The sequence below is a fragment of the Oryza glaberrima genome, chromosome 2 (assembly GCF_000147395.1).
Source record: "Oryza glaberrima chromosome 2, OglaRS2, whole genome shotgun sequence".
NCBI classification, from domain to species: domain Eukaryota; kingdom Viridiplantae; phylum Streptophyta; class Magnoliopsida; order Poales; family Poaceae; genus Oryza; species Oryza glaberrima.
Genome location: NC_068327.1, coordinates 17930818 through 17993643, shown reverse-complemented (window position 1 = coordinate 17993643; position 62826 = coordinate 17930818). Strand labels below are relative to the sequence as shown.

Here is a 62826-nt window from a genome sequence, read left to right as displayed (position 1 = left end):
AAGTCAAACAATTTGAAGCAAATCGACTCAGATCCTGTTTCATTCATGGGTAATTTGGAACCATGCCATTATAATTTTGCAAAATTTGAGATATGTCATTGGTATCTCAATGACATGTAGGACCTACATGAGTCAATGACATGTGTGTCAGCATGGCATATCTTAAATTTTACAAAATTATAATAGCATGGTTCCAATTTTCCCTTGATGGGGTGGGACTAATCCATTAGTCACTCTATTTTAATCCCTAAGAATTCAAATATGGGTAACTAAAAGAGACTAAAAGTGCATATTAGGACTAAAATCCATTAGTCTCTCTTAGAGCTACTTTTAGGGACTAAAGTGGCAATCTCTCTCTTCTCGCTCCCTCGGTCCACATGCCTTTAGTCCCTTTTAGTCCATTGATCCAAACAATATGTGACAAACGTTTTTAGTTCAGAAACTAATTTTAGTCTAGAGACTAAATGATCCCAACAGGGCCTCAGTCATAGGTGGTTCCTCGTTGGAAAAAGAAAAAAGTTAACGGCCCCATTGGTTCGCTTATTCGTGGAATAAGCCAAACAACATATTTGCAAGAGAAGAGTAATTTATGAATAAAACTTTTATATATGTGTTCTTAGCGATGTAAAAGGAAAGGTTGAAAATTAAACTTTGATGAATAACCCCAAAATCACTTCCAATTTTAAGGTTGAAAATTCAAATTTTGGCTAATAAGCATAAGCATAAGTGAAAAGATGAGGCCGTAACATATTATCACAGCTCAGCAACACACTTCATATGACTCATATTAATCATATAAGAAAAAATAACTAATGTACTTCCACTGGTGGAGAAAGCGTTTGTAGTCCCGGTTCGTAACCCCCCTTTAGTCCCGGTTTCCAAACCGAGACTACCAATCCAGGATTAAAGATCACTATCTTTAGTCCCGGGTGAAATAACCAGGACTAAAGATCGATCTTTAGTCCCGGTTGGTAACACCAACCGGGACTAAAGATCGAGTTGATCTTTTTTTTTTTGCATGGCCCTGTTGCTGCATGGTTTATATATATATATATATATATATATATATATATATATATATATATATATATATATATGTTATATTTATATATGTTTCAATACATATATACATGCATGATATATATGTATTTATACATATATATGTTATGCAAATGCATATATATGTGTGTGTGTATATATATATATATTTACATTAAAGAAAATGTGTACACATGCATATAGAAAAATAGACATGTATTAATTACAATCCATTATGATGTCCTAGCTAGCTACGATTTCGACGTAGTAGTAGTCGTTATCTCAGAAGCTAAGGACCTATGAATTGTATTTCCGTCGTAGGAGAATTCACCCTTGGGATCAAGGATTTGTTCGGATGAATCCCATGAGTTGTTCTTGAACCACCGTGATAAATTCCTTGTGTGTGATCAGGTTATCCCTCATGCGAATAAACTATATGAATGTATGAAATTAATTAGTAATTAAACAACAAATCGATACGAATGAAATTTTGAATTTATTTGTACGTACATCGAGCTCTCTTGTGGTGATGATTTGGTCTGCAAGGCAGTGGCAATATTCGCACACGTAGTAGCCGCACAAGTTAGTTCCCTGCTTTTGCTTTGCGCACTATAAATAAATGACAAATTGCGAGAGATCTAATTAATATACACTTGTATGTATTTGAATTGGAGATTCAATATAAATGTAGAGCATGTGTACTCACAGGAAAATTGAACTTCCGCCTAAGTCTTTCTCTCCATTTGCCGCGGACCAAATGACGGAACCGATACCAAGCCCTACATGGAGTTTAAAGCTATGATTCGTAGTAGCAATTAACTATACCAAGATTCTTAATTAACATAGGAACTTATGACAGTACCTGTCTATAAGTTCGAAAACCTTGTCAAACGTAGACTCTTTTTATCCATTGAGTCATATACGTTGACGGTGCAGGCCTCCAGGTCGAAGAGTAAAAGCACCCAGTGGAATCTGCAATGTGCGTGGGATGCATTACGTATGAAACACTTAGCATGTTCTTACGGGAATGAAATTTGGTATAGGAAGACAGTAAAATTAAACTAACTCTGTGTTGTACGGCAACAGTATGAACGTCTTGTAATGCTGCGCCATCAGGAGATGGACGAGATTGTCCTCTGTGGCTTGCGGATACTGGTCAAGCATTGCGACGTTTACTTTCCGAGGGTCGATGAATCCAGTATCGAAAACCCTCCGCCGTCGGGCCCTTTGAATCTCCATTCTACAACGATAAAAGGAAGTATATATTATATATAGTCTACTTATACACAAGGACCTAATTAATTAAAGGAAACGTAATAAGAAATCTAACTGAATGATACTTACAAAATCCAGCAACTCATAATAGAGACGTCGAGGGCGTCCAGCTGGTATAGTTCGTAGATACCCTTGAAATTGATCTAGAGAATGTCATCTCCTTGCAAGAAGTCCGTGTCCCTGATCCTCGCTCTGATCATCTCTCTACCGGTGGTGCTCATCTCCATGTACAGTTGATGGAACTTGTATATTTGTGTGGGTAGGGACTGCAACTGCTCAGGCTTGACCAGCGGTTTACCGAGTTCGTACATGTATTTCACTTCCGCCTTTTCGATTGGTGCGCCTCGTAGCAATTGATCCGCAGTTAGCCCGGTGTCATTAATAAATTCTTGTATTCCAAAATCTTCACCGGTCACCAACGGCTCGATCTCCTGGTTTGGTTGCTCTCCAAGCTGAGGGACTGGTTTGGACTTTCCAGAAGATGCTTTCTTGAGTGTTCGCTCATAGTCTGATAGCTTTATGGCCTCCTTGGCAGGTGCAGACATACCCCTAAAGAAGTTCTTGACAATCGGGTCTATAGGAATCTTCTTTTCTGGACTTCGAGGCTTCAATTGTCTCCTGACTTCTGATGACACATAAGCATCAAGCTCCTCTTGCGTGCAATCGTACCCTGGGTCCTTGTTCTTGGCGGCATCAACTTTCGCCTTCTTCGTTGCCCTTGTGGGGGCAGGCGGTGGAGCTTGGGGGGCCCTTGACTTGGAAGGAGCTGGACGAGGAGCTTGAGGAGGAGTCGGTGCAGGAGCCTGAGGAGAAGTCGGTGCAGGAGCCTGAGGTGGAGACGGTACTGGAGCATGAGGAGGAGACGGTGCTGGAGCCTGAGGAGGAGATGGCGGAGCCGGAGGAGATGGTGCACGAGACGCCGCTTGTCGCCCAGGGATGATGATGTATCGCTTGCGCCATAGTATAATGGCGTGGCTTGTGTCTCGTAGATGCGTCTCACCGTCTCCTCCAGGGTAATCCAACTCGAGGTCCTCGTACGCGCCTTCGATCAACTCAACTTCGACCTTGGAGTATCCTGCTAGAATCGGCCTGCAGTGGTAAGTACCTGAAGGGTCCGTTGGGATGGCCATGCCCGACGCCACCTTCACGTGGTGAGAGGTTATTTATTAGTAATCAACATATATAAGCAGCAACTTGCGGAATGGACAAATCTAAAATCTATAAACTACGAGCTTACCTTTATTGATAAGTTCTTGAAGGGAATATGCAGCTCACATGGTGTCCGCTGAGTGATGTCATCAACGGGGCAGGTGGTTTCATCCTGGGTTTGCATGGCGTCCATGCTCTGTGATCCTACCTGCCCCGTTAAGGCGCAGCTGCTACGATTTCCAGAAGGGCTCACAATTGCAGGAGGAATGGTCGGCTGGGGATCATGGGACTGATGTGCGGCCATGCGTTCATCAACCTTCCTTGCCACCTCCTCTTGCATGCTAAGCTCGTAGCTCGATACCCTGTACTCAAGATCTGCAATCTTCGCCTCGGTATCTCTCTTGCTCCTCATCCGACTCCTGTATGTGTGGATGTCCTCCTTGAACCCAATCTTCCAAGGAATCACCCCTTTCCCTCGTGTTCGTCCTGGATGCTCTGGAGTCTGCAGGGCGAGTGACAGCTCGTCCTTCTCTCTGTCGGGTCGGAACTTGCCCTAAGAAGAGGCTTCCACTACGTCCGTTAGTCAATGCGCAGCCTCGCGTATCTGATCGCTGAAGACCAGGGAGCCATCAGCTGGGTTGAGCGTTCCACCGTGAGCATAGTACCAGAACTTTGATTGATCCAGCCAATTAGCGGTGGCCGGTTCGATACCCCTCTCAAGCAAGCTTGCCTCCATCTCCTCCCACTTCGGCATCGCGACGCTATAGCCGCCTGACCCCAACTAGTGATGGTACTTCTTCTTGGCGGCATTTTCTTTGTTTCTTTCCATCATCGACTGCCCTTGTTGACCTGTCTTATATGCAACAAACTCGTCCCAGTGATCCCTTAGCTTTGGGAATGTGTCGAAGTTCAGTGTCTGCCCCTTCAGGATATATTTCTGGTACAGATCTCCCTTGAAGCTCTGAAATTGTTCTGCCATTTTCTTTAGAGTCCACCTTTTCACTTTGTCCTCTGTACCCGCGGGAAGGGTGAATGTCTCGAGCATTGTGGTCCATAGCATCTCTTTCTCCGAATCTGGGACAAAGCTCTCATGATCTCCGCATGCCCTTGTTCTGCACCAGTACCCCATACTGACAGGCATGTTATCCCGCACAACCCAACCGCTGTGATGTATGTAGTTCTTGGCTGCTTCCGCCGGGGCACTAGGTCGGCCGTCTTCGTCCACTTCTGTTATGATGTGCCGACCCTCAAGCTTCTTCGCGGCACCTCGTTGCCCGCGTGCCCTCTTCTGTCCAGCGGAGGGTTGACTTCCACTAGCCTCCTCCTCCTGGTTCCCCTCCACATCCCTCTCCACGTGCCCCTCCTGGTTCCCCTCCGCATCCCTCTCCACGTTCCCTTCCTCGTTCAAGTACTGGTTTGGATCCTCGTTCCCCTCTTCTTCGTTCCAGTACTGGCTGCTTCCCTCTGCGATTGTATCGTATAATATCTGTCCCTCATCGCGATTAGCCATCTGTTCATACAAGAAATAGTTGCTAAGTCATGAGACATTTTTGCTTTAACAATCTTATATGCTAACAATCATATATGCTAAGTCTAACTGTCATATATGCTAAGTCTAATTACAAATCTAATAATCTTATATTAAAACTATAATAATCTTATATTAAAACTCAAATAGTCATATATGCTAAGTCTAACTGTCGTATATTAGAACCCTACACAATCTTACATGCTAAGTCTAATTACAAATCTAATAATCTTATATTAAAACTATAATAATCTTATATTAAAACTCAAATAGTCATATATGCTAAGTCTAACTGTCGTATATTAGAACCCTACACAATCTTATATATTGTATTTCACGTTCGCGTTCTCGTTAAGTTCACGTTTCGTTCACGATCGTTCACGTTCGCGTTCTCGTTAAGTTCACGTTTCATTCACCTACGTTCGTTCGTTCACGTGCGTCCACGTTAACGTACGTTAAGTAATGTTCGCGTCCTTGTTAAGTTCACTTTTCGTTAACGTTCACGTTCGTTAACGTTCGTTCACGTTCGTTAACATTCGTTCATTCACGTTCGTTCGTTTGTTCGTTCACGTTCTCGTTCACGTACGTTTCGTTCGTTCACGTTCACGTTCGTTCGTTCACGTTCACGTTTACGTTCACGTTCGTTCGTTCATGTTCACGTTCTCGTTCACGTTCATTCATTCACGTGGCGGCAGCGGAGCGGCGGCGGGGCTGCGCGGCTGCAGCTTGGCGCAGCGGCGGCGTGGCGGCGCGGCATCGGCGTGGTGCGGCGGCGGCGTCACACGGCTATGGTGTGGCGGCGCGGCGGTGCCGTGCCGCGGCGACGTCGTGGTGTCTCGGCGTGTCGTGCCGCCGCGGCGTCGTGGCGCGGCTTCGTCGGCTTTGCAGCTTCGTCGTGACGTTGTCGTCGGTGCCGGCCGCATCGAGGTCGGGGTAGGCATCGTCGGCGCGGCGGAGTCGTGTTCGGCCGCGACGACGTCGGCGGCGGCGTCGGCAACGAGGTAGCCGGCGGCGGTTTGGGGGAAGAGAGAGAGAGAGAGGGAGGCGGCGGCGGCTCTCACCCTAGAGATGCGGCGGCGGTGGAGGCGGCGACGACGGCGCGCGCGAGACGACGGCGAGATACGACGGCGGCGTCGGCGCGGGGATGCCCTAGGCAGTGGCGGTGAAGGAGAATCCGAGACAGATCGATCGGGGAAAAAACTTCTAAGTGTTGGTGGAGAAGACGAGGGCGCGCATCGGGAATATATATACCCCTAGATCTTTAGTCCCGGTTGATGAGAACAACCGGGAGTAAAGAATTTACTCCCGGTTGTTCTCGTCAACCGGGACTAAAGATATTTTCCCACTATTTCTAAATTCTTTTTAAACCCGGTTAGGGTTAAGAACCGGGACTACTGATAAGCGCACTGAATATTAATTTCCATTACATATGTGTTTCTAAAATAGAAAATAATGCATTAAAATTATTTAAAGTCGAAAAATTAATGACAATTACTTCGAAAAATTATTGTTGTCTGTAGTAAATTAAGTGGATAAAACGTAATAAGCAAATATATGATTTAAAATTAATAAAAATTCTAATAATCATATATACTTAGCATATGAATGATATTAAATTGTTAAAAATTGTAATTAACATATGTATATACATACAACATGCATGTTTTAAAATTAGTAAAAATTCTAATAATCTTATATAATTAGCATATGAATGATATTAAATTAATTGTTAAAAACTCTAATTAACATATGTAAATACATACGACATGCATGATTTAAAATTAATAAAAATTCGAATAATCATATATAAGTAGCATATGAATGATATTAAATTAATTGTTAAAAACTCTAATTAACATATGTAAATGCCACAAGCCTGATTTAAAACTTTTAAAAATCCTAATTATCGCATATAACTAGCATATGCATGATTTAAAATTGTTAAAAACTCTAAGTAACATATGTAAATGCCACATGCATGACTTAAAACTTTTAAAAATTCTAATTATCGCACATAACTAGCATATACATGATTTAAAATTGTTAAAAACTCTAAGTAACATATGTAAATGCACATGTATGACTTAAAACTTTTAAAAATTCTAATTATCGCATGTAACTAGCAATTACATGATTTAAAATTGTTAAAACCTCTAATAATCGTACGTAATTAACATATGCCATACAAAAATTGATTTATATGGATAATTATTACATCCAAAATAGTTTACATCGTGTACACAATAATTACGGCAATACATCGGCGGTGACGGTTGACCGGACGTACTTTCTCCTCACTATTGTTCCCTCCTTGTGATCGCTACGTGAGTAAGGGGTGTCTTCATTTGATAGGAGGATGCTAGGGTCAATCGTCACCGTGAAAGGGGGTTGCCCATCAAACTGATCGTAATCCTCGTCAGTCTTGTCCTCAACTTCGACAATTTTTCTTTTGCCTGGGAGAACCACGTGACGCTTCGGCTCGTCAGGCCCTCTGCCCTTCTTTCCTTTGCTAGATATGTCCTTCACGTAAAAGACTTGCGTTACATCATTGGTAAGGACAAAAGGTTCGTCCGAGTATCCAACCTTGTTAAGGTCAACCGTTGTCATCTCACTGTCATCAATCATTACGCCTCCACCAGTCAACCTAACCCATTGGCACTGGAACAGAGGGACCTTGAGAGGACCATAGTCAAGTTCCCATATGTCCTCGATGGCACCATAATACGTGCCAGTTGTTCCATCGTGTCCCATGGCATCGATACGAACAACGCTGTTTTGGTTCGTGCTCTTCATGTCTTGGGCTCTCGTGTAGAATGTGTACCCATTGATCTCATATCCCTTGAATGTCGCGATCAACCCAGATGGTCCCCTCGCCAGGAAGGCCAGTTGTTGGTTGATCGTCTCGTTACCCATGAGATGTTGTCGTAGCCACGCGGGGAAAGTATCAATGTGATGTCGTGTAATCCATGCATCGGACTTACCGATGTTTCTGGCGCGAACTAGAGCCAAGTGCTCCTCGATGTAAGGAGCTACCAATGAAGATTGTTGCAGCAACCGTGAAATGGGCTTTACGGAATAAATTGTTGTCTACCGTCATTATTGCTTTCCTTCCAAGAGTTCCCTTTTCCCGTAGTCTCCCTTCATGGCGTGATTCAGGTACCCCGATTGGGCGAAAGTCTTCAATAAATTCTACGCAAAATTCGATGACCTCCTCTGTTCCATACCCCTTGGCGATGCTTGCCTCTGGACGAGCACGGTTACGAACATACTTTTTCAGAACGCCCATGTACCTCTCGAAAGGAAACATGTTGTGTAGGTACACAGGCCCGAGAATACTGATCTCTTTGACAAGGTGACAAAGCAGATGCGTCATTATATTGAAAAATGAAGGTGGAAATATCAACTCAAAACTGACAAGACATTGCACCACATCATTCTGAAGGGCTTTTAATCTATCTGGATTGATGACCTTCTGCGAAATTGCGTTCATGAATGCACATAGCTTCGTTATTGTTGCCCGGACATTGTTTGGAAGGATACCCCTTATTACAACTGGTAGCAGTTGTGTCATCAACACGTGACAGTCATGAGACTTTAGGTTTGTGAACTTCTTCTCCTTCGTGCTTATTATTCGCTTGATATTCGTGGAGTATCCAGACGGTACCTTTATGCTCTCCAAGCATTCAAACATACTTTTCTTCTCTGCCTTGCTAAGAGTGTAGCTGGCTGGACTCAAGTAATTGCTTCCTTTCTCCTTTGGTTCCGGGTGAAGGTCGCCGCGTTGTTTCATATGCTTCAAATCATTACGTGCTTCCAGTGTATCTTTCGACTTTCCATATACACCTAGGAAGCCAAGAAGGTTTACGCAAAGGTTCTTAGTGAGGTGCATCACGTCGATTGCGTGGCGGATGTCCAAGAATTCCCAATAGGGTAATTCCCAAAATATAGAGTTCTTTTTCCACATCGCCGCGTGACCATCTTCGCTCTCTATAGGCTGGCTTCCAGGCCCCTTTCCGAACACTACTTTAAGATCTTTAACCATAACAAACATTGTTTTCCCGCTGCGATGTTTAGGCTTCGTACGGTGGTCCACCTTATGTTTAAAGTGCTTGCCTTTCTTCCGTACCGGGTGGTTTGCTGCAAGGAATCGACGATGACCCATGTACACAACCTTCCTACAGTGCTTAAGATACGTACTTTCTGTTTCATCCATACAGTGAGTGCAAGCCTTGTACCCCTTGTTGAACTGTCCGGATAGGTTGCTAAGTGCAGGCCAATCGTTGATGGTTACGAACAGCAGCGCTCGTAGGTTAAACTCCTCCTGTTTGTCCTCGTCCCACACGGGGACACCTTCCTTCTTCCACAACAATTTAAGATCTTCGACCAGTGGTCTTAGGTACACATCGATGTCGTTACCAGGTTGCTTGGGGCCTTGAATAATAATCGGTATCATTATGTACTTCCTCTTCATGCATAGCCATGGGGGGAGGTTGTAGATACACATCGTAATGGGCCAAGTGCTATGGCCGCTGCTCATCTCTCCAAAAGGGTTCATGCCATCCGTACTCAAACCAAACCGTATGTTTCGTGCGTCCTTTCCAAAGTCTTTAAATTTTCTGTCGATGTTCCGCCACTGCGAATCATCGGTGGGGTGTCTCAGCATCCCGTCCTGTTGACGCTCTTCAGCGTGCCATTGCATCATTCTAGCATTCCCCTTGTTCCTGAACAAACGCCTTAGCCGTGGTATTATAGGGAAATACCACATCACCTTAGCAGGAATTATCTTCTTTGTTAGCTGCCCGTCAACTTCTCCTGGATCGTCTCGTCAAATCTTGTATCGTAGTGCTTTGCAAACAGGGCATGCTTCTAGGTTCTCGTACTCCTCACCGCGATATAGGATACAATCATTCGGACATGTGTGAATCTTCTGAACTTCCAGTCCTAGAGGGCAGACTATCTTCTTAGCCTCATACGTTGTCTCGGGCAATTTGTTTCCCTTCAGAAGAATGGTCTTGACGAGTTTCAATAAATCGCCAAATGCCTTGTCACTAACACCATTTTTTGCCTCCATTGCAAGAACTCCAGAGTGGTATCCAACTTTTTGTGCCCCTGCTCGCAACCTGGGTACAATGACGTTCTGTGGTCCTCTAACATCTTGTCCAATTTATGGGCCCCCTTTTCACTTTCGCAGTCCTCCTTGGCGTCCTGCAACATCTGACCAAGATCATCCACAACGTCGTTACCATCAGCATCCCTTTCCTCCTCGCCCGTTTGATTTCCTTCAAATCCAACGTACTGAGCAAAGTCCGGAATATTGTCATCTTCCACTTCATCTTCTTCCATTTCAACACCTTGCTCTCCGTGGGATGTCCAACAATTATAGCTTGGCATGAACCCCGACTCAAACAAGTGGAAATAAATAGTCCTGGATGCAGAATACTCCTTCTGATTCTTACACTTATTACATGGACAACAAATAAAACCCTTATGCCTGTTAGCTTCGGCCACTCTCAAAAAATAATGCACACCGTCAATAAACTCTTTGGACCGCCGGTTAGCGTACATCCATTGCCGATCCATCTACATGACATGAAAAAAAAATCATACACAAATAATTATTCTTACAATAATGATAGTCATACAATAATTATAAAATAATTACAAACTCTTTCAACAGTCATACAAAAATGACATATCATTATTCATACAAAAATTATAAAATATTACACCAAATAATTCTTATTTACTATTTCTAAAGTTTTAAACTAATATTAATGTGTTTTACTTCTTTTAATTTTCATTTTAGTTTGTTTTCTATTATTTAAGATTAACTTTCACTATATTTTCCTTCTCAACTATTTTATAAAACCTTCTTTAGCAAATATACTAAATTTCTATATATTCTTTCTCCCCCACACAAATTTTCTCTCTCATCAACTTACAACTAAATTTTGGAGACAAAAAAGTGTGCAAAACATAGCTCCAAATGTAATATGACAAAAAAAACATTGGACGATGAAGTTGCTAACCTTTTAGGCACCTCCGATTTGTATATAATCACCAAAATAAATTCACTAGAAATTTTGGCATGACCTCCCCTCTTTTTTGAAAAAATTTTGAAGCTTGCTCAGGCAGCTGGAGGAGGAAGAAGACATATATATAGGGGTGGGACTTTAGTCCCTGTTGGTGTTACCAACTGGGGATAATGATCCCCGGGATCTTTAGTCCCGTTCATAACACCAACCAGGACTAAAGTTACGATCTTTAGTCTCGGTTGGTGTTACCAATCGGGACTAAAGATCCCGGGGGGGCCTGACTGGCCATGACAGCATTTGAACCGGGACTAAAGATGATATTTACCAACCGGGACTAAAGATCAAATATGCCCGTTACCCTTTTTAACCGGGACTAAAGATCATCTTTAGCCTCGGTTTTTATTGCAACCGGGACTATTGTGGAATTCGGCCGACCGATGAAAGATGGTTTCTCCACCAGTGAATGTAATTCCTCGGTTTCATAATTCTTAATGTTTTGGACAAGATTTAGGTCAAACTTTTATAACTTTGACTAGCAACTTTAAAAACATTTAGTTTAAGTATACTAGAAGAACATATATATATATAGATTTGTCTCATAAAATATTATAACAAAAGTAAATTATAGTTAAATATATTTTATGAAACCGGAGGAAGTACCTTGTTCACATTACTCCATCTACATGAGATACCAAAACCTGCACTCCATTTCCAGATTGCGGGCCTTGTTCTTGTTCCGCCTCCTTTTGAGAGAATCTATTCGATCCATACCACTGAGTTTATTCGGGTTTCAACGATTTACCATTTACATATACCGACGACTTTATTAATTATTCTACAATATGCCATTGGGTTGGGTCTTCTTTTCAAAAATACCCAAAATACCCTTAGAGACATACAAGATTAATAATTGATTTATCTCATTAAAAGTTTCAAAAAAAATATGAAAATTTTTATGTGGCCTCCTTATACAGCATGAAATTTTGTATATAAGCTTCAAATTTTTTTTGGTATATTTAGTTTTTAGAAAAAAATATTGTTATGTGGCATATAGAATTTGCTTATACAAGAGATAATAGCGCAAAAATATCTTATGTAGTGTATAAAAGATGATTTATATTAAATACAACAATAAAAAAGTATTTTATATAGTATATAACAGATAAGTTATTTTTTTTAAAAAAAATAGAAATGTAAAATTTGATACTTCTATACAATTTTTATGTTGTGTAAGGAGGCTATATAAAAGTTTTTATATTTTTTAGAACTTCTAATGAGATAAATCAATTGTTAATCTTGTATGTCCATAAGGGTATTTTGGTTATTTTTGAAAAGAAGTTCCAACCCAATGACATATTGTATAACAATTGATAAAGTCGCTAGTATATATTATAGATAGATATAATGTTAATGGCAAATTGTTAAACTCGAACAAACTCAATGGTATAGAATAGATTCTCTCTTTCTTTTTCGGTAAGCAACATTTTCATGCATATCATTACTACCGTAAAGGCTAGTCCTTTCTTCTCCTCCAACGTGCACTTTTCCATCATGCGAAAAAAACATACTGGTGACTACACTGCCAAGGGACTAAATTTGATACGGTACTGTGAGTTGGGGTGTGTTATATTATTTTAGTTTAGGGATGAATTCCAGACTCGCTGACAAATTGAGGAACCACAAGTGAACTTAGTCCTTAAGGAAAAGGCCTGGACATATCACGGCCCGAAAAGAGAGCTGGCCGGCATATCGATTCGCTTTTGCTTGGGCCGGGCTACAGAATGCCTATACCGCCAACAGCCCAGCGTAACTGGGCTCCGAGTCGGCGACTCCTCGCTCCTAGTCGATCCCCCCCTCTCGGCCTATCCCCTCGCCTCGACTCACCGCCTCCTCGCGACTTCGCCCCGCCCCGCCGCCTTGCACCGAGCTCACACAACCCGCGGCGACGCGGCGTCGCCGCCGCTGCTTCCGGCGCATCCTCGCCGCCGGTGAGCAACCCGCACGCCGCGCCTCCTCCTACTCATCCCTCTGTACCCTTCGCCTTAATCCTACCTTTCTCTTCTAGATCCCGGAAGCTTTTCTCCCCTTGCCCTAACCCTAGTGCTAATTCCCAGTTCGTTCCCCCAAATCTGGGGTTTGGCTCGAGCCGCCATGTCGCACGTGAGGTCCGCCTCCGATAGGCACCGGGACAAGGAGAAGGAGAAGGAGAGGAGGGAGACGCACCGGAGGGAGGAGAAGGATCACCACGGCAGCGGGAGGAGGGACAGGGACAGAGACAGGGAGAGTTATAGAGAGAAGGATAAAGATGACAGGAGGGAGAAGGAGAAGGAGAAGGAGAGGGATTCCGAGCGTGGCCGTGGCCGTGACCGTGATCGAGGCAAGGACCGGGATAGGGGGGAGGCAGAGCGGGACAAGGAGAGGGAGCGGAAGGACAGGGACAAGGAGAAGAGCCGCGGGAGGGACAAGAGCAAGGAGGAGAGGGAGGATAAGGATTACCGGGACAAGTCGAGAGGCAAGGACAGGGGAGACGACGGTGGAGATTTGTCAAAGGGTGAAGAGGGGGATCAGAAGAAGAGAGTTGAGGCCGCAGAGGAGGCCGAGAAACCGTCCACGACTGAGCTCAGGGAGCGCATTGCTAGGTATGCCCTTGTATAATCCTTTTGGTCTTTGATTCACAAGGTTGTTTTCAGTTATGCATCATTTTCATGTAATTTTGCATCCGGAGCTAACCTAATCCAGAGTAATGTATAGCATTTAACCACTTTATAGCAATTGTACATCTGAAACTTGTTTTATTGACTCAGTATTGGTGCTACTGTCACTTGATGATCTTTGGATGTCAACTAGTGTTTTTAGGGTTAAATCTAGTGCAACCTTTTTGCTAATTTGTGTATTACGATGGCTTTATGCATTATTTTCTTCTACTGTCTCACATGCTGGGCTAAATTGTGGCTGATGAAATTTCTTTCCCTGGTCCGACTGAATGTGGTCCATATTGAGTGCATTTTGGGTTTAGTCATCCTATTATCCACGTAAGCCTCATATGAATTCAGAAAATTGAAGCTGAAGGAAGACAACATTGCTTCTAATAATTTTACCAGGAGTAACATACTAAAGTTGAACTGTTGAAGCACCCTATAGAGAAACTTTTGCTAAAAGATTCCTACGGTAAACTTGATTATAATCCTCAATATGCAGACCTGCTGTCTGCTTTCAAAGTTGTCTTTATTGCATTGAATCCAGGAACTATTCGGTGTAAACAGAGAATGCTGTCTTTTGTATTTGTTTATTATACTTTTGGTTATGCTTGTTGCATTCTGATTAACTGCTGCTCTGTTGACATAGCTCAAGAATTTTACTTATTTGTGCTGTCAATAACCCGGATTTCTTGTTTATGTAATGGAAGCATAGGTTTGGTTTGTACAGAACACGATCAAATATACTGAAATAAATGCCATCTTGTTACACCTTTGATCTTTGTTCAATACTCAACTAAACTCTAAAACTTACTGCCGTCTAATATTGCTGTTACAACCTCTTTCGGTGTTAAGCTCTTCTTTAGTTTAATTGATTGATAGTTAGTATGCAAGAGTTGTATCATTTTTCCTCGCTGTTAAATCTTGTAATTAAAATTTGAGGACACAAATAATCTCTAAATCAGGTATTTACTTCAGGTCAAAGGAGGAAAGACTGAATGATACAAAGCAAGGAGGAATACTGGATGATAATGGTGGTGATGGTGAGATATTATCGTGGGTGGGCAAGAGTCGTAAACTTGATGAAAAAAGGCAAGCTGAAAAAGAGAAAGCATTACATCGTGCTCGAGCATTGGAGGAACAGGTGATGGTTTAACCATGATGTTTATGTGTATACATTTTAAAATATGTACAACTAACTTTCATATATCAAACTTGCAGGATAACATTTTAGCTGAAAATGATGAGGATGATGACGAGGAGCAACAGGAGGATAACCGAGTGGGAGGTAATCCTGTGCAAGTTTATTTTGTTATGCCTTTTGTGTAGTATATCGTCTGAGCTATAGTGTTCTGTGCACTGTTATCAGAATAACGTGTTTCACTCTTTTCATCTTTTGTCCAGAACACTTATCTGGTGTGAAGGTTCTTCACGGACTTGATAAAGTTTTGGAAGGTGGCGCAGTTGTCATGACCCTAAAAGATCAGAGCATCCTGGCTGATGGGGATATCAATCAAGGTGATGGGCTTTTACATGTTTATATGTACCAGCTCCTAGGGTAACTATTGTCTTACTTGAGAAAAATATTTGTAGAGGCTGATATGCTTGAGAACATTGAGATTGGTGAGCAGAAGCAAAGGAACGAAGCTTACAAGGCCGCGAAGAAGAAAGGAACATATGATGACAAGTAAGTTCACCATACATATATGTGTTACTGCTAACATGCTGTGTTTATTGGATTGATGTGATATAATGTTCATTTTTCTGCCTGTCTTTAGGTTCAATGATGATCCCTTGTCAAAGAAATCTATACTCTCACAATATGATGACCCAATGGAAGATGAGGTAAAGTAAAATGCGATGTTCAATTTTGTTTGCTTTGTATCCCTCTGTTGGTAGTTATTTTTATTGTTGCACTTATCAGGGAGTGACACTTGATGAAGGTGGACGCTTCAGTGGTGAAGCTGAAAAGAAACTGGAAGAGGTAATTCAACTTCATCCCTAGAAGCCATGGTACTTTTTAGGGTCCATTGCAAATACTTTGGTTGCATCTTTGTGTGGACTAACTATATTTTGATTTTGCCAGCTCCGCAAAAGAATTGAAGGTGGTTTTGTGCAGAAAAAGACAGAAGATCTTACTTCCGCAGCAAAGATGTCATCAGACTATTATACTCCAGATGAAATGCTCCAGTTTAAGAAACCAAAGAAAAAGAAATCCCTTAGGAAGAAAGAAAAGCTTGATCTGGATGCACTTGAGTCTGAAGCTATTGCTGCTGGACTGGGGACAGGTGATCTTGGGTCCAGAAAAGATGCAAGACGACAGGCTGCTAGGGAGGAAGAGCAAAAGGCTGATGCTGAAAAGAGAAACTATGCGTATCAAGCAGCCATTGCAAAGGCTGAAGAGGCATCAAAAGCATTGCGCCCGGAGAAAAATATTTCTGGTAAACACGCTGAATCTGAAGAACTAGTTTTTGGTGAAGATTACGAAGATTTGCAGAAATCTCTGGAGCAAGCAAGGAAATTAGCTCTAAGGAAACAGGAAGAGACTGCTGCATCTGGTCCTCTGGCTGTAGCAGAACTGGCTACTGCAAGAATAGGTCAAAAAGATGCAGATGCTGCCGAAGGAGATGCACAACAAAATAAGGTTGTTATCACAGAGATGGAAGAGTTTGTGTGGGGCCTACAGTTGAATGAAGGTGACCTCTTTTTTGTTTTCTGTGAGTAATTTCAAAGAAATGCATAGGCAGTGACTAATTATTGGCTTCTTTTGTTATCTTCTTTCAGAGACTCACAAACCAGAAGCAGAAGATGTTTTTATGGATGAAGATGATGACATGATCATGTCAGACACTGTGGCAAAAGATGACACGAGTGGGCTGGCCGTGGTCAAAGAGGAAACTAGCGTTGAAGTCCCAGTAAAGAATGAAGAGGAAGAAGAGCTAAAACCAGATGAGATTGTACATGAAGCTGCAGTTGGCAAGGGTTTGGCTGGTGCTTTGAAGTTTCTGAAGGAACGAGGAACCCTCAATGAGGGCACGGATTGGGGAGGCAGAACCACAGATAAGAAGAAAAGCAAGCTTGCTGGTATTGAGGATGGACCAAAAGATATTCGCATAGAAAGAATTGATGAATTTGGTCGAGTGGTAAGTACCTACCCTACACCCTGTCCTAACTGCCCTCACCCACGAATCTCCCATGGATAGAAACTATGAAACTTACTGCACTGCATCTACTAACAACTATGATTTAGGCAATGCTGTGTTGCTGATTACTTTTTAGATTGCATTTTCTACTCAGCATTCATCTTGCACATTATGTTCATTTATATTCTTTAATTTGAGCTCCGTATGTGACAAATGGTTGGTCTGCGTTCTTTATTTGCTTTAGATGACACCGAAGGAGGCATTTCGGGATCTTTCACACAAATTCCATGGCAAGGCACCTGGTAAAATGAAGCAGGAACGGCGCCAAAAAAAGTATCGGGATGAGTTGAAAACCAAGCGAATGATATCTTCTGACACACCATTAATGTCTGCGGAGAAGATGAGAGAGGCTCAAGCTCTCAGCAAAACACCATACCTTGTTTTAAGTGGCAATGCAAAATCAGGGTATGTCCACAGTATACTTCTACATCCAAGTTCTTATTTTAATTTTCCTTCTGATGCTGCTTTTTAAATTATTTTGATGTCTTCCAAGGCCTTAATGGAAGTCCAAAACACTTGCTCTGGATTTATAGGTGTTAAGGACTTAATAGTTAATATTGCACAACAGTACTTTTTTTTCACGAGATATTATTTTTGTTTAGTTTGTGTTGAGCACAATTATTTCATCTGTATTATCACTGATGGCTTATATTTAATTGAGGATATACAATGAAATCCATTTTCGAATGGTTAATATGATAGCATGTGAGCTCCCAATGTAGTTGGATATTTATTTACAATTTAGAGGGATTGAGGTTCACATTTATGCCTCTGTTTTTTTCATTACTCCATCTGGTTGAGAGATTGTACAAGGCACGTCTAGATTACATTTGACTGCTGGGGAATTTATCAAAAATTGCTTATAGCTTGTGCAGTTATCTTTGCATACTATGTATGTGATTCCTATTAATATCATAGTTTTCCTGATGAAGTGCCTAAACCAGTTCTGTTTAATGTGATTTTAGTCAAACGAGCGATGCCAGTGGCTTTGCTACAGTGGAGAAAGAGCACCCTGGGAGTCTGACGCCCATGCTTGGGGCCAAAAAGGTATGGCATTCCCTGTTCCATTAAGTAATTACTTTATGAATAAATTATTTGTTGGGTGTTAGGTAATGTATAAGCTGTACATATGTAATCCAACTTACCATATTCAGAATCCTGTTTTTGCCTTTCTTTTGGCAGGTCGAGCACTTTCTGGGCATCAAACGAAGCGCCCAGGGTGGAGGATTGCCTCCACCACCTCCAAAGAAGCCAAAGAACTGAACCTGCAGTGGACTTGGCTGAGTAGAAATCAGGTGGTTTTTAGTGCATTTGCTACTGTAGGTTTGGAGCAGATTTCGAGGGACCTACACCAGCAGATACCAACGACCCATGAAGCAGCCCCAAATGAGTTAACATGTAAGAACCTGTGAATTTTTATTCCAAGTTGATTATGTTAACATTCTGACATGGGCGATGTAACTTTTGTAACCAGCTGTACTTACAAGGCTGCACCACAAATGCAGTCAGAACTACAGAGGTGGATTTAAAATGTTGTCGTGTCTCCACAAATCTACATTGGTTGTTTAAGCTGGACATACAAGTTACGATTGCTGAGTGCTGACAAACTTTATAGTGTTTTTCACGTACTCTGTCTCATAAAAAACAAACCTAGTATATGATGTGATACATTCTAGTACCATAAATTTGGACATGAGTATTAAAATGTGTAACATTCTGCCTCCCAAAAACATGTGTAACATTCTGTACTAGATTTGTTTTTTTGGGACAGAAGGAGTATGTTGGGGAAAGAGGGAGTACGTTGACAAACAAGCATGAAGTAGTCAGGTACATCGAAGGAGGCAAAGGCAATGCACACCGTGATGTTTGTTAGTCATGTAGCACATCGAAGGAGGTAAGGCAATGCACTCTACGGCCGAGGTTTTCCTTTCATTTGCTGCCATTCTTGGAGTGTCCTGAAAGATGCCAAAGTGTATTACTAGCATAATTTGAGATAGCTCCTGCGAGGCTCTGAATCTGTGATCTTGTACGGCAGTACTAGAGTTACCACCAATGCTTTGACGAGGCACTCCTGAACTGCTTGGAAGGCTAGTTTTTGGCCCAAAAACTGGTTTGGTTGGAGTAAACTATAATGAATCCGGGCTGCGATATGTTTGACACGGTTTTAGCTCCAGCTCCACCTCTCCTGTAGCTGGAGTTTAGCCAAATAGTTTCAGCTCTATCTAAAAAAGGAGTGTAGCTGGCTGACCTTCTCATAAAATAGACTAGCGATATGGAGTTGGGTTTAGGTCTAAATTTAAGAGTTGGAGCTTTATCAATAGATAAATGTTTATGTTAGGATCAAAAAGCTGCTTGGATGGGCGGTGTCATCTGATTAAAATCTGTTCACATAGGTCCATTATACCTGGAAAATAATAGACTGCTTTCGAGCCGAAAAAAATAAGGCATATTTGTTGTTGGTGGCTAGATTGGATGGCCGTGTACCTCACCACCTTTTGTACTTGTATACTGTGTTCGAGCTATCCTTCTCACCATTTTTCTTTTTAGATTGGATCGATGCCACTATAAATATATCATTTGAGATAAATATCACTACTATTCACAATATCGGCTATATTTATGTTACTAGAATTTGAAAAAATTGAAATTGTGCTACTCCATCTCGTTTTCCATAAAAATCTCCGTTAGTCTGAATTGCACGTGAAACCTAGCCGTCAGTTCCATCTTTACCTTCCTCCCCTCTCTTCTCTTTCCCCTTCCTCTATCCACCACTGTCATAATCACCGTCATCGACCACGTCCCTGGTGGGAGGCATCGGGAGCCACCACCGTCGACGTCTGCGACCTCTTCCACAGGCCACATCGGGTGTTTTGGGAGTCGGCGTTGCCGTCCTCGACTCCATATGAGGCGGGAGGGCTCGGGAGCTGCCGCCGCTGTCTCTATCCTTGTAGCGGACACGGGGATGGAGGAAGAGATGGGAGAGAAAGAAAAGGGAGGATGGAGGAAGATGGAACTGACATATGTGTTCCACGTCTAAGGCCGTGTTCTTTTCTCCTCTTTCCCAGCTCACTTCCCTCGTTTTCCGCGTGCGGCTTTTTAAACTGTTAAACGGTATATTTATTGCAAAAGTTTTCTATATGAAAGTTCCTTTAAAAATTATATTAGTCCATTTTTCAAATTTTTAGGCTAATACTTAATTAATTTCACTATAATCGCGTGCTTTGTTTTTCGTGTTGATCCCGAATGCAGACATGGTCTAACGGAAAATGTGATGAGTGGCACGGTTTCAATTTCCCCAAATTTCAGTGCCATGTTGCCCATATCATGAATAGCCGTTGCATTTATCTTAAATGATATATTTGTAGTGGTATGGATCCAATTAAACCTTTTCTTTTTGGAAGATCCCTAGTTCACTACCGTAAATTAAGTTTCACTTGGTACTACTAGTATCAATCAATTTTATTACAGGATTGAATCCGAAAGGCTAAAAATGCAACGTATGTACGTATGTGCGGCTCACAAACCCTTCCTGCATTGCAGTAGGTACGCCGCGGCGGCATCGTCAGCGGCGCCGTAGCCTTCTTCGCCGTCGCAATATTCCTCGTCCTCTGTCTTGATGGCTGGGTTGCGGCGGAGAGCCTCCGGGAAGAGGCGCTTCATGCCGGTGGCCTCCATGATCCTCTTCCCGAGCGGCGGTCGTGCCCCCTTCCTGGTGCCGTACAGCGCGCGGCAGGCCCAGTCGAGCACCCCGGGGGCGAGGCAGGCTACCAGCTGCAGCGGCCGGAACAGCGACGGCCACGTGACGTACCAGTCGCCGGCCCGGATGCCGTCCATGGCCACCTCGCCCAGCTCCGCCACGCGGCCCACCGGGAACACGCCGATCTGCTCCTGCACACGTGCAACTCCATCCGAACGAACAGCGTTAATTTGGAGGCTAAATCTCTGTAAAAGGAGCAATCTATCCTCTCTCTGATGCTGTTAGAATGAAACAATACCACCTCTGTTTTATAGAACAGGTCACATTGACTTTTTTATAATAAATATTTTTAAGTTTGATCAAGTCTATAGAAAAATGCAACGACACTTTTAACACAAAATAAACACCTTATTAAAATATATTAAATATTAGTTCCAATGAAACTCATTTAGGTTTGTAGACATCTATTAACTTATTAAAGAAATAGAAAAAGAAGCCTCCGCGTTCGCTCTCACGGCTTAGAAATTCTTATATTAATTGGAGAAAAAGAAAAATAGAGTCTATATAGAAATACAATTTAGAAATAGTTAAAATTTGGAATTAAAAAAATAAGGAATATTTGAAGAGGAGACTAGAGTCCATATAGAAATACAATTGAGAAATAAAAGAAATTCGGAATTAAAAGTAAGGAATATTATAAGTAGAGTATAGAGTCCATATAAAAATACAATTAAGAAATAATAGAAATTTGGAATTAAAAATAAGGACTATTAGAAGTAGAGTATAGAGTCCATATAGGAATTTAAAACTAACTAAAATTCAGAATAAACATAATAAAATTAAAAGTTGAGTTTAGAGTTCGTATAAAAAATACAATTTACAAATAACTAAAATTTGAAATTAAAAAAAACATGAGAAGAAGAGTCTAAAGTCAATATAGGAATACAATTTAGAAGTAACTGAAATTCAAAATTCAAAATTAAAGATATTAAAAGATGAGTTTAGAGTCCACATAGAAATACAATTAGAAATAATAAAAAATCAGAATTAAAAATAAATAATATTGGAAGAAGAGTCTAGAGTCTATATAGAAATACAATTTACAGATAACGAAAATTAGGAATTAAAAAAAGAAATATTGAAAGACGAGTCTAGAGTCTATATAGGAATATAATTTATGAATAACTAAAATTTGATATTAAAAATAATTAATAAATAGCACGTATATAAAATACAATATGAATATTACATATTAGTAGTTTCGTAAAGTTAGTACAAAATTTAAAATTATGTTGTCATTTTAATATATTTAAATAATACATTGAGAAAACATATATGCTATTATATGAGGGAAAATATAATGATGCTAGTCGTGTAATCTGCGCGGGCCACCATGCTAGTTACTATATAAATAAAAACTTGGTTAAATTTAAAGAAAGTTTAACTATAATATGGAATGGAGGGGTATCAAAGTCGTGAACTTTCGGATATATAAAACCATTTTTAAAATTTTCATTTAATTGATATCTTACATCTCTGGCTTCCTCGTTGACGGCGACATCGCCGCCGCTCTGGATGCCCTTGCCCTTGGTAATCTCGGATTCGACGTAGCCAGGGGTGAGAACTGTGATCCCGACCTCCGACCCGAGCTCGGCTCGCAATGTTTCGTAGAACCTCAGTTGTGCCGCTTTGGTTGCCTGATACCGTGACGCACATAAAAGAGGTCTTATGAACACATGGAAGAGGCGAAAAAAATTTTAGAGAACTGACGACTCATTTGTGGTGGTAACACGTACATTGTAGAAGCTCATTCTTGAAGTGGCGACTGTTCCTGCCGCGGAGCACGACACGACGAGTTTCCCTTTGCTGGCCTTGAGGTGTGGTAGGGCATAGTAGGTCGGGTACACGGATCCCCAGAAGTTCACGTCCTGTGTAAATGTTTCAACCAAAGGATGAATGGAAAGACTATCACTATGCAATAATAGCGCATGTATGTAGGTGATGTATATCGTCATGAACAACCATTTTGTGTTATTCTAACACTTGTGTAGCTATATCCATATTTTTTTTTTAGCAAAGGTGTAGCCTATATATGACCCTGTTTGCATCCAGAGGGCTTAATAGCCCTCCGGAATTTTGCTATTTAAAGTATTAAACGTAGATTACTGATAAAACTCATTCCATAACCCCTAGTCTATTTTACTAGACGAATCTAACGAGGTATATTAATCCATGATTTGCTACAGTGATGCTACAGTAATCAGCTGCTAATCATAGATTAATACACATAATTAGATTCGTCTCGTAAAATAGCCTAGGGGTTATGGAATCGATTTTATCGTTAATCTACGTTTAATTCGTCGAAATAGCAAGATTTTAGAGAGATATTTAATAGCCCAGAGGATCAAACAAGGCCATAGGCCAGTGAGTGTTCACCCGCTTTTAAATTAAGTTGGTGCTCGAGATCATTGATGTAAAAGAGGGCCGTGGTAATCTGAGCAACAACAAAGTTTAAAACACCTAATCCAAATTTAAAAAGGATTGGTTTGAAATGGTTTTGTGAAGTAGAACTTCAGCGATAGAAGAGTATTCAAACCGCAATTCACTTCTCTTTCCAAGTCATTATTATTTTTCTAAAATCGGACTGCTGAGTAACTAAACCACCCCGGTCTAAACCGCGGGTTGAACCGTTGGAGTAAACGATTTAGAATCTAATGGTAAATAATGTCCACATACATGTAAGTTTGGATAAACATGATAGTTAAATAGAATATAATGGACATAAACTTTATAGTTGAAAAACATTCAGACATATAGAAAAAACATATTTGAAAAGATTTATGAATTTGTTTTACCATCATCTTGGTGAAAGCGGTTATGTTGGTGACTTCATCGAAGGAGCAAGAGGACCAGATACCGGCATTGGCAACCAGATGGTTCACTGCACGCAGCATCAGCAAGAGACAGAACAACAACAAATCGTTAATAATGCCTCCTCTATAATTGCAGACTTGCAGTTAGGGAGAGAGAGATCGGTTCGCGCATGCAAGGATGAAAGTGCACTACATTTGCCGAAGTGCGCGACTGTCTCCTCGACGGCGCGTCTCGACTGGTCGGCGTCGGAGACGTCGGCCGGCAGGACGAGGACGTCCGGCGAGCCGCGCTCCAGGGCGGCGGCGGCGACGCCCTCGAGAGCCTTCTTCCTCCGCGCCACCAGCGCCAGGCACGCACCTTGCGCTGCGTACTGGTAGGCCAGTTCCTGCACAATGACAAGAGCAGCTAGCCACGTTAAGCACCACCACGTGTATTGTCAGTATAGTGACATGATAGAGAAAATATAATTCCAGTAACGCCACGTAAACTAGTATAAATAAAATAGGAAAAAATACGAATTACCCCCATGAACTACAAAACCGGACATTCTTCACCCCCCAACTATGTAAACCGGACAAATTACCCCCCTCGACCCAATCCGCGGTGGTTTTGGTCTACGTGACGTACATGTGGCATTCCAGTCAGCATTTTCTAATAAAAAAAATTATGGACCCGCATGTAATAGTCTTCACTTTCCCCTCTCTCCCACTCTTCCTCTCTTCTCTCTCTCACTCTATCTCACTCTTCATTGATTCACTCTATCGGCGGCGGTGGGAAACACGGAGGAGCAAGCGGCGGGCAGCGGCGCACGGGGGCGGACGGCGGACGGCGGCGTCGTGGCAAAGGCCGAGCGGAGGCGGCTGCGGGCGCGGCGCACGGGGGCGGGCGGCGGACAGCGGCGTCGCGGCGACGGCCGAGCGGAGGCAGCTGCGGGCACGCGCACGGGGGCGGGCGGCGGACGGCGGCTGCCGGCGACGAGGTGCCTCTCCGCATACCGCTCCGCGCGTCCCGTGGCGAGGTCGACGGCGTCGACGAGCCACCGCGCGCGGCCGGCATCGTAGCGCGCGGAGCGAACCTCGCGGCGGATGCGGGTGCGGGGGAGGTCCGGGAGGGAGCAACAGCGGCGACCGCGCGGGGCGCAGAGGCATCCTCGTCTGCCTTTCCACCGCCGCTCGCCTCGTCCGCCTCGTCCGCCTCTCCGCCGCCGCCCGCCTCGCCTGCCTCGTCCGCCTCTCCGCCGCCGCTCGCCTCCCCTGCCTTGTCCGCCTGTCCGCCGCCTCCCGCCTCTTCGCCGCCGTTTGCCTCGCCCGCCTCGTCTACCTGTCCGTCGCCGCCCGCCTGCCTCTCCGCCTCGTCGACGCTGTCGACCTCGCCACGGGACGGTGCGGAGCGGTACACGGCGAGGCACCTCGTCGCCCGCCCCCGTGCGCGTCGCCGCGACGCCGCCGTCCGCCGCCCGCCCCCGCGCACCGCGCCCGCAGCCGCCTCCGCTCGGCCTTTGCCGCGACGGCGCTGTCCGCCGTGCGCTGTCCGCCCCCGTGCGCCGCCTTCCGCCGCCCGCCGCCCGCTCCTCCGTGTCTCCCGCCGCCGCCGATAGAGTGAATCAGTGAAGAGTGAGATAGAGTGAGAGAGAGAAGAGAGGCAGAGTGAGAGAGAGGGGGAAGTGAAGACTGACATTTGGGTCCTATAATTTTTTTTATTAGAAAACGCTAACTGGGATGCCACGTAGACCAAAACTACTGCGGATTAGATCGAGGAGGGTAATTCGTCTGGTTTGCATAGTTTGAGATGAAGAATGTCCAGTTTTGTAGTTCAAGGGTAATTCGGACGACCGCGATAGTTCGGGAGGTAATTTGTATTTTTCTAATAAAATATTATATTATGTTTATATTATTAATAGAAATGTAGAAGACTCTATCCTGTTCAGACGAGACAATTAATAATCATATAAACATCAACTGTACTTTATGCGCATTCTCCATCCTCTCCCCCTTTCCCTCCCACCCACATGGCTCTCCCTCCCCGAAATGACTTGTGTGCGCATGTTCGCGGGCGCGGCTGCTAGCGAACAGGTCATTGCTTACATTTTTGCCAAGCATGTTTCCTTTTGGAGGCATTTTCCTTTTTTTTCTTTTATGGGCTTGGAGCTAATTCAAGTGACGGCTCTCTAAGCAGAGACAAGAAATCATGGCCCATGCGGCCCAAAATAAGCATTCGTGCTTTTTTTTTCCCTATTTTTATTATATCTCTGTATGAAATTGTATACCAATTATTTTGCATGTATAAATTTATATACCAAATATTTATGTGTAAAATCGCTACACCAAATTTTTCTACGATATAAAGCTTATATGTATAAAGTTGCGTGTATAAATTTTTATACTAAATGTTTCTGTATAAAATGCCTACACTGAAATTTTCTATGGTGCAAAGTTTATATGTATAAAACTTATATGGTATAAAGTTTAGATGTGCAAGTTTATATGTATATATTATATGTATACAAACTTTATACGTACAAATTATTTGGGATAAAATACAATGGGCCGCATTTAGTGGGTCAAAAGTGACTAAGCCAGCTAGCGGCTAAAAGGGGAAAGGCACCCACGCTCGAGGGCTGGACTTGTCAGTATTTGTCCTGTTAATGCGTTCGTGCTACGTGAATATTCGTGTACTAGATTCACTCCTCGGTCCCACCCTCATGAGCTCTCTCTCTCTCTCCCAAACTCAAGGAGTGCTCTCTCTCCCACCCTCATAGCTCAATGGCCGAGAACACTATGCAGCCGTCAATCTATGGTCAATAGCCACCAACTCCGTGTTGTTGTGGAAGGCCGCCTTCATTCGAGGTGGAGGGATTGCTGAGTAATTCGTGAGGCTTTTTGGATTCGCACTAGCTTCGTTTGCTGACTCATTGTGATCCACAACGAGCTTCTTTGATTAGAGGTGGTGAATCGAATGATGTGTTTTTTTTTTTGAAGCATTTTGAGAGATGATTTTCAGGATAATTTTGCTCGTTAATTTGAGTTATCTAGCTTTATTGAAGGATTTTGGGCACTTCTTTTAATCATTTGGTGCTTGTTTTATGGGGCAATGGAACATGCAGTAACTTTTTTTTTGCCATGGGGTAATTTATTGTTGTTCGGGTGTTGTTTCGATTAAATTTTTTAAATTGATTATTTTTTGTTTTTCTTGAGTTTTCTCATGAAACACAATTTTGTAGATATGCCAGCAATACTTTCGTAATATCTAATGTATCACGTTAGTGGTACCATGATATTGAGGTTTTGTAACTACAGGCGGACCTAGTTATCTCTCTACATATAAATATCATACCCGATATCTATATGTATTACTTTCTCTGTCCTAAAAAAAGCCAACCTTGGTATAGATGGGATACTTTCTAGGACACGAATCTAGACACTCCGTCCAAAAAAAAAGCTAACCTTGGTATGGATGGAGCTATGTCCAGATTCTTGTCCTAGAAAGTGTCCCATTTATGCTAAGGTTCGCTTTTGCTTTTTTTGGGACGGAGGGAGTAGACCTGGTGCCCGGTACTAGGGTCTGATACCTTTGGAAGGTTTCTCGCATGCTGATATCAGTATGACGCAAATACATAAAGTATCCCTTCCACTTGTGTTTCCTTCGAGTCTTTGTTCACTTATTATATTGTTAACAACAATAAAAATATATTGTATGGTATAATATAACAAAACATAATTCTTTTGGTACTACTAATAATTTGACCAATTAATCTTATAGAGTTTATATAAGATATGGCTCGAACAGGGAGCAGACAACTTGGATATGATTTCCCACGCTTATAGCAAGAACATTTTCTTTCTTAGAGCACTTTAGTATGAAATTCATTATGTCGATAATTATTCAACGAAATAGGCGTAACCATGTTTCTTAAATGCAAGACTGTCAAAAACATTAAAGCAAACTATTAATTAATATAAACTTCCGATCGAGAGCGTCACTACTTTTATAGTGATTTTTCTGTACGAGACACCTTGATTTTTGCAAACGAACCATAACAAGTGGCGTCTGCAAAAAACGATGGTCATTTTTGCATGCGGCCCCTTAAGTGGCCCGTATGGAAAAATTGATTTTTCCATATGGGCCTCTTAAGAGGGCCGCATGTAAAAATGAGCTCATTTTTGCATGCGGCTCACTTAAGCGCCCACATGGAAAAATCAATTTTCCATACGGGCCACTTAAGGAGGCGTATGCAAAAATAAAATTTGAAAAAATTGAAAAAATTGAAACTAGTGTATCTCACTCATATGAACTCCAAATTAGATGATTTTTTTTCTAAATGTTTCTAAAATCATTCTCTATCATGTTACTGTATTCTTACTGCTATTATTTGGCCATTTTTTTCTTGTGACTTTGTTTTACCAATTAAAATTTTGAATTTCAAAACTTCAAATAATATTTTGAAGAAGTAATTCATTTCAGCTGAAAAAGTCATCAACAACAAAGTTGTATAACTCATCAAGATATATAACTTCTATTTTAGTCATTTCATCATCCGACAAAGTTATTTATAAAATTGTTCACAAAATGTACATCTCTCTTATAATTTTATAAACTATATAAGACATATATACATTTAGTGAACAATCTTACAAATCACATTGTCGGATGAAGAAATGGACAAAATAAAAGTGATAGATCTTGATAATTTATACAACTTTGTTATTGATGACTTTTTCAGTTGAAATCATTTAGTATTTGAAAATATTGTTTGAAGTTGTCATATTTTGAAATTCAAATTCAAACTATTCAAACAAAGTCAAATATAAAAATGATAAAAACAAAAGTTGTAGATCTTGATGAGTTATAAAACTTTGTTATTGATGATCTTATCCATTTGAAATCATTTACTACCCGAAAAATTGTTTGAATTTTTTATATTTTAAAATTCAAATTTTGTATAGTCCAATCAAATTCGGATGGATAAATGACCAAAATAAAATTGGTAGATCTCAATGAGTTCTACAACTTTGTTTTTGACATGAGTTGATTTAATGTCATAAAAATCAATTTAAAGTTGAAAAAACACATGATTTTTGTATGCGGACGCTTAAGTGGTCCGCATGTAAAAATAAGTGTTCCATTTTTACATGCGGGCCTCCTATTTCCCTCTCAACCATTCAAAAAATTTTCAACTCAGACCACAGCCGGCACCTTATCTACTTCTTCTCTCTCTCTCTCAGTCATCTCCTCTCTCACAAATCCTCTCCTCTCTCAGCCCTCTCTCTCTTTCTCAGCCAGAGGGCGGCACGCAGGGGGCGGCGGCGCCCTCCCCCACGGCGACGACGAGCTCGGGGGCGGCGGATCCGGAGTAGGCCTCCCTCCTCCCATGTGGATCCGGCGCCAGCGCCCTCCCCCGCGGCGACGCGAGCTCCCCTCGGCGACGACGAGCTCGGGGGCGGTGGATCCGGGGTCGGCCGCCCTCCTCCCACACGGATCCGGCGCCGGCGCACTCCCCGCGGCGACGCGAGCTCCCCTCCGCGACGACGAGCTCGGGGGCAGCGGATCCGGGGTCGGCCGCCCTCCTCACACGTGGATCCGGCGCCGGCACCCTCCCCCGCGGCGACGACGAGGTCGGGGGCGGCGGATCCGGTTCGGGTGCGGCGACGACGACGGTGGCGGGTGGCGGTGGCGAGCTTGGGCGCGGCGGATCCGGCTCGGGTGCGGCGACGACGACGGCGACGGGTGGCGGCTGCGAGCTTGGGCGCGGCGGATCCGGCATGGTGGCGAGCGGCGGCGGCGAGCTCGGGCGCCTGGGGCTAGGGTTTTTTTGGGGATTTTTATTTTTTTTCGCGATTTTTCATTTTCGCATGCGGCCGGCTTAAGCGGCCGCATGCGAAAATCTAATTTTCGCATGCGGTTGCACCGGCAGCATGCGAAGATCGTGATCTTTGCAGACCTTCTCGCGCATGCGGTCCGGCCAACCGCATGCGAAAATACAATCCACCCGTTTACAAAAACGGTTTTTGTAGTAGTGCGTTTAAGAACAATTTAATATTGTTCATGCAGTCGTAAAAAGATTTTTCTCGACAATACTCCCACCATCTAAAAGTGTAAGGCATAGCATTTCTTTTATCAATAAGACTAAGAAGAAATTATCTAACAAATCAACAATCAGGTTCCGATCAACAATTTAGTTTAACACGATAAAACATATAAGATAATTTTTTCATGTAAGTCTTGGATGTATGAAGACTACAAATATACCTCTCATTAAAAAAACAGAAAATGAAATAATGAAATAGTTTGTATATGACTTTTTGACAGAGGGAGTAAGACGGTAATGGTCCAGCACTACGGTAAAACGAGTTACTGCAGGTGGGCACAGATCCAGATCGGATCACTTTGTCGTTAGTTAATCATTGACCGGGTCGCCGCCATGCATGCACGATTTTGTGAGTGTAGAAGACGTCATCAGCAATTAATTAATCGCATGTGTTCAACCCATACTACCGATGAGAGACCAATAAAAGGAGATAGCATTACAGTTTACGAGATACAGTAGCTTTACTTGATTCTACAACTAAAGGCAATTGGGCCGGTTCGCGCCCATGTGCCCTGGGAACTACGCAAGAATGGAACCGAAATGACGGTCAATACGTGTCATACCAAAAACTACTGCTTCATATGTTTTAAAATATATCAAACTAGTAAACGATTAAACAACGACGAATATATATATAAAAAGTATATCTACATTTATACTACTTGTGAACTCAATTGTTACTCTCTCTGTTTTATATTAATCATCATATCATTTTCTCATTAAGATCAATAAAATCTTAACTTCTCTGTATTTTAGGGTCATTTTGATATAGCTCCAGCTCTAAACTCTACATCCTTGAGAGTTAAAGCTCAACCAAACAGTTTCAACTCCACCTAAAATAGGTGTGGAGTTGAGTGAGGTTTGTAGCTCTACCAAACACCCTTATTTATTATAAGTTTGTAGTAGGGGAAAAAAATCAATTTTCATATAGACTTTAACTCTTCTCATGCCTAAGAAACGAGAGAGCTTTACTACCCGGGAAAAAGCTTGCATGCATACATATAAACTCAATTTGCATGTACAAATATAATAATACTACCGTCAAATGAATGAGCCAAGGTTACACGATGATTAATTTAGAATTTTTGATATTTTTATACGACGATCATTACGAGATGGAGGAAGTATATTTTAAGACGTATAGTGTTTACTACTACCTCCATCCCAAATTACTTATCTTTTAAGCTCGTTTAGTATATCATAAGGTTTGAAACAAAAGACTTCAATACCCTTATAAAATAATTTATGTTTAAGGATAGAAGGGTGGTTGAGGGGTAAAATAGGAAGAAATTTAAATGTGATGTGATTGATGGGACAAGTATTACTAGGAGTGATAAGTATTGGCTGTGTTTAGTTCAGCGCAAAGTTTGGATTTTGGTTGAAATTGGAGATGATGTGACTGAAAAGTTGTATGTGTATGACAGGTTGATGTGATGGAAAGGACTGAAGTTTGGATCCAAACTTTGGATCTAAACACAGCCATTGTGGGACAAAATTTGAATGGTAGAAGGATAACTAATTTGGGACGGAGGAAGTATCAAAGTGGCAAGATAAGAGCAGGTACAATAGCAGACTATAAGCCAACTAGGTACAATAGCAGACTATAAGCCAATTATAACCACGTATCGAGAAAAAAAGAGAAAGAGAGAGAAAGCGGGCTACAGATTTGTAGCCAGCTGCAACACGGACTCCAAAACATTATTTGTGTATAAGATGTGGGACCGGGTATTAATGGTGTAGCATATTTTTATAGTTAAGCCCGCGCAGATGCGCGGGCAATTTATTTATTATCTATAAAAAGAATACTAAAAGAAACTATATCCCACCATATTCACTATAAGAAATAGACCATAGATTTTGATATATACAAAATGATCATAATGCCTATCATATCCAACCAAAAATCACTTTATCTCGGTTATATATAAATTCACCATTCACCATAACTTATTATCATTGTCTTGAAATGAGTGTCTTTTTAATAGATGGAATTGCAGGTGTATCCAAAAATAAACCCAACACATCATTAATACCTAAAAAGTTAATCTCCACATCATACCCAAATACCCATGTCTCACAGGTGTCCAAATCTATAAATAAATATTTAAAGAGATAATCCATAAAATGCCATTGACAAGCGTCAAGTCCCAGAAATACCATCGACAAGTGTGAGTTCCAAGAAATACCATCGTACAAGCGATTTTGTCCTAAAAATGCCATCGCCGTTAGGGTTCCGTCCATTCCACGCTGTTTTATCTTATATTTAAAAGTACCATTTCTACAATTAATAGGATAAAACAATTAAACCTATATATGAATGCTATTCTAACGATCAGGTGAAGCTGACTATAGCCGCTAAGGATTTTTCTCTAATGCCTTGACTCATGGGTCCTGCATTGATATAGTATTGCTCCTCAAGACGAGCGTGGAGCATAATTTTATTGGTAAGTAGGCCAGTTAAGCTTTATTGTCAACGGTAAACTCTTACTCGGACCACCTTTACTGAATAATGCATACTCCTGTATAATTACTACAACTAATTACTACAATATAGCCAGTTGAGATCCATACTTGCAATAGGGAATGAGTGAAAGAAGATGGAGTAGTAAAAAAGGGTTTTTTTTTCTGTCTTGAGTTGATTTATTGTATAGAGTAGATATAAATGTTAATCAATAGTACTAAATTTTAGTAGGTGTAGATATAAATGTTTTTTTAAAAAAAATAGCAGGGTTGATCATTTGACTATCTAATAGCTTCAGTGATCAGGACCACATAAAAAATATTTGTTCATGCAGAGATCCTTTGCTAACTTACAAGATAATATAAGTTTTAGTATTCTTTTTTTTTTCTTGTATTATGCATCTAATTCAGCTATGCATGTACGTGGGGGTTAATATGTGTTTAAATTTGTGCTAATTTGTTAACAATGTTTGGATGATAACGACATAAAAATAGATATAATGTAGTTATATGTATGTATTTTTCTAGCGAATAGTAGTCTCTCGTACATATGTTTGTTTTTTCCTTTTTCAGAACAAATATTTTTCGAACATAGGGATATGGTGCACGAATGTGTATTCATAGTGTGCATCTGCACATATTTTTATGAGCTCATATGATTGCCTTTTACATTGTTATTAAAAAAATACTTTCAAGAAAATTGACGGGAAGAGAGTGAAGCAATGGGTGGCGTGAGGCAGCGCCGTGGCATGACTTGTTTTACCACCTCGCTAAGAGTGGTCGCTATGTTCATATATCCTCAATTTAGGAAAAATCTTAGACACTCTTCCTTCTTTTTCTTTTTATATCTCTTGTGTACGTACTTATATAGGAGATGTGTACGTATGTAGAGACAGATTATATGGTTTTTAGGATAGAAGGATTACTTTAATGTATATAATTTAATTTAATGGCTGAAAATCATGGATCATCAATTTAAGTGTAAATTGATGGATTGATGTTTATCTTTTTATATAATTTTTCATTTATTCTCTCTAATTTATTAGGCGTGACATCATAGAAGTGTTTGTAAAAGTGTGAGAATGACATTACTCATAGTTGTAATCTACTTGTACTCAACTATCATTTGCATCTTCTACCATTTATCTTCGGTGTTGGATAACACACGTGCTCATTGGATATCAGTTAATTGTTAAGTGCATTGTGCATGGATACCTCGTAAATAATATTATTTAGCGACCAGTGGATAGTGGCTTGTATATAGAACTTACATACATGGGGATCAGTGATGACATATGTTTGATATTTTAGGCTATGATTGACCAAGTATACAAATATATTGTACAATATGTATTAATGTTTTAGTACCTAAGTAAAGCATTTAAGGCTATGTTCTAAAGTGCTTATCAGATTGGCTACTTCCTTATTTATGTCGAGCATGTTTCTCAAACTGCTAACGGTATATATATTATGCGATGTGTGTCTTGTAAACAGTGTTTATATATGTTATTTTTAAAAAATGAAATAAATTTATTTTCATTTTTAATTTTAGTATTCAATCAATCCTTGCTAATGACTTGGATCATTCCGAGTGCCCTGGATAAGCACACCAAATGAGCTTGATCGAATGAAGTCTAAAGTAGGAGATAAAGGACAACAACACGGTGTCAAACTAATATATTTGATATTTAGTTTTGAATAATATATAAATAAATAAAACACATAATACATTATAATTTTACTAATCTCATTTCAATATATTAGTACTTTTAAGTAGGGAGTAAGTAATTTTTTTAGAATGCTATTCATAAGTGGAGTTTTTTTTTTGAAAATACACGTCCAATTTAACAACGCATGTAATTAAGTGATATACATATAATGTATATTATTAATTTATTTAGATTTTTTATGGATATTTTGATGACATGTGTCTAGTGGAATACAACATGAAATAACATATACTTTTACAACTATGAGTTGAAATTATTAATTTGGGTTTATGTCATATGAGTCAAAAAGAAAAAAAAAGGAGGGACGTCGGACCCAACATACTAAATAATACCCATAATATATTATTGGTGCGTACATATATTTTTACATATACCAGAAAAATGCCCATACATTGCAACGGGTAAAAAACATTTTTATCATTATATACTTTTTAATTCTAGCCCAGCCCATTGCCTCCCTCTGCTTGGTCTGCCTCTCTTTGACCCGCTGCAGGCCCAACTCTCTTCAACCTCTAGAAGACAGTCCCATGCCTGTAAGATACGGATCTGCTCCTTCTCATCAAATCCAATCTAATCTTTCGAATCTTTCTCGATCTCCCAAAACTCTTCTTTCCGTTTTTATCAAAATTAGAGCGAATCCACAAAACTCAAGATAAAAAGGTGACAATAGAGATCCGGTGAATCAATCTAATCTTTCGAATCTTTCTCGATCCCCAAAATTAGAGGGCTTTTGATACCTTCGATCTCTTCTTTTATTTTTTTTTATCAAAATTAGAGTGAATCCACAAAGCTCAAGATAAAAACGTTGACAATGGAGATCCGGTGAATTACGCGGAATAGCACGCTTGCCTGGAGCCGATCGCCCAGCTGTTGGATGGGCTGTCTGGAGCCGATCGCCTAGCTGTTGGATGGGCTGAGCCGTTGGATGGGCTGTTTATCCACGCGTCGACCATCCAGAGGTTGCAACCAGCCTCCTATTGTTTTTTTCACAGAGGCTCCAGTGAGGTGGGCAAGCGAGGAGACGGCGGAGGCTCCGACATGGGCCTAGACACCACACGATTTGGAATGCATGGGAAGAGAATCGGACAAAGAAAAAAAATACGGGCACGCCGTACACGCGCGCGGTGAAAAAGAAAATCGGACAGAAAAATAAGCTTACATGGTAATGAGTCGGACGACGTACGTAATCGATGGCAAAAACATCTTCAATTTTATAATGTAGAGAAGAGATAGGCTGAATTAATAATATCTATGGGCTAGAATAGTTAATTAGGTTTTGTAGGAAATTTAGTGGAATTTTAGTATATATAATAGATATGAGTGAAAAAGAAAAAAAAGAAACGAGGAGCGTGGGGCCGGTGCATGAAGGACGTGCGTTCATGCACGTATGTGGGCATCTATATATGTGGGCCATCTAAGAATAAATCTAATTGGTTATTTCTTTTAGAGATCCAATGTTAAAAATATGGGTCCACCAGATTAAATGAAAACTAACGGTTAGATTTGTTTTAATTTCTCTAAATTTATTAGAGCGTCACGTGGTGGCATAGGAGTATTTGTAAAGTGCCACGTGGCAGCATGAGAGCGTTTGTAGAAAATTTAATGGACTTTTAGTATATAATAGATAAAAAATGAGCTATTAGATTAGGTATAAATGATTTGGAGGCAGTAGTTGCCTATACTATTAAACTTGCTCTAACCAAAGTCACCCCGCATTTTTTTTTCACGGGAAATCCCAGACGTTTCTCGTCACACTTTGATGCAGCGTCAACTCTCTCAAGCTAAGATAAGATTGGCCACTAGTACCAAGTTAACAACACAACACACACCCTGTACGCTTCTGAACTCGATAAGATCGATATCCGGGATTCTCTATCTCCAAAGATAACAGACACATGCACGCTTATTTGACTATCTGGCACGAGACTACGGCGTTGATTTTTCAGACGGAGCTCGATTAGTAGCATTTCCACGTAACTTGCCGACAATACTACGGAAAGATGTGAAATTATGTTTTTCAGGGAATTAAGGAAAGATGTGAAATTAAATAGGGACGATTTTCTTATCAATTAGGACGAGTAAGAAATTAAATAAGTAATGATACAGTGCTTAACTGAGACGCGAGAGAGTCGATGAAGAAGAAATAGCTGTACTATGTGTATTTTGTGACAGATCGAGGCATCAGTTATACTTCTGCCTTTGCTATTGCATCCAAGATGCATCGGGTTTGTATGTAATCTGACAAAGATTAAAGAGAGCTTATTATGTATATACATGTACTACGTACCTCGCCGATGCCGGAGGAGGCGCCGGTGATGAGGACGACCTTCCCTCTCAGGCTCTCCTTCCTCAGCGGCTTCACGAACGCCCACAAGAACAGCTTCACGGGCATGGACAGCGGGATGTACACCAGCACCACCAGCGCGGCGGCGACGTGCATCAGCACGCTGTGGAACATGAGGTACAAATCCATCTCTCCTTTTTGTTCTAGAGAGAGCGAGAGATTGGGAGATGGGGAACCGGTGTTCTATTTGTGCTGGGTTTCTTCTTCCAGGAAGTATGGTGATGGTTATATATATATATGAGCACAGAAGCTGAAGGTTGCTGACTCGCTGTAGCCAGGGGGACACGGTATCCATGCATTATTCAGATATATCTTTCCCTTTTTAATAGATATCGTGGTTGATTTTTGATTAACGTGATATCTTCTTAATCTGTCCTTTCAGAGCTTTATTATTGTCTCAAGCTAACGTTGGAATAGTGACCAATAAACGGACAACACTGTACAACGTGCGACTCGCGACAATTTCATAACTTCCAAGATTCTCTGAGTCTCCAACGATAAGAAAAATTACATACACGCGATTATTTGATTATCTTCAACGTGCAACTCACCACAATTTGTTTAACAGAATTAGGTTTTTATATCTGACATGTATGATAACTAAGATTATTATGAAAATTGATAAATGTTCACATACTGTTGTTATGTTCACAAACAAAATTTGTAAATTCATTGATAGTCAGAGATACGAAATATTTTTTTTTCAAGGCCCGGGAGGAGGAACCTGGCCGAGATTTCATTAGAAAGAAAGAAAGAAAAGTAAATTGCATCATCGGTACACGAACTTGTCAGGTGGTATAATCTAGTGCACGAACTTGTAAAGTGCTCGTTTTCGTGAAAGAACTTGTCTGGTGCGTGTGAAGAAAGGCAAAAAGAACACTATATGGCTAATCTTATTGATTTAGGGGCTGGTTAGGAAATTGTGTAAACATATATATAAAAAAGTTATTATCAGACATACATCTCTTTAATTAAAAAAATAGAATGAGATAAAGAAAAAGAGCAATGATATAAGGGTTAGAAATATATGAAATTCATTATTTCCATGACAAAGGATAAAGTAGAGACTAAATTTATAAATATTACATGTTTTATGAATGCATACTCACTACACGTATGTACATCACATCCTAATCAACATCATCATCGTAAATTTAACATGGTCAAGTTATTTTGGTCCTCGTTTGCACGGACTAGACAAGTTCGTGTACTGAAACGAGCATTTTTTTATAAGTTTATGTACTAAATTGCACCCACCTAATAAGTTTGTATACCACCAATACAATTTACTCAAGAAGAGAAAGAAAGAAGGTTTACAAGAACAAAGTTTGGCAGGAAAGCTCCAAACAAAAGAGCCAGAAACAGTGGCCCAGCTTTTTTGTCTCAGAGTTGGGAGGTAACTACACGTCGGGCGCCTGATCCGGGGGTGGGAAAATCGGGCGCCCATGTCATGCTGATGTCACTTTAAACTATTTTTCTCTTAAATTATTTATCCAAATCATGATCCAATTGCACTATTAAATTCGTTGCAATTAAATCTTTGAAACAAGTACATTGAGGTTTTTCCAAACGGTTAAAAACGATTTTCACATATGGTAAAATGTCTGTGAAAATCGCAATCTTCGCATGCGGCTAGGGCGACTGCATGCAAAAATCTGTAGTCCCTTAAGTCGTTTGCTTGCAAAAAGAAAAAAAATCAAAAAAAAATCCCAAAAATCCCGAAAACCTAGCTCGCCGCTACCGCCGCCGCCGCCGCCGCCGTCGTCGTTGTCGCCGTCGATGTCGCTCGAAGTCTCCACAGCCGTCCTCGTCATCGTCGTCACCGTCGCCATCACTCACAGCTGCCGCCACCAGAGCCACCCCTCCCATCGTCGTTGTCGGAGCGGCGGTGTGTGTTGGACACCTTGGACACCGTAGGGATGGAGGAGGGTGGTGGGCCGGCGTTGACGGTGGGGGCAAAGTAAGGTTGTAGTTAGGAGGCCAGGGCGAATCCGGCGAGGCGGGGGAGGGGGGCACCATGCCGCCGACGCCTTGAGGAGGAAGAGAGGAGGAAGGGGAAGGAGGTTGGCCGGGAAAGAGAGGAGGGGGATGGAGGTGAGGCCGGACGGCGGCTCGGGAGCAAGAGTCGCTAAGGTGTCGTGGAGAGTTGGACTCAAGCGCGTGCACGACTGTAAGGAAAAAAGAATAGGTGAAGAGGATTAGGGTTTGGAGGATTTGCATGAATCATAAAGTGATCCAACCACCTAAAATTTGCAAGATATTAGGGAAGTTTTTCTGTCATATATTGAATAGACAAATGCGGTGTCTATCTAAAAATCCGTCGCAAGTTTTTTGGCTAAGAAACTTTCAAATGTAACTTATAGGATAACTACATTATAACTATAGTATAACTGCGTCTGCGTTGTAACTATATTATAATTGTAGTATAAATGCATTGTAACCCCAATGTAACTATATATAAGTTGCGTATGAATTGCTTATAAGCAACATTAAACATTCATAGCTAGCATATGCATGGTGTGAACGGAGTGTTCTGGGTTCGATTCCCAGCTCGTGCAAATTTTTTCATTCAGCCCAACACGAATCTTCAAGTGCATCAACAGCGCTTAAAAAAAATCGAAAGTTTCTTCAAAACCTTTTTTTTTCATACATCAGTAAATACTACCTCCGTTCTAAAATATAAGCATTTTTAGTATAGTGTCCAGTCAAACATTTTAAACTTTAACTATTAATAGAAAAAAAGTTAAAAAGCTCAATCATGTAAACTTGATATTACTAGATTTATGATTAAACAAAATATCATAATATACAACTCTTTTTATTTAAAACATATTACTTTTATAAATATTATTGGTCAAAGTAGTATATAGAAAACTGTGCCGAAGTCCAAAAATACTTATATTTTGCGACTGGGGAGTAGTTTTAATCATCGAAGACTTTCCTAGCCATTGCCAGTATAACTGGTGATAACACTTGAAATTAATTTTTAACCATTGCTATCCTTTTGAGAAACATACGTTATGACTTATGAGGAGTCCACTACTACACTTAGTTTAATTAGTACTAATGTTTTACATATATAGGAAACTCAACCAAAAAGATCAATCAAACCATGAAGTTGATATCACGTTAAATACCTAGATTTCCACAATTATTTCCAGCCTCTCTCGTATTTGAAAACATAACACCTTTGAAAGTTCTCTGTTTCACGGGAACCCTAAACCATGACGGAACAAAGTTGTCCCTAACCAGATACGGTGGAAAAATTAACTAATACCTCCGTTTTTTAATAGATGATGCCGTTGACTTTTTCTCACATGTTTGATCATTTGTCTTATTCAAAAAATTTACGTAATTATAATTTTTGTTATGAGTTGTTTTATTACTTATAGTACTTTAAGTGTGATTTATATCTTTTACATTTGCATAAAATTTTTGAATAAGACGAATGATCAAACATGTGAGAAAAAATCAACGGCGTCATCTATTAAAAAACTGAGGGAGTATTTATCACTGCAATTAATGATTTGTCATCCGAACTCATATAACATTAACACATAAGAACCCACATATCATTGACACATAGGTGGTAAATAGGTAATTAACACCAAACTAAAAGTGGTAAATAGTTAAGTCCAAATATATACCCTTTGTCCCAAAGAAAGATAAACCCTTCCATATTTATAAGCAGGGTTTGTTTTTTAGATGGAGGAAGTATGTTTTATTGCTTTTAATTTGCTCACTCCCATGTTCCAATTAGGCATACTATGTGGTGTTCTTTTCTTCTAAAGATAAAGATAAAAATGAAGATAAAATTTTTTACGCAAAACGAGGTGGTATTAACGTTTGATTAATTGAGTTTTAATTATTACAAACTTAAAAAATAGATTAATATGATATTTTAGAGTAACTTTCATATAGAAAGTATTTTTCACAAAACACACTGTTTAGTAGTTTAGAAAGCGTGCTACAAAAATCTTAATCTTCATCCAACTTTTGTTGAAAAAAAAGAACTAACTCGATCTAGACGGTACCCACACTATTATGGTTAAGACCTCCTTTGGAAGGCAGGTTTTTAACTAGCTAGCGAGAATAATAATAGTACAAAAGATCCACGTATGTATGCGCACGCATGCATCAGCAAGCATATATCTGGCAGCTGGCGAGCGAGCCATTCATGCGTCATCGTCGCCTGCAATCAGCGCACCGCTTTCGATCAGCGCGCACGGTGGTGCACTCGGGCCAGCGCCGGCAGATTCAGGCGCGGACGTCGTCGTCGTCGGGCTGACGATGTCGTGGATGCTCGCCCGCTTGCACTTGCTCAGGTTCCTCTTCTCTTCCCTGATGCAGAACTTCTGGTAGTGGCTCGCGATCTGGGTCGAGCTCTTGGTCTTCACGAACTCGCTCGCCAGCGCCTTCCAATTCCCCTTCCCGTACGCACTAATCCCGTGCAAGAATTGGCTGTGCATATACATGCATGCATGTGTGCAAGGTACATTGCAATTTGCAGAAGTTAATTAGGAGAAAAAGATACAGTTCCTAAAATCTGTACTTGGTAGTAATCTAGCTAGATTTTTTACTAGAACATCTAAATTTCCACGCGAACAAATTTATTTTTAACCATGCACATGTTAAATGTATATTTTGAGATTTAAAATCCAATATAGTGCACCGTTGATAACACTAACATATAGTATGGCGCATAACGCTATCAACCAAAACTACTCCCTCCGGTTTTCTTTGTTGAGGTTGGTTAGTTTCAAATTAAAGTAACCAACGCCACACATTAAAGGATGAAGGTAGTATAAGTTTCCCTTTTCTATTCCTGTAAAGGCGTGGCTTGATGATAGGAGAGACCCATCTATTAGTGCTAATGATGATACCACCTCACATATGTGTCGCCATGTCATACCGGATTCAGACTTCTAGTATGCATTTCATAAGTTGGGGTTTTAAAAGGGTTTTCTGTTCTGTCACTTGATTTTAGATTGCTCTAAGATTCTTGCGGCACTTAAACATGATACTCAATCCTCACCTTCATCTCACCTAGCTGCTGCCAACTACTTGCACACTTAACCCTCCTAGTACGCCAATGCTCTTTGTCTCGCTAGGTATGTCTTCGTTGCCACCTCTATCATTCCCCCTACCACTTCTATCTCCATGATCTCGACATCTCTCTCTTAACACTCATGAGATTTCTCTATCCCATCTGATTTGTCTCTATTGGTTCGCACTATGGGTTCATCATTGCCACCCTGCATCCTAAACCACTTCAATGACCTCGCCTGCTAGGCTACTATATCGATACCTGCCACCTTCCTCCTTTGTTTTTGTGGTTGAGGCACCACCATCATGTCTCTAAAGCTGCCTCCTTTACCCAACACCTCTTACCCCATCTCAACAGTAAAGGTTGGTTATCTATCGTCAAACCATCACTTGAGAAATCTAACGGTGATGTTTTCTTTTTTCTATCCATCTCTCTTCTTGATGGGTGATGGTTGAAAATGCTTCCCAACTAGCTGTTAAATTTCAATTGAATAATAAAGGAGCAAGTAACTAAGATTTTTTTTTAAAAAAAAAATTGTCAACTTATGAATAAAGCTGGTCTAAAAGTACATTTTCTGAGCTTCTTTATCGGAATAGATGACATCCACGTATATATAAGTTAAAGTTTGCTAGTGCATTTTACTCATTAATTAATAGACAGTATGCGTAATTAAGTACAAATACACATAGCGATGCTGAACATGTAGTTTAATTAATCATAATCACGTACATTTAGATGACGTACTATATGAGTAGAATCCAACGACTACTTTCGTTTTGTTGTGCGAAGAATGTAACAATATTATGAGAGATAGTTATAACCTAACGTTCACCTAGAAAAGTTATACTCTATATTGTAGTAGATAATAGGAATGCATTTATCATAAATAGAAATATTATGGACACTTTTGGAAAAAAAATAAACCCAATAAAGAAATTTCGTGTAATAACGAAATAATGAAGCAGTGAAATACCTATGCTCTTCCCTGGTCCACATCTCCGCCTTCTTCCTTGGCCCGCCGCCGGCCATCCTCGTCTTCCGCGGATTTTTCAGCTCTCTAGATTCCAATTCCACCCCGCCGCCGATGGTCGGAGCGCGCGTAGCAGCTGCATTCGGAGAAGCGGCGGCAGCGATGCCAATGGCCGTCACCTCCGCTGACTCTCCGGCGCCGGCCGCCGCGTCGGCTTCCAACCCGGGTAGTGGCGCCACAGCGGCCACCTGTTCGTCCTGCACGTCCCACGCGAGCGGCGTGTCCACCGCCGGCGCCGCCATGACGAGCCTCAGCTCGTCGGCCAGGCACACGTACCGGTCGAACGCCTGCGTCGCCGTCTTGTCGCCGAGCTCCGCGGCGACCCGGTCCCAGTGCGGGTCCAGCTGCCAGCGCCAGAGCAGCATCTCCAGCAGCTTTTCGTCTCGCCGCGTCCACACGGACGACAGCGGCGCCGGACAGGGAGTGGCGCCGTCGCTGTTGTCCGTCGCCGTGGCATCATCTGTAGGCATGGGCGGGGGCGTACGTGCGTACGGTGTTGGGATTAATTAGTAGTAGTAAACTGCTAACTAGTTGCCATGTTGCCCTAATTAAGCGGCAAGGTTGTTACGCGTACAGATAGAAGATTTGGACTTAATTAAGTTCTGACAGAGTTTGTCATGTGGAAGATTATTGTACGTACTTAGCTAGTCTTGATTAATTGCAGGAGCAAATTAACGGTGAGGCTTCCGGTCTGCCTACGTACGTTTGCCGTTGATGGAGAAGTGAATAGTTGGCCAAAAGGCCCGTAGCCCGACGGCCCAGCCTACGGCATGGAGATTTGGCCCGGTTTAAGCATGGCACGATCTGATTGTTATCGGGCCCATACCAGTCCGGCCCAATTAATCAAGTGAATTGTTCAGAATTTTGTAGCTAATGACCCTAGCAGCAAAAGCTTAATGACCCCGGCCAGCCGGCTTGGAGCTCAGGAAAACTGAAACAATTGTACAGCTTCTTTCTATGCTACTGTCAATCCGCTACTAATGCTGCAATTAGACATATTTATTAGCCAACTATTTATTTTAGCTATGTGCTGTGTATATCAATGAATTAGGCATGTAGTTTTGCTAATCAACCACTAGATGTTAGCTGTGTTTTTAAGCTACTCACTTCGTCTTATGTTACTTCTAATATTTAAATTTGCTTTAAAGTACATCTATTTTCTATGAACCATCGCATCTCAACCAATCACAGTATTCCCCGGTTTAATTTTTTCACCTACTTTTTTCAACCAGTCATAATTATTTCACATTCTAACATTAATCTCTTAAAGAGGCGTAGGTAGTTGTATTTTTAGAAAAAAGGAATAATAAATAACTTTCATACCATACTTTTATGTCTGGAAAAAACACATGGCTGTTATGCCCGGTTGTATATAGTCTTAACTTTTAAATTTTTGAACCTTAAAAACCTCATAAATTCTTGTAGAATAGACTTTAAACATTTATTTTTAGCAAAATGAAACAATCCCAACTTACTCATAGCTCTAGCTCCAAAAGAATTGTGAGCTAAAAATATCTAGCTTCAAAAATAATTAGAATTTTAAACACGACATAAATACAATTAAAAGCTATGACGCCTGTGGCTCAACATCCTGGCTCCGCCCGGTGGTATTCTACACGGATAAGAAATTAGATGGTGTAGTTAGTTTTGTTTAGGAAAAAGTACGAATTACCCCCCGAACTATCGCGGTCGTCTGAATTATCCCCCTGAACCACAAAACCGGGCATTCTTCACCCCGAACTATATAAACCGGACAAATTACCCCCCTCGACCCAATCCACGGTGGTTTTGGTTTAAGTGGCGTACGCGTGGCAGTCCAGTCAGCACACTAGTTATTAGAAAAAGTGGGACCCACCTGTCATCCTCCTCATCCTCTCTCTCTTTTCTCTCTCTCACTCTTCCTCTTTCTCTCGCAAATGGGTCAGCGGCAGCGGCAGGGAGGACACGGCGGCAGCGTGCGGGCGGTGGCGGAGCGCGGGGATGACGCGGCGGCGGCGGGCGGCGCTGAGCGGCGCCGGGAGAACGCGGCGGCGGCGGCTGCGGCAGGTGACGCGAAGGCGGCGGCGACGGGGGATGAGGAGGACGACGAGGATGGCGACGAAGGAGTGGAGATGACGAGGATGGCGATGAAGGAGTGGAGACGACGCTCGGGCGCTGGCTGCGACGGCAATGCCGGAAAGGTAGACCGCGGGGAGGACGCGGCGGCGGCGACCGGCGCCGAGGAGGTGGCGGCGGCCGCTCGGCGCGGCTTCCCCCTTCCCCCTGCCCCCCGCCGCCGCCGTGCGCGCCATCCTCGTCGTCGTCGTCCTCATCCCCCCTCTTCGGCGCCGCCCACCGCCGCGCGTCACCTGCCGCAGCCGCCCGCAGCCGGCACCCGCAGCCGCCGCTTTCATCCCCTTCCTCGGCACCGCCAGAAGCCGCCGCCCTCATCCCCCCTCCTCGGCGCCGCCCGCAGTCGCCGCGTCCTCCCCGCGCCGCTCGGCGCAGCCCGCCGCCGCCGCGTCCTCCCCTCGCCGCTCGGCGCCGCCCACCGCCGCCGTGTCCTCCCCTACCGCCGCGTCCTCCTGCTCGGCACCGCTCGGCGCCGCCCGCCGCCGCCGCGTCCTCCCCTCGCCGCTCGGCGCCGCCCGCCGCCGCCGTGTCCTCCCCTGCCGCCGCGTCCCCCTCCTCGGCGCCACCCGCCGCCGTCGCGTCCTCCCCGCGCTCCGCCACCGCCCGCACGTCGCCGTCGCGTCCTCTCCTGCCGCCTCCGCTGTCCCATTTGAGAGAGAGAGGGAGAGAGAGAAGAGAGAGGATGAGGAGGATGACAGGTGGGTCCCACTTTTTTTTAATAACTAGTGTGCTGACTGGGTTGCCACGCGTACGCTACGTAGACCAAAACCACCGTGGATTGGGTCGAGGGGGGTAATTTATTCGGTTTGTATAGTTCGAGGTGAAGAATATCCGGTTTTATGGTTAGAGGGTAATTCAAATAACCGAGATAGTTCGAGGGGGTAATTCGTATTTTTCTTTTGTTTACCAATGGCGCACGTTAGTTCAATGATGGATGCCTGGGAGTAGGTAGTGGAGGAGTGGTGGGACCGTACTCCGTAGGTTCCGTTTGTTTAATATCAATCTAATATTCTGACGGTTTAAATTGGAGTCACTGTTTTATGTAAAAATCAAATGAGAGATGCTTTGTTTTTTCTCATAATTTCTACGAGTTTATCTAATTTATTAGAGTGCCACGTAGGGCCAGCTCTATATTTTAGAGGGCCCTAGACAAACTTGATAACATATGCCCTCAAAGACTAAATACTCCCTCTGTTTTTTAATAGATGACGCTATTGACTTTTAAATACATGTTTGACTTTTAATAGATGACGCTGTTGACTTTTAAACATATGTTTGGCCACACTAGCTCTACTATCATATTATTTTGATAATATAACAAACTTGAGCAAATTTAAAGAAATTTGACTAAAAAATAAGTTAAACGACTTAAAATAAAAAGGAGAGAGTACCCTCGTCTTAAAATATAAAGGACTTTGTCAATGTAACTTATGGGATGGAGGTATATATAGTTCTGTGACAATACTTCACTCTCTAGACTTAAATTTGTAGTATCTATTATTATTTCATAGTTCAAATAACTCTTAATTACATCTTACAAGATGCGACCAAAAGTCCAAAACACCTCGTGATCTATAAGTTACTCGTACACAAATACCCAAACGCTCGACTCGAATTAGCTAGCTCCTGCACAGCATGTATACATGTGTGTACGTGCGACGATACGTACGTTAATTAGACGCGGCGACGCCTTCGTCGTCGTCGCACTCCTCGTCCGTCTTGATGACGACCGGGTCGCGGCGGAGCCCCTCCGGGAAGAACCGCCTCGCGCCGGTGGCGTCGAGGGCCCTCTTGCTGAGCGGCGCTCCTCCTCCCGCCTTGGTGTTGTACATCGCGTAGGACAGCCAGCTCACGATCTCGGGCGCGAGGCACGCGACCAGCTGCAGCGGCCGGTACATGGACGGCCACGTCACGTACCGGTCGCCCCTCCGGATGCCGTCCATGGCGACCCGGCACATGGCGCCCACGCTGCCCACCGGGAACACCCCGATCTGCACCTGCGATTCCATCGATCGACCAAAACAATCTTAGCATTTTTTTATTTACAGTGGAGATCGATGGCTGGAATAATTAACAATTCGTTCTAGTGATAATTGGCAGCAGCTTACGTCTCTGGCCTCCTGGTCGACGACGAGCACGCCGTCTTTCTGGACGGCCTTGCCCATGGTCATCTCGGACTCGACGTAGCCGTGGGTGAGGATGGTGACGCCGACCTCCGAGCCGAGCTCCGCTCTCAGCGTCTCGTAGAACCTCAGCACCGCCGCTTTGGACGCCTGAAGAAGAGGGAGAGAGTCGGAGAGACGATCAATGACAGCTTGAAGATCAATGGAGAGAAGAGAAAGATGTGTGAACATATGTACAGAGACGTGAGCGAGAGCGGTGAGCGCGGCGGCGTGGCGACTCGAGGGCGTCACGTCGTGGCGTCACGGACATGCGCGCGCACAGGGTGTTCGACGCTTCCCCCCAAGGAAAAGCGCTCGATCTGGACACGATTTTTCCGAGAGCGTGGCGCGATCCACCTTCTACGCGACCTGCATCGCGCCCTCCGGATCCGGGAGGGACTTGGACTACATGGGAGCCCAATGCCCTAGCTGGGCTACAACCTGGGCGACCCGCTTTCTCCACCAAGTCTTTGGGTTTCTACATTGATGATCTCTTCCCGAAAGCCTCTGTGACCCCAAGTCGCTGGCTGTGGCTGAGCAAAGGGAGAGCTCTCGATCCAGAGCTAGGGCTCCCCGCTTCAGCATCAGATATCCGCCGTTTTGGAGGTAGCGCGAGGGAGATCTAGAGAGTGAAGGAGAAGAAGAAAGACCACTGCTCTTACACGGAAATGGTGATGGATCGGCGTTCCATACAACCGCGCATCGATCAAGAGAACAAGCGTCGCATGATGGATCTAGATCCTGAGAAGAAAGGGCTTCATGGCGGAGAGGAAGAGGAACTCTGCAAGCATCTCTTGGGGAATCAACAATTCCAGAGAAGGGAAGGAAGTTGGTTCAATGAGGAGAAGCGCCCATGGCAAGGGCCCCCTCAAGGTCCTCGTCAGGGTGTGTGGCAGGGGCCCCAATTCGCCCAGAATCAGCGTCCATGGCAAGCTCAAGGCCATCAAGCTCAGGAAAGGGGTCAGGTAGGGCGACGTGACCTTCCTCTACAAGGTAACACTGCTGGAGTCCTTGGTGCCAAACCACCCCCTTCCCCACAAAGATGCTTTAAGTGTGGTAAAGATGGTCATCACCAAGCTAATTGTACCAATCCTCCACTCTGCTATAATTGCCACAATTTTGGTCACTTTGCTATCCAATGTCCTCTGCTTCTCTCTAACAAAAGGGGTGTTTGTCTCTGTGGTTTTGGGATTCCTGGTCAAGGTTTCTTTAGTTTACATGCGGAGATTCCTGAGAAAGAGGTTGAAAAGACTCCTGTGAGGGGTATCCTTACAATTATCTAGGGGGTTGCTACTGTAGACAGGATTAGGACCGAGATGAATCAAATGTTCTTTGATGTGGAATGGGATTGGAAAGTTAAGAAACTTAATGAGAAGGAGTTCCTGATTGAATTCCCGTCTGAGAATATTAGGAAACAACTCTCTCGTCCCAAGAGTTTTGATTTTGATTGTTTCTCTATTAAAGCTAGTGTGGTGGAAACGACTATGACTGAAGAGGCTGTTGATGAATTGGTGGCTGTTTGGGTGAAGGTTTATGGAGTCCCAAAAGTGGCTAGAACTGATGAAAATATCAAAGCCATAGCTAAGTTGGTGGGTTAATTTGAGCTGTTAGATGAGTCTAGTGTAAAGAAAGAAGGCCCTGTGAGAGTGAGAATTGCTTGCAAAGATCCCCAAGAACTATTTTTCTCCATGCTGCTCTATGTCAATAAGGTGGGTTACAAGTTGAGATGGGAACCTGAGGGATATGAACCAAAAAGCAATCTGAATCCCCCTCCCCACCTGAGAATAGAGATGGTAATAACAGTAAGGATAATCATGATGACTCAGAAGAGGATGATGATGACCAGATGGACTCAGACCCAAAGAAAAATTAAGGTGAATCTCATCAGCCCCCAAGAGGATTGTATGTCAGTAAAGGTTCCTCCTCAGCTCCCCCCCCTGCTGGAAAAGATAAAAATCACACCAATGACTTGATGATAGAAACTCTGAAGAAATGTCTTCAGATGGTGCTGTGGTCCAACCCTGAACTGACACAAGAGGAAGTGCAGTACTCTCAGGAAGAGGATCTGCCTCTGAGTGCTCCAAGTCTGCTAGAAGAGAAGGACAAAGTAGCTGAAATGGTGGAAATCCCAACTGATTCTGATATAGAGAGAAGTTTGGCAGAAGAAGACAAGACAGAGACTGAACTCTTTGAGATGGTGTCAAGTAAGAAAGCTAAAAAGAAGAGGAAGACAGTTGGCCCAGTGATGGCAACCAGGAAAAGTGACAGACATAAAGACCAAGCTGTACCAATTCCCATGAGAGCTGAACTTCTGACACAGAAAAGGAACCTTGAAATTTCAGGTACTTCTAATCCCTTTGCAGTTTTTCAGTTGGTTGATTCTGATACTCTTTTAGATATAGCTGTCAAATCTGGTATCTTTTTAGGTAACTCTTATGAGGAGGTAATGGGTAACATAGATACTATTAAGGCTAAGGAATTGGCTCAGGCTAAGATTGCTGAATTAGCTATTAAGAAAAAGGTTGAGGAGAATGACAAAAAAAGGGAGAATACAAAGCCTCAGAAGGGGGAAGGGGAGCCCTCTTCTGAGAGCAATGCTTCTATAGAAGGTAAGAGGGGTGTTTATAAAACTAGGAAAAAGAAATGAAGATTCTCTACTGGAATGAGAGGGGTTTGGGAAATGAAGCTAGGAAAGAACAACTGAGGGAGATGTTGTTTTCTCAACAAATAGATGTGGTGTGTTTACAAGAGACAAAGAAAGAAAACTTTACTGACAGGGAATTAAGACTATTTCAAGGCAATAAGAATTTTGAGTGGTGTTGGAAACCTTCTCTTGGTGCCTCTGGGGGTCTTCTTACTGGAATTAACTCTGATATTCTTGAAAGCCTAGACTCTGATATGGGAGACTTCTTCGTAAGTAAGGTGGTCAAAAATAGAAAAGATGGTTTTAGATGGATGGTGATTAATGTCTATGGACCAGTTCTTGACTCTCTGAAACCTTCATTCCTATCTGAGTTATCTACCTTTATTCTGCAGTCCCAGGATCCTCTAATTATGGGTGGTGATTTTAACTTATATAGGTTTGCTCATGAAAAATCTAACTCTAACATTAATTGGGGGAATATGGATTTGTTCAATGCTTTCATCTCAGACTTGTCCTTGAGAGATCTGTATAGAGGAGGTAGGAAATTCACCTGGACCAACAAACAACAAAATCCTGTGCTAGAGGTTCTAGATAGGGTGCTAATCAATCTCTCCTGGGAGGCCCATTTCCCTTTAGCCTCTCTTTGTTCCTTGCTTAGAGTGGGTTCTGACCACACTCCACTTCTTTTAGATACATGGGAGGAAAAAATTGTGAGGAGGAAATATTTCAGATTTGAATCTTCTTGGCTTCTGGTTGATAATTGTAAGGAAATGGTCAAAAGTCATATGTTGGTGAGAGATGGCAGTTACATTCTTAACTTCTGGCGCAAAAAATATGCAAGGTGTGAGAACGTTTTTGAAAGGGTGGAGTGCTAACTTGGGGAGTGAACTGAAGAAAACTAAACAAACTCTAACAGCTAGGCTTGACTTTCTGGACTCTCGAGCTGATGATATAGGGCTCTCCCCTGATGAATGGCAAGATAGATATGAGGTTGAGGCTAACTTGGAGCATATCTATGAAATGGAAGAACTGTACTGGCATAAAAGGAGTGGAGAACAGTGGCTTTTGAAGGGGGATAGAAATACCTCATACTACCAAGGGATAGCTAATGGAAGAAGAAGGAAATGTACTATCTTCTTTCTTGAAGAAAATGGAGTTATAATTTCTGATCAAGCTAGCCTTACCTCTCACATTATTGACTTATATAAAAATCTCTTTAGAGCTGACCCTCCTTCTTCAGTCCATCTATGTCACAGCCTGAATTTTGTTTCAGGATTTATAAATTATCTAATAAATTATTAATAGAATTTATATTAAATGTTCATTAATTTACAAGTGAAGTTAAATGTGGGAAATAAAATTTCCTAAACTTAAAGCATGGATGGATTTAATTTTTATTAAATTCTCCATGATTAATTATACTCTCTGAAATTTTCTCGGATTTTTCGGAGCTCAATTCCTAAATGATACAAAGAACAGTTCAGTAATTATTTAATCATTAATGATCTAATTATAATTATGTTAAGTGCTTTTCTTGTTTAAAAATCCTTAATTTATAAATTGTTGTCTAAAAGGGAATTATTAGAAATGATCTTAAAAGCCTAGAAGAGAAGAACTAATTTTAATTTGTTAAATCTCAATATAAAAGTGGGCTAGATAAAATTTTGTTAAATACTTCTCTTGTTTCTATAGTTCCTAGATTTTTCTGGGATTTATTTAAGCCAAGGAAGTATTTTTAATAAATGGAATTGCATTTCATGAATAATTTAAAGGGAAAAAGGTTTTTAAAAGTCCCTTTTGGTTTTGGGCCGAAAGCCGGTCCAAACCGCGCTCTCTCTCCCTCGGCCCAAGTCGGCCCAAGCCGAGCCGCCCGCGCGCGCGCGTGCGACCGCCGCTGACAGGTGGGTCCCACCCGTCAGTCGTCGTCTTCCTCTCGCCGAAACCCTAGCCGAGCTGCGCCGCCGCCGCCATTCCAAATCCGGCCGTCCCTTTCCGTTTCCGGTGAAATTGATTGAGGGGAAAGGATCCCCGTGATCCACTCTACCTTTTCCCTTTTGGAAACATCGTCTAAATCGCTTTGGAAATCGCCGGATTTGAGTTCGATTCGGATCGATTTCTCTCCTCCGAATCCTAAACCTTCCTTCCCGTCGCCGGTCGCCGTGGGCCTTCGCCGCCGCTCCCTAGCCCCTATAAATTGACCCCCGAGCTCCCCTCTACCCGCCGCCATCCTCGCCTTCATCTCTCGTCACCGGTAGAGCTCTAGCACCGTGCCGCTTAGCACCGCCGTCGCCGCCGCCGCTCCAGCCGTCGCTCCAGTCGTCGTCGTCGCTCGGGGAGGTCACCGCCGTGGTCGCCGTCGCGTCGCCGTCGTCGTCCGCCCTTTCGCCGTCGCTGTCAGCCGCCGGAGCATCGTCGCCGCCGTTGACCCGATCGTCGCCTCCGCTCTTCCTCGTCGCCGTCGTCGTCCGTTGATCTTCCGTCGTCGTTTTGGTCACCGGTGAGTTCGCTGTGCCGTCCGCTACGCGTAGGTGTCCTCCGTTTGCACCGCTGCGCCGTCATTCGCCGGCGAGCACGCGAGGCCGAGCCATCGCCGGTGATGACGTCATCGCCGACGTCATCGTTGCCGTCCGCCGTGGTCCGGTCATGGACCGATGGATCTTGGCCGTCCGTTTTGGATGGATGAATCTCGGCCGTTCGTTTTCGTGAACCGTTGCCATGCACCCGGTCCTCCACGAACCCTAGCCGATGACGCAATAATTCCCTTTTCCTTTTCAAAAATAATTCATTATTGCGTCATAATTCAATTAAAATCCATATAAATGCTTTAATCCGGTTTAATATTTAAAAATTCATAACTAAGTCATTGTAACTCAGTTTAATGTGGTTCAAGTTGCAAAAGTTGTATAAAATAAAGATCTACATATTAAAATTATCCATAAATTGAATTAAATTTATTTAATCCTTTTTAAATAGGCTTTAATTAGATTTAATCTTGTAAAATTCGTAATAAATTCATATGAAGTCCAAATGAGGCCGTTCAAGTCTCATAATTCATCTAAATTTATGATCTACATGTTTGTTTACTTTTTATGTATTGTTTATTTGGTTTTTATTAGTCTTTTTCCTTGTTTTGCGTGTTAGCTTGTCGTTTCCATCGTTTCGAAGGTTCGTGAGTGCGCCGGAAGTGTTAAGAAGATTAATTAAAGACCCTTTATTGCAAGGCAAGTCACACAAATCCCAAACACTGTTCCTTTGAGCATGTTGATCCTATATTTAAATTCTCTATTTATTTCAACTGTGCATTTATTTTCGAATGTCACTGGGTGGTGTGAATCTATTCCTTTGTTATGGCCTGTTTGCATTGATTACTCTATTCCTTGATACCTTGGGATATTATAATTTGACTAGTTGAGCTTTATATATATTGGTTCAGCTAGATGTTAGACATAATTGCTTAGCCATGCTTAGAAACATTAGCACACAATTGGGATAACTAATGTTTCACTTTTACTTAATGATGGATATTTAATGATAGCTCACGATGGTCAATCGTGATTGGTTAATTAATTAATGTGCCAACTAAAACTTGATAATGGTGGGTTGTGAGCACATGGTTTTGATGGTCGTGCTCATGACAATTAAGGACCGGTTCACGATTTTCGGTTGTGAAACATTAACCGTGCCAACCACAAGCCGGAATGGGCAACGGCTGGACACTTTGTATAACAAGGCTCATTGCGGAGCACCAGACTGAGAAGTGGCGGAGATAAGCCCACGAGGGTCGCTGGGGAGTCCATGCCTTGTTTATAAGGGGGTGACTATGATCCAGGAACGGTGCACTGCTTTGAGTTGAGTTATGCGAGGGGTCTTGTCACAATCACTCAACATGGTGACGTGTCTGCGCAGACACGGTAACATGTTGGTGGGTTGTGTCTTGTGGGTACAGTGGTACACCTCTGGCCAAAGTAAAACTATTCAAATAGCCGTGCCCGTGGTCATGGGCGGGTCTAACAATGTCTTTCATGATTAGTCTCACACTTCTCACCATAATAAATGATGCTATAACTGGTAATAATTTGATTAGCTCCTGGTTTGGAATGGTATATTCCTGGTTTGGAGATAGATCTGTGCAGCCGGGTATGGTTATTCAGGATGGTTGGGCCCGTGCAGTATGGGTGTGCTGTACAGTGTTGATTAATATTGATGATTAATTACTCTATTGTTTTACAATTCTCAAATGTTTGCTAAATGCTGCTTTTGCAAATGAGCCCTATATTATGCCATCCTTTGGTATCCTTGTGCATTTGCATATTTGCTGTGTGGCTTGCTGAGTATGTCATATGCTCATCTTGCAATAATCAATCAAACCTCAGTTGAAGACAAGTTGCGAAGGAGAAGACGTTTGGCTTATACCCCAGTTGAGCTGCCTGTGGGAGTGGAGCCGGAGCTTCGCTAGACCGTAATTCCGCTGCAGTTTTCTTTTCTTTTGTAAGTACGTAACATTATTATATTGATGAATCTGTATATTAAATTGTCAGTTTGTGTACCTCGGCTGATTCCTGGACGAGGATTTAATGCACAAATAAGTTCGGAAATTACTAGTGAATTTCTGGGCATGACAATCTAGCCCATGACTTCTGGTCTGACTCAGGCTATTTATCAGAAACCCAAATAGCTTCTTTGACTAGACCTTTTACTATAGCTGAGTTAGATAAGGTGATTAAGGAAGCCAAACCTAACACTGCTCCAGGCCCTGATGGGTTTACAATTCAATTTTATAAGGCCTTTTGGGATGATCTTAGATGTGATCTTTTTGAAATGCTAATTCTTCTACAAAATGGGGAGTTGGATCTCAAGAGACTTAACTATGGTGTCATATCCCTTATCCCCAAATGCCAAGAGGCTAATTCTATTAGACAATTCAGGCCCATTTGTGTTCTAAATGAATGTTTCAAGTTTCTAAATAAGGCTGTCACTAATCGACTGACAGAGGTTGCTCCTTCTTTGATCTCTCAAAATCAAACAGCTTTCATTTCCGGGAGGTTTATCTTAGAAAGATGTATAATCTTACATGAGGTCCTTCATGAGCTTAAAATAACTAATCAAAAAGGCATTATCCTAAAACTTGACTTTGAGAAAGCATATGATAGGGTTAGCTGGAATTTCCTCTTTGAAGTCCTTCATAGGAAAAAGTTTCCTCCTTCTTGGCTGAATATGATTAAATCCTGTGTCACTGGTGGAAAAGTTTGTATTAACATCAATGGGGAGAGGAGTAGTTTTTTTCAAACTTTTAGAGGTCTGAGACAGGGAGACCCCTTGTCTCCCCTTCTTTTCAATTTGGTTGGAGATGCTCTAGCAGGTATTCTAGATAAAGCAAATCAGGGAGGTATTCTATCAGGCGTGGTTCCCCATCTTATCCCTAATGGTCTTACTCATCTTCAATATGTGGATGATACTGTGATTTTTATTCCGTTTTTTGAAAAGGAGATCATAGCTACTAAATTCCTTTTATATTGCTTTGAAAAGATGTCTGGCATGAAAGTGAATTATCACAAAAGTGAGGTCTTTATTGTGCGATTGCAAGATTCAGAACAATCCAAAGTTGTTGCTATGCTTAACTGTCCTATTGGGTGTTTTCCTATGAAATATATGGGACTACCAATTAGTCCAAACAAACTTCTGAATGTTGATTTTAACTTCATTCCCCAAAAACTAGAGAAAAGGTTAGATTCCTGGAAAATGGGTCATATGTATTATAGTGGCAGGGCTGTCCTCCTCAACTCCTGTCTCTCTTCCATCCCTTCCTATGCTATGGGTTTTTATCTTCTTCCAGAAGGCATTCAGTTGAAGTTAGATAATATTAGATGCAAATTTTTCTGGGAGGGTTTGAATGGCAAAAGAAAGTACCACATGATGAAATGGACAAACATGGCTTTCCCTAAAGATTTTGGTGGTTTAGGCTTTACTGAGACTAGAGCTATGAATGTAGCCCTTCTAGCTAAATGGGTGCTGAAACTAGAATCTGGAGATCAATCTCTATGCATTAATCTTTTGAGGAAGAAATACATGACAAATGGTGGGTTTTTCCAGCAACAGCCTCATCACTCCTCTCAATTCTGGCAGGGGTTACTTAAGATCAAAAAGTGGGTTCATCTAGGATGTACTTGGTTGATAGGGGATGGTAAACACATTGACTTCTGGAAGGATACCTGGTTTGGGGACTGCTCTCTGAAAATTCTCTTTCCTAGCATTTTCGAAATCTGCCATCAACAAAATATTCTTCTCGGAGATGTAGTTAATCAGGGGGTGAATGCTCTGTCCTTTAGGAGATCTTTCAATGGTGCAGATATAGAGGAGTGGCATCACTTGGTGGAATTAGTTAGAAAGGTGGTTCTACAATCTGATCCTGACAGACTCAAATGGGCCATAGATAAGAAAGGGATCTTTACCTCTCAATCTATGTATAGGATGCTCACTTTTAGAGGGACAATTGACCCACATTTTCAACTTATTTGGGCTAGCCCGATTCCTCCAAAACAAAAACACTTTTTATGGCTGGCTATAAGGGGAAAGATTCAATCGGCTGTTCAACTGAAGAAATTTAATTGGGAAGGCTCTGAATTCTGTCAACTGTGTGATAGAAGTGAAGATGCAGTTAATATCTGTTTTAACTGTCCTATTGCGACTTTTGCTTGGTGTGTATGTCGGGATGCTTTGGACTGGAGAAGGATCCCTTTTAATTTTGAGGACTTCTTTAGACTCTATGGTTTTGATACTTCTAAAACCTCTAGACTTAATACCATGATTTTGGCTGCTTTGATTTGGACTTTTTGGTCTGCTCGCAATGATATGATTTTTAGAAACAAACTAATCTCCTCACCCCTGATTATCTCTTTCCGCTTGATTGGTTTTCTTTTACAGTGGAAGATTCTATTAAAGCCGGAGGAGGCCCATGACCTGGAAATGAAGACTCAAGCTATGCAAGGAGTACTGACGTCCTTACGAAGAGCTGGGATTGGATAATTCTGCTCCCATCTGTTTAGTTTTCGTCTCTGTTCTGCTAGATAACCTTTATCCTTTACCCTTTCTTAGAGTCATCCTTCTTCTTAGAGTCATCCTTCTTTGGATGCTTATGTTCTGATGCCTGATGGTAATGCCTTTAATTGGAAACTGGCAGCCCCAGTATTATGTAAAACGGTTTGTAAGACTTATGCTTTCTATAAAAAGCTGGGCCATCTGGCCTCCCCTCTAAAAAAAATGGAGAGAAGACGCAAAAACCGAATAATTATGTTTTAGTTGGAGCAAATTTTAAACTCTCGAGGGGGTGCCCACTCGTTATGGGATATTTCCTCGAGAGTTTAGAATAGTTCTCCTCTTTTAATTTGTGGCGTTGTGTTAATCTGGTCACGTACGTTGTAGAAGCTCATCCTTGAGGTGGCCACCGTTCCTGCCGCGGAGGAGCAGACGACGAGCTTTCCCCTGCTGGCCTTGAGGTGCGGCAGCGCGTAGTAGGTCGGGTACACGGCGCCCCAGAAATTCACATCCTTGAAATTCATGTAAACAATGCTTTTTGATTTGTCATTACAAGCTTCAAAGTATAGCTAGTACACGACACATGCATGCATACACATGTTTTGTTTGTTGTGAACTTGATTTACCATGATCGTGGTGAACGCGGTTATGTTGGTGATTTCATCGAAAGGGCAGGTGGACCAGATCCCGGCATTGGCGACCAGATGATTCACTGCATGCAGCACACACTGCACATTTTACACATGAATAATTAATCAAGAAGGCAAAGAAGAGTCGACAAATTAAAGAAGAAAATAAGAAAAAACGTCCAGTTAATTAATTGCAGGTGTAGAGTACATTTGCCGTAGTGCGCGATGGTCTCCTCGATGGCGCGCCTCGACTGGCCGGCGTCGGAGACGTCGGCGTGGAGGACTAGGACGTCCGGCGCGCCGCGCTCGCGGGCAGCCGCGGCTACGCTCTTGAGCGCTTGCTTCCGCCGTGCCACCAGAGCGAGGGACGCCCCTTCGCTAGCATATTGGTAGGCAAGTTCCTGCATGTGTGCACAAATCCACAAACGATATGTGTTACATATATATGTATACTGTGTTAGCAAAGCAACAATAGTACGTCACAAAAACAGTAACTCACAAAGTCCTCACAAAAACAGTACTAGCAAAATTGCAAGCGCACACATAGTTTTGATGCCGTACGTTAAAGTCCCCTTGACGAAACGGGGCGAACACAAGTTGAAAAATAAGGGCAAAATCAGTTGAAAAGTTAGGTTAAAATTACCTTTATGGCTTGTTTTACAACTCAAGGGAAAGGGATTGGGAGAGAGAAACAATAGGGAGAATTAAGATGAGAATTTGATTTTTAATCCCAATATTTTGTTTGATAAAAGTGGTGGAAATTGATAAGGAGTTTAGTTGGAGATAAGGTCATTAATGAAAATAAATAGTTGAGATTTGTTTAGGCAAAGTAAAGGAGAAATTCCCTCTCAATCACCACCGCTTACCCAGGTATTAAGGAGGAAGTTTATTCTTCAATTCTCTATCCCTATCACACCGAAATTCCCATGCCTCTTAACCAAACAAAATAGTTAATAGTCACATCCCACTAAACTCTCAATCCCTTCTAAAAACTCCCTCCCACCAAATGGGCTGTTAGAGTTGAAAACAAGGGTAATAATCCTTTAATCTAATCCTCCATAGTTCACATATATATTTGCGATAAGATTAAAATTTTAAATATTTATATCCTGTGCAACGCATGGAGTGGTGACCAGTATAAATAAATTCAATATGATTTTTCAAGTGGGTACATTTTTTATGACTTCCCCTCATGTTACGCTTACATGTAACTAACTAAAGGCTATTTTGAAACACTTCTGAAAACACAAAAATGAAAAAAAAACAGAGGATTAAAATATCATGATAGGATTCAAGAGATTATGCTAGAAGTCCTCCAAAATTCCAATCAAACATGCCATTCAACGATTCAACAAGAATGTCAAAAGGAATTCTAGAAGCCCAATCCTTTATGAAAAAGCCTTATAGTAATTTTTCCTATAAAATTTAAGTGCTTAGAAATTCCTCTATTTTTTCTTTGTTCCAAACTCCAAAGAAGCCCTAAGACTATGCAACCAATACTGTTACTTTGTCCTATCAAACAATACTGTTACTTGTTTAAATTAAAAATGGTTAGCAATTTAGCAAATAGCAGTAAAATGGGAGGGAGTTCCATTCAAAATTGGTCTTTGGAGCTGACCGATGGAATGACAAAAACCGGAAACTAGTGGCCACTCCATGGAGGGTCTTATATCCTCTCGCTCTCGGTGATTCCTCCAGGTGGAAAAAAATGTCATTTTTCCTCCTCCATCCAGTTCCTTTCCTCCATCGATTCTAGCAACTTTGATCACCAGCGATTTGGGGGGTCGGGGGGGAGGGGTTCAGATAGTCGGGTTCTTCCCATAGTAGTGTTTTTCCCTTTGTTTTCTCTTTTCTTTTGGTACTTTTGTGTAGTCCAAGAGTTCACCAGCGTCACATTTCTCTTGTCCCGGTGGCTATCCTCAACCTGGAAGTAAAACAAGTTTGCTTCACAAAAAGGTTGCACCGTCCATTTGGTTTATCTCTAGCGAGTAAACCACAAGGATGCAAGCCTCCTTCATCACCGACAGTGCATCATCGGAGAAAAGCTGAGTTTTCATGGTTTTATTATGGAAGCCTCAACCTACAGACGGAGGCCCCTTTTAGGTATGCTTCCTTATACCTTCATCTTCAACTATATTCTTGGTTTCTTCATCACTGTTGCAGCCATGGACCTAGCTAGGTTGCTATCTGGTTGAGAAGAGTAGGACTTAATTGTTTTTTCTAGTTTCTTATGAGTCATTCCTAGCAAATTTCAGAAGCTTATGTTAAGTTAGCCATCTTCAAGGATCTTTTTGCAAACTTGCTTGTACTTGCGGTTGACTCTCCACTAGGAATAAGTGATAACTCATGTGATATGTACTTAGTTATCTATAATTAATAAAATGCATGAGTTCTTTTTAAAGAAAAGTGAAAAAAACCGCGGCCCGGTGCCCACAGGGAAGTAGAAAGAAACGACGGCTGCATCATATCAAATAGCTAGGTGTGCATCAGTCCATGATAGGAATGGCCACCAAACAACACAGTACATCTGGCACGTTGAGATGGGACAAACTAGGATTGCTAGGCGTTCATAACCGGTAATTAACTTCAATTTCACCTAATAATTGGGCTTAATCACTAGTACTATTACATCTAAACTGTAGCCAATATTTATATACTACTAGCACGCTGTACATTTCAATCCCGCGAGGACGATTAACAATTAACTACTCACTTACCTCGAGGAGCTAGTTGATTAATTAGATTAATTACCTCGCCGATGCCGGAGGAGGCGCCGGTGATGAGGACGACCTTTCCTCTGAGTTCCTCTCTCCTCAGCGGCTTCACGAACGCCCACAAGAACAGCCTGACAAGTACAGACAGTGGGATGTACACCAACACCACCAGCGCGGCGACGACGTGCATCAGCACAGTGTGGATCGCGAGGTAAACACGACCCATCTTTTGTTTGCTAGAGCTTGCGTGGGTGCGAGAGAGAGATATGGAGAGATTTGTGCTTGTATGTGGCTTATATGTATACGAACCAACGGGGGTAGCAGCCGGCGGTAGTGGTATCGGTGCGTGGACTTTAAGGTTTAATTTGATACAATTTGGTAGCCAACCAAATTACTTAATTATATGTGTACAATGATGGGGTTAGGTACTCCAGTTTATACTACCGATATATAATGTGCCTTATCTCATGTAGTCATGTGCTTGCGTGTTGGGTAAAATATAATACTTCTTCCGGTTCCATATTAATTGACGTTTTGAATAAGGTTGAGATCAAACTTTTATAACTTTGACCATCAACAACTTTAAAAATATTTAATTTAAAGAAACTATAACACCATATATAGATTTGACTTTTAAAGCACTATAATAAAAGTAGCATGCATTTATTTATTATATATATCATAATAGAAAAATAAGGTCAAAGATGTATCTTGTAGACCATGTCATTGTACAAAATGTCAATTAAAATGAAACCGAAAGGAGTAGTACTACATGGTCATGCATGACTCAAGAGTCATTATATATATATTTATAACAACAAATTAGTCATAATTGAAGAGAAGTGTCTTAAAAATATATCATACTTTTTTTAAAATAACTTTCAAATATGATTATAATATAATTACATTATAAATATACAATAATTATACTGTAACACACAAACTTAAAGAAAAGTGCACGCATTGATTGGTTTGGCTACTGTAACACCCAGGATTCAACGACACTGAGGTGTTACATCTATCCTTTTGTCAGCGACATCACCTCTTCTTCCTCCTCTACACTCGCTCTCTCCTCTCGTCTCTTCTTTCCGGCTTGGCAAGGGATGATGCACGACGGCGGCGACGCTTCAACCTCCACATGGCACCCCCCCTCCCAACGACCTGGAGAGCGAGGGCGATTAGCGGCGAGGTTTGGTGCTGTGATGATGGAGATCGAGTGACATTGCCTAGGAGGTAGAGGTCATAGATGTGTTCACGCACAATGCGGAGGAGATGGGGAAAATGTGGGATGACATGCATGGCGAGCTCTCTTCTCGCCATCCTCGTTGAGCTCCCATGCTGTCGCAGCCTCCTTGAGCTCCTACATCACTTAGCTTGTTGACCTCCTAAAGCTCTCGCAGCCTCCCAGAGCTCCTAGGGATGCAGCTGTTGGTGAGCTCGAGCTTCCATGAGTGGGGCTTTGGCGAGCACGCCTCCCCTGCAGATCTAGAAGGAGGCTCGAGTCGATCAAGAAAGAAGCTTGTTCTCTACCTCACTTGTCATCGCCGCCACGTACTTGAGGAGGAACATCTCCACTCGCTGACACTTGGATCCTTGTTGTGCGTCATCTCTGACCTCAGCTCTCAGCTGACTCCATAGGAAAAGAAGAGAGAGGAGATGGTGAAGAGAGAGAGAAAAGGGGATGAAGGAAGAAGGTGAGGTGGTCACGTATGTATGGGGTCCCATATGGAGTTCCAATGTATTCTTTATTTTCTTTTTGCTTGGTTAGGATATCATATATATCAACCGAAACCACCTGACAACTGTTGAGGGTTTTTATTATGTATTGGTTCTAAAAGTTGGAAGATGCTCCATACCCAGTATTATAGTTAAGGAACGCAAATTTAAAACTTAACCCACGTAAGGGACCTAATGGACATTTTTCTTTTATTACCAATTTAGCCTAACACATAATGGGCTGGTCTAGAGCCTAGACGAAAGCTACGCCCAATGACTAATACTACGGGCCTGTTTGGGGAGCTTTAAATTCTGAGAAGCAGCTGTTTGGTAGCCAGCTTCTGAGAATTTGGAAAAACTCTGAAACCCAGCTTCTCCAGCTTCTGGCTTCTTAGTTTATTTTTGAGAATCTGAAGTTGTGGACTGTTTGGGGCAGCTTCTAGCAGAAGTTCCAAAAGCTGCAGTTGGGACAAGCTCCTCCAAACAGAGCCTACATACTACTGGCACTGGTACCAATAATCTTACGAGTACTGGATACCATAAATTTAATACTTTAATTTTATAAACTTTATGATACTACCTAACTCCATCATAAAATAACTTTATTTTTCACGCATCCCACTCATATATCAATAGAAAGCCAAAAGTACTAGAAAGCCTTCAACTTTAACAAATCCTAATATTTACTTCTAATGCTGGCAAGATTCCTGCTAGCTGATTGGTCCATAGTGATCAAATAATGTGGTGACACGAGTAGTCAAAAACTGTAGAAACAACTTCCGGTTTTCTCGAAGTATCTGATACTATCACTAGTGGAGAAATCGTTTTTAGTCCCGGTTCATAACCCCCTATAGTCCTGGTTTTCAAACCAGGACTATGAATCCGGGACTAAAGATAGGAATCTTTAGTCCCGGTTCAAATACCCGGGACTAAAGATTGATGTTTAGTCCCGGTTGGTGTTACCAACTGGGACTAAAGATGGGAGTGGGCAATAGTTTTTTTTTCATTTACTTACTATTTAATCTCTATCCCAAATTAGGTGGGATGCATACCATCCCAAATACACAAATCAATCATATACACTATAGATTATACATCCCAAATCAAACCCCAAATCAAAGAAACATCCCAAATATACAAATCATACACAAATCATGTACATCTCAGATCCATACAATGAGATTCCAAAAAAAATTATACATCTCAATCCATACAATGAACCACAGATTCTTCATCTCAATCTACACATGGACCACAAATTCTTTGAAAAAAAAAGAAAAAAAAACGAAGCAAAGCCGCCGGCCGGCTGAGCCGGCTGCCGCCTCCCCTCCTCCCCGGCCGCTGCCGCGCTGCCCTCCGCCGGCCGGGCCGCCCACCCCCTCCTGCTGCGCACACTGGAACGAGTTGGGAAGGGATAAGAAGAAAAAGAGATAAGGAGGAAGGGAAGAGATAAGATTAGAGATGGAGGGTGAGAGGAGTGGGTGTGGATGAGAAAAGAGTGGACGAGAAAAGAGGATAAGTAATAGCGATTATATAGTGCATTTTAATCTTTAATCCCGGTTCGTAACTCCAACCGCGACTAAAGATACTGGAGGGGCCTGACAACACCTGACAGCATGTGAACCG

At 42.1% G+C, this 62826-nt stretch overlaps 4 protein-coding genes and 1 pseudogene across 10 annotated transcripts; 1 reads left to right on the top strand and 4 right to left on the bottom strand.

Moving 5' to 3' along the window:
- Positions 1–7258: 7258 nt before the first annotated feature.
- LOC127762560 (uncharacterized) lies at positions 7259–10894 on the bottom strand (annotated as a pseudogene).
- Positions 10895–12880: 1986 nt separating this feature from the next.
- Positions 12881–19434, top strand: LOC127762089 (SART-1 family protein DOT2). Of its 5 annotated transcripts, none has more exons than XM_052286445.1 (13): positions 12881–13013; positions 13140–13664; positions 14700–14865; positions 14943–15009; positions 15126–15239; positions 15315–15408; positions 15500–15566; positions 15646–15705; positions 15808–16417; positions 16506–16864; positions 17109–17329; positions 17890–17971; positions 18107–18493. In XM_052286445.1, exons 2-13 carry the CDS (start codon positions 13177–13179, stop codon positions 18185–18187), a joined length of 2409 nt encoding a protein of 802 aa, XP_052142405.1. In that variant the 5' UTR covers positions 12881–13013; positions 13140–13176; the 3' UTR covers positions 18188–18493. The 5 variants fall into 5 exon arrangements, 3 of the variants coding, with proteins under 3 accessions (XP_052142405.1, XP_052142404.1, XP_052142406.1); XR_008015368.1 differs by adding an exon at positions 18696–19434 and having other exon boundaries at positions 12899–13664; positions 18107–18322; XR_008015367.1 differs by having other exon boundaries at positions 12899–13664; positions 18107–18322; positions 18399–18493.
- A 934-nt stretch (positions 19435–20368) lies between these two features.
- LOC127762090 (11-beta-hydroxysteroid dehydrogenase 1A-like) lies at positions 20369–36300 on the bottom strand. Of its 3 annotated transcripts, none has more exons than XM_052286447.1 (6): positions 36058–36300; positions 23688–23880; positions 23477–23562; positions 22418–22549; positions 22154–22318; positions 20369–20812 (listed from the first exon to the last, which is right to left on the bottom strand). In XM_052286447.1, the coding sequence occupies exons 1-6, from the start codon at positions 36241–36243 to the stop codon at positions 20441–20443; spliced, it is 1134 nt and encodes a 377-aa protein (XP_052142407.1). In that variant the 5' UTR covers positions 36244–36300; the 3' UTR covers positions 20369–20440. The 3 variants fall into 3 exon arrangements, with proteins under 3 accessions (XP_052142407.1, XP_052142409.1, XP_052142408.1); XM_052286449.1 differs by lacking the exon at positions 36058–36300 and adding an exon at positions 24018–24236; XM_052286448.1 differs by lacking the exon at positions 36058–36300 and adding an exon at positions 24123–24236.
- Positions 36301–40181: 3881 nt separating this feature from the next.
- LOC127762093 (transcription factor MYBS2-like) lies at positions 40182–42256 on the bottom strand. The gene is made up of 2 exons (XM_052286451.1): positions 42135–42256; positions 40182–40575 (listed from the first exon to the last, which is right to left on the bottom strand). The coding sequence occupies exons 1-2, from the start codon at positions 42188–42190 to the stop codon at positions 40290–40292; spliced, it is 342 nt and encodes a 113-aa protein (XP_052142411.1). The 5' UTR covers positions 42191–42256; the 3' UTR covers positions 40182–40289.
- Positions 42257–45973: 3717 nt separating this feature from the next.
- Positions 45974–59710, bottom strand: LOC127762092 (11-beta-hydroxysteroid dehydrogenase 1A-like). Its single transcript, XM_052286450.1, has 6 exons — positions 59522–59710; positions 56979–57171; positions 56768–56853; positions 56522–56653; positions 46412–46576; positions 45974–46300 (listed from the first exon to the last, which is right to left on the bottom strand). Exons 1-6 carry the CDS (start codon positions 59708–59710, stop codon positions 45974–45976), a joined length of 1092 nt encoding a protein of 363 aa, XP_052142410.1.
- Positions 59711–62826: the final 3116 nt, after the last annotated feature.

Excerpts from the sequence above, each read along its gene's own strand:
- LOC127762092 (XM_052286450.1), bottom strand. The coding sequence starts at position 59,710 with ATGGGTCGTGTTTACCTCGCGATCCACACTGTGCTGATGCACGTCGTC. Across the intron at positions 56,654-56,767 it reads CCGCGTTCACCACGATCATG|GATGTGAATTTCTGGGGCGC; the intron begins GTAAATCAAGTT and ends ATGAATTTCAAG. Across the intron at positions 46,301-46,411 it reads TCGACCAGGAGGCCAGAGAC|GTGCAGATCGGGGTGTTCCC; the intron begins GTAAGCTGCTGC and ends ATGGAATCGCAG.
- LOC127762090 (XM_052286447.1), bottom strand. The coding sequence starts at position 36,243 with ATGGATTTGTACCTCATGTTCCACAGCGTGCTGATGCACGTCGCCGCC. Across the intron at positions 23,881-36,057 it reads CCTCCTCCGGCATCGGCGAG|GAACTGGCCTACCAGTACGC; the intron begins GTACGTAGTACA and ends GTCATTGTGCAG. Across the intron at positions 23,563-23,687 it reads AGTCGCGCACTTCGGCAAAT|TGAACCATCTGGTTGCCAAT; the intron begins GTAGTGCACTTT and ends TGCTGCGTGCAG.
- LOC127762093 (XM_052286451.1), bottom strand. The coding sequence starts at position 42,190 with ATGGCCGGCGGCGGGCCAAGGAAGAAGGCGGAGATGTGGACCAGGGAA. Across the intron at positions 40,576-42,134 it reads TGGACCAGGGAAGAGCATAG|CCAATTCTTGCACGGGATTA; the intron begins GTATTTCACTGC and ends GTATATGCACAG.
- LOC127762089 (XM_052286445.1), top strand. The coding sequence starts at position 13,177 with ATGTCGCACGTGAGGTCCGCCTCCGATAGGCACCGGGACAAGGAGAAG. Across the intron at positions 15,706-15,807 it reads CTGAAAAGAAACTGGAAGAG|CTCCGCAAAAGAATTGAAGG; the intron begins GTAATTCAACTT and ends TGATTTTGCCAG. Across the intron at positions 17,330-17,889 it reads AGTGGCAATGCAAAATCAGG|TCAAACGAGCGATGCCAGTG; the intron begins GTATGTCCACAG and ends ATGTGATTTTAG.